Source organism: Carcharodon carcharias, chromosome 10, assembly GCF_017639515.1.
Source record: "Carcharodon carcharias isolate sCarCar2 chromosome 10, sCarCar2.pri, whole genome shotgun sequence".
Taxonomy (NCBI): Eukaryota; Metazoa; Chordata; class Chondrichthyes; order Lamniformes; family Lamnidae; genus Carcharodon; species Carcharodon carcharias.
Window position 1 is genome coordinate 3,950,812 of NC_054476.1, and position 72,089 is coordinate 4,022,900.

General features: G+C 44.5%; 1 protein-coding gene across 1 annotated transcript; it reads right to left on the reverse strand.

Moving 5' to 3' along the window:
- Window positions 1–15,009: 15,009 nt before the first annotated feature.
- Window positions 15,010–22,812, reverse strand: LOC121283180. Its single transcript, XM_041197403.1, has 2 exons — window positions 22,719–22,812; window positions 15,010–17,133 (listed from the first exon to the last, which is right to left on the reverse strand). Exon 2 carries the CDS (start codon window positions 17,122–17,124, stop codon window positions 15,223–15,225), a length of 1,902 nt encoding a protein of 633 aa, XP_041053337.1. The 5' UTR covers window positions 17,125–17,133; window positions 22,719–22,812; the 3' UTR covers window positions 15,010–15,222.
- Between the last annotated feature and the right edge of the window lie 49,277 nt (window positions 22,813–72,089).

Genomic DNA, 72,089 nt, shown 5'->3' on the forward strand with positions numbered 1-72,089 from the left:
CACCATGTCGTACCTGTGCTTAATCTTGCTGCCAGGCTGTGCATCATGTCGTTTGGAAGGAACAACTGCTGCAGACTCTGTTGTGTGTGCTATAATTATATAAACGGACCAATCACTCATAAGGGAATGTAAAAACATGTTGTGGTTTCATTTATTAATTCCAGGCACATGTGAACAGATATATATATATATGGACAGGAAGCTTAAGGACATCAGCACTGCACAGCTGTGTATGTATATTCTGCTCCAGTCCAAAGTGAAACTGAGGCTGGATCACATGGCACACTTCCCTTAAAGTGATGGCCTGCTGCTATTCCTTAAAGGCATATTACAACAGCTCAGTCTTTAAAAAATCCTGGCCTGAATTTCCAAGATGTGTTCAGCAGTTAAGCTATATCTCCAAAGTAGCTACGCTCAAAGGATCAAGGAAACCGATGTTTCGTGCATGGCACCACTTTTGATCTTTTTAACAGTGCAAACCTTATGTCTGTCAAAGTACCATCAAACTCATTTTCATCCCTGCATTGGTTAAGTATGAAGAAATTTGTGCGTTTAAGATGCCCCTGCACCTGGCCAGCTGGAAATATATATACATCATAGGCTCTCTCCCTGCGACCTTCTGAACTTTATGAGGTCAATGGCAGAAGTCCAGGGTTGGCTCATGCCAAAGCCTAAACTAGGGGGTGTTATTCCACTGAGTTATTTGCAAAGCCCATACAACTACTTGTTTTTCTATGACATTGGAAGAAAAACAATAAATGGCAGTATGCACACAATAGAAATATGTTGAAAGGCGTAGAAGAACCTAGGTGTACATTTGTAGGCAGATAAAAACATTTTAAAAGTTAATAGCATTTTGGATTTAACTATCAGCCTTTGTTGTGATATGATGTATATGTACCTTTTAAGGAGAGGTTTTTTAAAGTGCTGTCAATCACTCCCACCGTGACAGGGTGTGATGTAGTAGTCCCATGATTTGTACTCATTCTACAGCACCAGAAGGTAGAAGTCAGACATTATACTTAGCCTCCTAATTAACATTATTTGTATATAGTCTTATCTTCAAATAAAGAACCTATATTATTGTTTCACCAATCCTTGTCATGTGATTGCTACATTGACACAGCCTTTAGAGGTATCCCTGCTTCTGAATCAAAAGATTGTGGGTTTAAGCCCCACTCCAGTGTCCTGAGCGCATTATTCTGTTTGGTACTCTTATGTAGTAGTGATGGAGTGCTTCATAGTTTGAGGTACCACCTTTCAGATAAATTGAATCTCAGTGCACTCTCTCAGTGAATATAGAAGAATGAGTGTCACCATTTGAAATAGAACAGGGGAATTGTTGTGGATAATATTTATCCCACAAGCAACAACACTAAAGACTGATTAATCTGGCCATTACTGTTTGTGACACCTTGCTGAGTTCATCTTGACTACTATGTTTCCTTACATTATTAATGGGATGACACTTCAAAAGTACTTCAATGGCAGTGAAGCATCTTGGGATGTTCTGAAGTCGGGAAACATCCTGTATCAATGCAAGGTCTTTCTTTCTAACTGGGGCATGGCATAAAATTGTTATGAGGAGAATGAGGTAATATGTTCAAAGAAATTTCTTTAGAGAGAGGGAAACAGAATGTTTTGCCACAGGCAATATTCAAGGCAGACCAAAGTATCTTTGAAAGGAAGAGTCAGTAAACATTGAAAGCAAAGGGAAATACAGGACAGCGGGGAGAGAAGAGGGCAGTGGGATTATTTTTTGGATTACTCAGTAAAGAGCTGGTACAAGTGCAAACTGACAAATTAGCCTCCTCCTGTGCAGTAAACCTCTGGTTGTTTAGAATGAGATTGGCTGCAGGACACAACTAAATCAAAACATCCACTTCCATAAAGTTTCTTTAGACACTGACAGCTGTATGTGAGGAAATAAAAACAGAACTGTAAGGTTGGACGGGCAGCGGGAAGTTTCATTCAATTAAAACTTTAATGGCCTTAGTAGGCCTGTGAATTGTCGGCGGACACGCTGCTGACTCCTATTTGCACCTGGCAACCAAAATATCGCACAAGTGCGCAATGACATCGGGACACTCGCCCATGTCATGAAGAGACATTAATGTACATAATGTTACTGGAAATTATTTTAAATTGGACTTGTAGTAGGACCTGTGTCTGTGGATGTGAGTGTGTGTGTCTTAATTGGATTAAAGCCACCTAGTCTGGGTGCTTTGATGTATATTAGTTTTGAGAAGTTAATGGTAAGGGTGCATTTGCATTTTGTTGAATAAACCATTCAAAGGCTGGGGTGAAATCTTGCACCTAACTAGGAGACACCAAGCAATATGTTTATATTACTAATAAAATTGATATTATGAAAGGAGTTCAAAGGGCCTGGTGGTACAATGAGAATTTACATTCAAAGGGAAGTCTGGGTGTATATAGAAAAGAGTTTTGTGTGTGGAAATTGGAGGTGTGTGATATCTAAACTGCCTGCAAGTCTACAGCTGTCAGCAAAGGAAATAAATTGAAAGGAACTTTGTTTTGAATTTGCAAGATAAAATGTGCTTTGCCTGGTGTCTGGTCCCCTTCTTTCCTTATTGTTGCCTTGGTGAAGATTTTGGGAGTGATTAATTTGGGGATTAGTTTAATAGTTATTATGGCGGTAATTTGTAGATATGTATGTGTTTATACCTTGTAAAATTAATAAGTGTTTAATTTAATTTATATGAAAACCTCTGGAGACTTGGTGGTTTCATTCCTGAATTCAGAGTTGCATCTTAAACATACCAATTGAAAATATAGGTTATGACAGTTGTTTAAAGTTTTCCCCTGGGATTTTAAATAAGTTATCCTTCACCAACCGCTGTTTCATAACACCTGACATCATCATGCGACATTTTACACTCATTCAGGTTGGGCACATACCTGCCTGACAGCTGCAATATTCTTCCCGGAGTTAATTCTATCTGTTACAATCAACATTTATTGCGTACATGTTAAAATTTATATTTCTCAATCAGTGGCAATCAGCTTTCTTTTACTTTTCTGCAAAATTAACTTTCAGCTGGTCATTGTAATGAAATAAAAATCTGTTATTAATTTTAAAGGCTTTCAATCCATAAGACAGATTTCAGAGCATATTTAAAATTCTGACAATTAAACAAACAAATCAATAGCCTATCAGGGTCATCCTGGATGGTGCCTTACAATCGTTTACTTATGAAAAATACCATCATAGTTCATTTATGGCTGTGATTTTTAAGCTGAGAGCGTTCACACATGTGAAAGAACTCTTGCTCTGTATTGTTACAGGAACTGTATCCTGTACTTCATGTAAAATAAAAGGTCGCTTATGCAGAAAATCTTGAGAAAAGCCCTCTCCTTTCTATCCCCATAACTCTGTCAAATGCAGACAAATCTTCTCAGGTTTCAAAATATCTGTGTCACACTTGTGCAGCATCTGCCATAAATTACATAGAATGGCATGGAATATACAGCACAGAAACAGGCCATTCAGCCAAACTTGTGCCAGTATTTACAGCCCTCATAAGTCTCCTCCACTGCATCTGCCTCATCTCAGGATTGCAATTTATCTTTCTATTCCTATTCTCCTGTGCACTTGTCTAATGTCCTTTTGAAAGTATCTAAACTGTTTTGTGCTAATCATTTTCTGTGGTGCTGAGTTCTACGTTCTAACCGATCCCAGAGAACTGGAGAATTGTAAATGTGACACTCTAGTTCAAAAAAGGGTCTAAGATTAATTCCAGGCCAGCCTATGTAACCCTGGTGGTGGGCACACTTTTTAAAACGATAACCTGAAACAAAATTAACAGTCATTTTGATAAATCTGAATCAATTAAGAAAAATCAGCAAGGTTTGTTAATGGCTTTCAACTGGCTTGTTTGAGTTTATCGATAAGGAAGCAGAGAACGGCCTTTGATTGAAGGGGTGTACATGGACATCCAGGAGACATTTGTAAAGTGCCACATGACAGGCTGGTCAGTAAAGTTTAAAGCCCACATGGGATAACAGGGACATTTGCTGCATGGATATGACCAGCTGAGTGATTGCAGAGAGAAGTGGGGAATGGTTGTTTTTCAGAGCGGGGTTTCCCAGAGATTAATATTAGGTCCCCTTCTTTCCTAGATTTAGGTGTGCAGGGCACAATTTGAAAATTTGCAAATGACACAAACATGGAAGTATTGTGAACTGTGAAGAAGATAGTAATGGACACCACCATCTGGAAGTTCCCCTCCAAGTTACTCACCATCCTGACTTGGAAATATATCACCGTTCCTTCACTGTGGCTGGGTCAAAATCCTGGAACTCCCTTCCTAACAGCACTGTGGGTGTACCTACACCACATGGCCTGCAGCAGAATTACAGAATCACACAGTGCAGAAGAGGCCCTTCAGCCCATCGAGTCTGCACCGACACGTGAGAAACACCTGACCTACCTATCTAATCCCATTTACCAACACTTGGCCCATAGCCAAGAATGTTATGATGGGCCAAGTACTCATCCAGGTACTTTTTAAAGGATGTGAGGCAACCCGTCTCCACCACCCTCCCAGGCAGCACATTCCAGACTGTCATCACCCTCTGGGTAAAAAAGCTTTTCCTCACATCCCCCCTAAACTTCCTGCCCCTCAAATTGAAATTGTGTCCCCTTGTGACTGACCCTTCAACTAAGGGGAACAGCTGTTCCCTATCCACCCTGTCCATGCCCCTCATAATCTTGTACACCTCGATCAGGTCACCCCTCGGTCTTCTCTGCTCCAACAAAAACAACCCAAGTCTATCCAACCTCTCTTCATAACTTAAATGTTTCATCCCAGGCAACATCCTGGTGAATCTCCTCTGCACGAGCTTCAGTGCAGAAGGCAGAAGACAGCTCACCACCACCTTCTCAAGGGCAATTAGGATTGAGCAATAAATGCTGGCCCAGCCAGAGAAGCCCACGTCCCATGAATGAATAAAAAAAACTTCAAGAGGTCATACACAGGCTGGTTGAATGGAGGGGTACATGATACATTAAGGGGACGCAGCGCTGTAGTGCTAATGTCACAGGACTTGTAAACCAGAGGCTCGGCTAATGCCCTGGGGGCATGGGGTTAAATCATACCATGGCAGCTGGTGGAGTTTAAATTCAATAAAAAAATCTGGAATTAAAAGCTAGTCTCAGTTACAGTGACCATTGTCGATAACCACAGAAACCCATTTGGTTTACTAATGTCTTTTAGGGAAGGAAATCTGCTATCTTTCCCAGTCTGGTCTACATGTGACTCCAGGCCCATTGAATATGGTTGACTCTTAACTGTGCTCTGAAATGGCTGCGTGAGCTACTCAGTTGTATCAAAATGCTGCAAAGTCTAAAGAAAGTAATGAAAGTGGATGGACCACCTGGCACTGGAAACAACAACAACCCAGCCCTATTGACACTGCAAAATCCACCTTACTAACACCTGGGGGCTTGTGCCAAAATTAGGAGAGCAGTCTCACAGATGAATGAAGCAACAGTCTGACATAGTCATCCTCATGGAATTATATCTTACTGACCCACTCTACCATTGCCATCAAGCCAGGGGATCAACCCTTGTTCAATGAAGAGTGCAGGAGAGCATGCCAGGAGCAGCACCAGGCATACCTAAAAATGAGGTGTCAATCTGGTGAAACTACTACACAGGACTACTTGTGTGCCAAACAGCATAAGCAGCAAGTGATAGTCAGAGCTAAGTGATCCCACAACCAACCTATCAGACCCAAGGGCTGTAGTCCTGCCACACCCAGTGGTGAATGGTGGTGGACAATTAAACAACTGACTGGAGGAGGAGTCTCCACAAATATTCCAACCCTGAATTATGGGAGACCCCAGCAAATCATTGCCAAAGACCAGGCTGAAGCTTTTGCAAGCATCTTTAGCAAGAAGTGATGAGTGGATGGTCCATCGTGGCCTCCTCCAGAGGTACCCAGCATCACAGATGCCAGTCTTCAGCCAATTCAATTCACTCCAAGTGACATCAAGAAATGGCTGAAGGTACTGAATGCTGCTAAGACTATGGGCCTTGACAACATTCCAGCAATAGTACTAAAGGCTTGTTCTCCAGAACTAACCAGGTCCCTAGCCAAGTTGTCCCAGTTCAACGACAACACTGACATCTACCAGCTATGTGGAAAATTGCTCAGGTATATCCTGACTACAAAAAGCAGGAAAAATCCAACCTGATGAATTACTGCCTCATCAGTCGACTCTCCATCAGAAAAATAATGGAAAGAGTTATCAGCAGTTCTTTCAAGCAGGACTCACGCAGCAGTAACCTGCTCATTGATACTCAGTTTGGGTTCCGCCAGGGCCACTCGGCTCCTGTCCTCATTACAGCCTTGGTTCAAACACGGACAAAAGAGCTGAACTGCTGAGATGAGGTGAGAGTGACTGTCCTTGACATCAAGGTATCATTTGAACAAATGTAGCATTAAGGAACCCTAGCAAAACTGGACTCAGTGGGAATCAGGGGGGAAAGTATCTGCTGGTTGGATACATACCTAGCACAAAGGAAGATGAGTGTGGCTGTTGGAGGCCAGTCATCTCAGTCCTGGGAAACTGCTGTGGGAGTTCCTCAGGGTAGAGTGCACAGCCCTACAACCTTCAGCTGCTTCATCAATGACTTTCTTTCTAACATGAGGTCAGGAGTGAGGATGTTCACTGATGATTGCACAATATTCAGCACCATTCATGACTCCTCAGATGCTGAAGCAGTCCATGTCCAAATGCAGCAAGACCTGGACAATATCCAGACTTGGGCAGATAAGTGGCAAATAACACTTGTGCCACACAAATGCCAGGCAATGACCTCCAACAGGAAAGAATCTAACCATCACCTCGTGAGATTCAATGATATACCATCGCTGAGTCCCACTACCACTTTCTCAAGGGCAATTAGGATTAGGCAATAAATGTTGGCCTAGGCAGCGATGCCCATGTCCCACGAATGAATAAAAAAATCAACATCCTGGGGGGTTACCATTGACCAGAAACTGAACTGAACCAGTCATATAAATACAGTGGCCGTAACAGCAGGTCAGAGGCTGGGAATTCTGTGACAGTAACTCACCTCCTGACTCCCCGAAGGCACAAGTCAGAAGTGTGATGGAATTCTCTCACTTGCCTGGATTGGTACAGCTCCAACAACACTCAAGAAGCTTGACACCATCCAGGACAAAACAACTAATTTGATTGACACCCCTTCCACCACCTTAAACTCCCTCCAACACCAATGCACAATGGCTGCCATATGCGCCATTTCACAAGATACACTGCAGCAGCTCACCAAAGCTCCTTCACGAGCTCATTCCAAACCTGCAGGCCCTACCATCTAGAAGGACAAGGGCATAGGCTGCATGGAAACACCACCACCTGCAAGTGGCCCTCCAAGCCACACACCATCTTAACTTGGAAATATATCGGCCGTTCCTTCACTGTCGCTGGGTCAAAACCCTGGAACTCCCTCCCTAACAGCGCTGTGGGTGTACCTACACCACATGGGACAGGCGAGCCTGATCCAATCTCCGGCGGGCGGGGAGCTGATCCCCACCGGAGAACCGGGCCCCGTCGCCATTTTAAGTGGGCAGGCCAATGAAGGCCCGCTCAGCGTGAAATCTGGCAGGAAGCGCTATGCGCTCCCTGTGTGGGTGGGGGGGATTCCCCAAATGCAAGACTGCGTTATTTCACACATGCGCACGATAAAGCGCACATCCCCCTGAGGCTAGGTGCTGCCTCAGGGAGATCGCTGACAGCTTTTTAAACTTTAAAAATAGAAAAAAATCATCCTTAACATGTCCCCCTCGTGTGACAATGTCACACGAGATGGGATATGTTAATAAATTTCATTAAAACTTAATACAATTTTTAAAACCCTGCATGACACCTCGTCCTGCCGCTGGATGGGGTTTCATGTTTTCTCTGTTTCCCGCCGGGGCTCCTGGCCGACCCGACAACATTAAGGTTGGACGGGCTGGTCCTGTAATTGTTTCAATGATCCTGTCAATGGCCTCAATTGGCCATTGACCAGTCGGCGGGCGGACAGCTGATTTCGCTGTCTGCCCCCCTTCCTGAAGGTTTAAATGGGGAGGGGTGACATCGGGGGGAACCCCTGACATCATCCCGCATCATTTTATGCGTCGGCGAGTGGGACCCGCTCCCTGCCCGCCGACGGCAAGGTTCAGCCCATGGACTCTAGCATTTCAAGAAGGCAGCTCATCACCAAATAGGGATGAGCCATAAATACTGGCCCACATTCTGTGAAAGAATTTTAAAAATCCTTCTCAACAGCTGTAATCACTCCGTCTGGTACCTGTGTTGCAAACCTGCTTTGCACTTTCTCTCGTGCTTCTGTGTCCATGGAGACCAGAACTGTGTACAGCATTTTAAACACAGCCTGACCAGGAGCTCACACACACCTTCAGTTCTTTTCATTTGTATAAATTTCTAACGTTGCTTTAATTATATTTAATATTCGATTTCAGTAAAGACTTCTTAACTCACCAGGACATGTGTTGATTGAAAATGTTAAGCAGCATGGTCCTTAGTGCAAAGTCTGCCAATGAAAGTGATGCTAACCGACCTCTTCATACACAGAATAACCAGCACCTTGAGTCACGTATTAATGAAATGACAATGCAGAATTCACCAATTTTTACAAAGCTTTTACGAAAGAAGATGATGCAGGTGAAAAGCAAGGTAAATGGGCGAGGCTCCCATTCTCTCAGTGTGTATAATGATGAGAATTTCTCTCCCTGTGATCTGATCACTGGTTAAAGTGAAGCTCGTCTCTCGCTCTAACTTTCTTCACAGGCATTGAGATTTTCTTCAAATAATAGAATCATCTTATAGGGCATGATTTACCAATCGTCTGGTGGGAGTGGGGAAGCTGGTGGGATCGGGTGGGATCGGGTGGGCTTGGTGGAAGCGGGTGGGATCATTGAGATCGGTGGGATCGGGTGGGATCGGGTGGGCTCAGTAGGATCGGTGGGAGTGGGTGAGATCGGGTGGGAGTGGGTGAGATCGGGTGGGAGTGGGTGAGAGCGGGTGGGAGTGGGTGAGATCGGGTGGGTGCGGGTGAGAGCGGGTGGGAGTGGGTGAGAGCGGGTGGGAGTGGGTGAGATCAGGTGGGAGTGGGTGAGATCGGGTGGGAGTGGGTGAGATCAGGTGGGAGTGGGTGAGATCAGGTGGGAGTGGGTGAGATCGGGTGGGATCGGGTGGGAGTGGGTGAGATCGGGTGGGAGTGGGTGAGAGCGGGTGGGATCGGGTGGGAGTGGGTGAGAGCGGGTGGGAGTGGGTGAGATCGGGTGGGAGTGGGTGAGATCGGGTGGGAGTGGGTGAGATCGGGTGGGTGCGGGTGAGATCGGGTGGGTGCGGGTGAGATCGGGTGGGAGTGGGTGAGATCGGGTGGGAGTGGGTGGGAGTGGGTGAGAGCGGGTGGGAGTGGGTGAGATCGGGTGGGAGTGGGTGAGATCGGGTGGGAGTGGGTGAGATCGGGTGGGAGTGGGTGAGATCGGGTGGGTGCGGGTGAGATCGGGTGGGTGCGGGTGAGAGCGGGTGGGAGTGGGTGAGATCGGGTGGGAGTGGGTGAGATCGGGTGGGAGTGGGTGAGATCGGTGGGAGTGGGTGAGAGCGGGTGGGAGTGGGTGAGATCGGGTGGGAGTGGGTGAGATCGGGTGGGAGTGGGTGAGATCGGTGGGAGTGGGTGAGATCGGGTGAGATCGGGTGGGAGTGGGTGAGATCGGGTGGGAGTGGGTGAGATCGGGTGAGATCGGGTGGGAGTGGGTGAGATCGGTGGGAGTGGGTGAGATCGGGTGAGATCGGGTGGGAGTGGGTGAGATCGGGTGAGATCGGGTGGGAGTGGGTGAGATCGGGTGGGAGTGGGTGAGATCGGGTGGGAGTGGGTGAGATCGGGTGGGAGTGGGTGAGATCGGGTGAGATCGGGTGGGAGTGGGTGAGAGCGGGTGGGAGTGGGTGAGATCGGGTGGGAGTGGGTGAGATCGGGTGGGAGTGGGTGAGATCGGGTGGGAGTGGGTGAGATCGGGTGGGAGTGGGTGAGATCGGGTGGGAGTGGGTGAGATCGGGTGAGAGCGGGTGGGAGTGGGTGAGAGCGGGTGAGATCGGGTGAGATCGGGTGAGAGCGGGTGGGATTGGGTGAGAGCGGGTGGGAGTGGGTGAGATCGGGTGGGAGTGGGTGAGATCGGGTGGGAGTGGGTGAGATCGGGTGGGAGTGGGTGAGATCAGTGGGAGCGGGTGAGGTGGTCGCAGAGCCGACTGACACCTGCAATCGGTTCCAGACCTGGATATTCAGATGATGTCCAGACGGGCTAATTAAAGTCGGCCCTGCGTGGTTGGTGAGTTGTAGCGCTGGGGGTGGGGGGGGGGCGTGCGGCGGGGAGGGAGAGGGAGAGTCAGGTCCAGCACTGCCGCATGTCAGCACATTAGAGAGAGCTTCACTCTCCCTGAGGTGAGGCAGCTCCGTCCCTTGGGGAGAATGAAGCATTTTTAAAAAATGTATCTAAGGGCATTAAAATTTAATGAAACATGTCCTTCATGTGTCACAGGAGATGAGACAAGAATTTTATTTTTCAAAATTAAGGTTTTATTTCATCAGTATTAGTTTTAGGAAACCTTATCCTGATCATGGATGAGTGTCCCAAAAAACATAAAGGCCGCTTGGCCTTTTCGCCTGCCCGTCAACCATTAGGTTGGATAGGCAGCATAAAATTCAACTTAGTTACCTAGTTAATGGCCTCAATAGGCCTTCCAATTATTGGCGGGCGCGCAGCCGACTCTGGTGCACACCTGCCGAACAAAATATCCCACGAGTTCACAATGACATCAGGATGCGCGCCCAATGTCATCATGTGTCATTTTACATTCCGGCGTGTCGGACACGAGCCCCCATGGCGAATGTAAAGTTCTGCCCATAGAATATCTACAACACAAGGCAACATTCTCGAAAAAGCCCACTGAGACGCTCAGCACTGCCTCCTTAGGAGCAGGGACCCCAGCTGTCTCATCCCATTCCCTCACCAACCTCCCCACCCAAACCACCCGACTGGGGCTAATATTGCCAATCTCTTTCCTATCCAACTCATCCACCCCCCACCACTCCCCAATGTTGACCCTGTGGACTCTGTCAGTGGCTCACCTTTTGTTCATGGAATCAATAGCATTGTGGTAATGTTACTGGGCTAATAGTCCACGGCCTGGATTAACGCTCTGGAAATGTGAATTCAAATCCTGCCATGGCATCTGGAGCAATTTACATTAATAAATTAATCTGGAATAAAAAAGCTAATTTCAGTAATGATGATTAAAGAACCATGGGATTGCTGTAAGAATGCATCTGGTGCACTTGTGTCCTTCAGGGATGGAAGTCTGCTGTCCTCAACTAGTGTAGACTATGTGTGACTCCAGGTGTTAACAATCATTAGCTCTCTTCTGAAATGGCCCAGCAAGCCACTCAGTTGTGTCAAACCACTGCAGAAAAGTGAAATAACAATAAAACTGGAAAATATAAAAAGGGACTTGGAAATGACAATGGCATACCCTGCCTCATTGGCACTGCAAAGTCCTCCTCACCAACATCTGGGAACTTGCGATGAAATTGGGATAGCTGCCCCCGAGACAAACAATAGTCTGTTGTAGTCATATTCACAGCATCATGCCTTACCGCCAATATCTCAGGCTCCTCCATTATGAGGTGGTGGCAGGAGAGTAGGAAGCCAAAGGGTGCAGAAGGATTGAGGTGGCGATTTAGGAGGACAGAGTATCAATATTGGAGACATGAAAGGAAGCATGATGACAGGAAGGAGGAGCCCAGGAGGACTAATGAGAAAAGAAGTTATAACATCTGACAAAGCTGAATTCCCATCAAGTCTGTAAGGTTGACAAATAATTAACAGAAGGTAAGAGATGCAAATGTAGAATTGAAAATAGGCCATTATTGATTTAAAAATAGTAGTTACATAAACTCCCTACTGCTCCTTATTATACTTGCAAGGGCATCAATTGCACAGGAAATTTGCTCAAGATTGGGTCACATTTTGCAAGTGCTTAACTTACTGTTTGATTTTTATAATGTGTACTAAAAGTTAAATTTTATACATATATAAGTGAAGTGGAATTTGATGCTCTACAACAGGGAAATTGAATTTAAAGACTGTGAGAGTTCCTGGATGATTTGAGCAGCTGGCGACACACCTGCAGATTGTATGTCCCACCTACATTACTGCATAACTCAAGGTTACTGAGGCTAAGAAATGGTGGAAGACACTTCAGTTACCCACTGGAGGTAAAGAAGCTCTCAGCACAACTTTCTGAAAGCCGACTGCTCTTTTCTTGGAATAATAGAACCATAGAATGCCTACAACCCACACCTGAAAAGCAGACAGAGCCACAAAGGACCCTTCTCAAATCCCACCAGCTGCAGCTCTCTAGAGAAATATCAGAATTTAATCCACAGCACACCAGGCGCATCCTAGATCCTAGTTTAAGGGCAAGAATTGACAATAATGGAAGAGTGTTCATCTGTACATCGTCTCCAACAGGAAGCAAGTTACCATAAGAATGACTAAAACACAGAATCATTTGCAAAATGGGTCAAAAAAAAAAGCAAAAAATTTATAAGCGTAAGGTTTTATACCATGACCCAATAAGAGAACCTGCATTTGCATTCCACAAGATATTCATCCATCCTTTTTGAATGGAAAATTGGATTTGCTGGATGCAGACCAGAACTTTGCCTGATCAGCCAATATAATTGAGCATATATCCAGACCCACAGACCGAGATGAATGTTAACAGGGGAGAGGTTGTAAAGGAATTCAGCTATAAATATGGAGTTATAAGATTAAAATAGCAATTTGCTTATGAAGCAGGGATTAAAAATTAAAAGCAGAATTCATCTGCTGGACAAAGGATTAAAAGTTTATAAACAGGGCTGGGCATAATGGTGCTGGAGGAGAACATCATCCTTCGGCTTATCCTCGAGCACTAGGCAGTCCTGAAAAAAAAAAAACAGGAAGTGGTCTCTACATCAGCTCAGCAAGGCATTGATAAATTGTAAGATACCAAAATCTAACAATGTATAAACTTAAGGATGATCCGAAATAACTTGACAACTGAACCCTGGAAACCGAGTGCGGTGACCACTAGCTGCACCTCTCAGTATCCTGCTTGCTTGAGGGATGTTGACTCGAAGGAAGACTGTTGACAAAAATGAAGGATATTATCCAGCATGAATGCTTAACATGCACCCAACATGTAGCTTTAGTTGATACAGAAACCTATATGTATGGTTATATCTAAAATATATTCTTTAGATTATTAAGTGCAGAAGGAATGTTTTACTGACAGTGCTACTAAGACCCAGATTTAAGTATCGAGGGACAAGTCCCTGATCAAGCCTTATAGGTCTTAAATCAGAACCTCCCTTGATAATCTTTTAAATCTTTTAAATAGAACCTCCCTTGATAATCTTTTAAATGAAAACCAAATCAACAAAATTGGGATAAATCAGGCACAGCCCCTAATTCATGTCAGCTGTAAAACCAAGAACAAAGTTTAAAGGAAACTTACAAACTTTAAATCAAAATGTGATTAAAGGGGTCAACAAAACACCCCAGTGCCCGCGGTGCCCACCGGGCACGGAAGGCCTCGAGAGTGCCAGCAGACACCGCGTGCTCCTTCTCCAGGGACATCCGGCAGCGAACGTAGCCACGGAAGAGGGACAAACAATCGGGCGGGACTCCCCCGTCAATCGCCCGCTAGAACCTCCCTTGATGTTGCATTGAGGTTTAGAAATTTCTTATGAAGTTCAGTTTAAATCCTAACCAATATTATCTCCTGATAAAATGGCAATTGCTGTCAGAATTGGTGGAGGTTTTCTATTGGAAAAAACTCAATTGCTTTATTAGAGCAGATTATCCTATCCCAATACCTCCACAAGTTCAGATAATTGTCTTTGAGGTAGAAGGCTTTGATGCCGATGGAGCTGTTAGAGCCCAAGGTACCATTGGTGGGAATCCTCAAGACAGGGGGACATAAAATCTACAGGAAAGTTTGGGACTCCAGAACTTTGCTCGATCTTTTGCACCAACCTTTGCCAAGCTCACAGCAGCCCTGTATGCTAGAGTGGGTGAAGCAGTGAATTTTTCACCAGATGATTAATCAAAACTTCAGCAGTTACACTGTGATATACAGAAGGCCATAGGCCTAGGACAAAGAGACTTATAAGTTCCCCCCAATATTCACATCAGGATGTTATCTAAAGTGACAGTTGATGCTTTTTAACAATGAGAGCCACGTTTCTGCCTGTTTAATTTTTTAAAAAATCATTCATGGGATGTAGGTGTTGCTGGCTGGTCCAGCATTTATTGACCATCCCTAATTGCCCTTGTTCAGAAGACATTTAAGAGTCAACGACATTGCTGTGGGTCTGGAGTCACATGTAGGCCAGACCAGATAAGGACGGCAGATTTCCTTTCCTAAAGGACCTTAGTGAACCAGATGGGTTTTTACAACAATCAACAATGGTTTCATGGTCACAGTCAGACTTCTAATTCCAGCTAATGAGGATGAGAAACTGATTCGGCTATTAGACCCCTGTTCTAAGAAATTATGAGGATCAGGTTCGCAGGCGGGTAGTTTGATGCGGAAACAAAGAACAGGAGACTAGCTTGCTAGGATAATATTATTTTATTTTGCTTGTTTCCTACCTAGCCTACATAGGATAGAAACCAGGTCCGATACTCACAACGGGTCTGGCATAATTGGCTATATACTTACTCCACGAATTACTGGAACTGGGAGCCGTCAGTTCTGCGGAGGTGCCGCCTGTGACCCACGCTCGGCGATTAGCTTAACCCGGAGCAGACTCCCCGAACTGGGGACTTTCCAGGCTTATATATGCGCTACTTGCCGAGTTCACTGAGTCCGCGTTGGGCACTCGTCCAACACATTGTTTAGTACTGGGCATTGTTCCCATGCGGTTTCGGCTCCGACTCCCTTCAGTAGATAACAGGAAGTCTCTTAGCAACGTCTTGTGTTCTAGGTCGACTGGTGCCTGGATCCAATCTTGCATGTATTGGGACACCATGTTAACCCCTTATATTACATTCCACTGATTGGCCCAATACATGTAACGATTATACAAATACATAATAATAAGCAATACATTGTTATAACATGTACATGTTTTGTTCCAGTTGCTGCCGCACACGGCAAACATACGTACAGGTCAGTATATTACAACAGGTCAGAATCACTAAAACTCCGATTAAAATGAACAACGGAGGAAATAGGGAACGTCGTGCCGTAGTTGACAGCCCATTGAACAGATCCCACCAGTGATGGGCGGATTCCACCTCTACTACATGAGCAGCGTGTACTACCTTTTGGCCATGTATAAAGGTGGACACAGTCACCCGGGTAACATTGATTTGATGTTGTCGCAATATCTGCTTTAGCTCTTCCGAGCGATCGAGGGCCTGTTTAAAACGCTCTAGCGAGATACTCCAAGGGTGCAGCCATACCTGCCACTGCATAGTGGTGAGGTGTTGCGTTCCGCTGTAATTGGTCAATAGGTAAGTATGGTTCTGCCACCGCCATCGATAGATGCCAGTAAGGCAACCTGAAAAAGGGGTCGTCGGGAGTAAGGCATGGGCATGACTAGTGGCCACACAGAGCGTATGGGGACCAATCTGCCACATCATATCTCGGGGTGCCTCAATCATCCATTCACACAAAGCCGTGTCTTCTGTAAGGCACGGGTCTCGATATCGATCCATCAACAGACAGGCCTTTCCTTGATCCGCCTGCTCACACGCGGACAAGTCATAGGTAAGATTGGTGTCCGGACTGAACCAATTCCCTTTTGTTTTGAGAAAGTAATATCCATCAGATGTAATGACCGGCAATACGTAATATCGGCACACCGTCACAAAATCAGTTACATTCAAGGTTACAAAATGTCCTTTACACAGCGTTGCATTACACCATGTTTTGTCCGGATAGGTGTTCATCCATAATTTCTCAGATACGTTCCACACCCCTCGCCAGGCCTGAACATTAGGCGAAGTGACTATTCGTAAAAATCGTTCTTTTTGCAAATGTGCATGCAGCATTTGGATACCGCAAATTGTCCAGTTCATCTGTACAGTAAAATTTTGGAACAGCCGTTGAGTCGAATCCCACACGTCCAATTCCCATTTTAAGGAATGCAGCAAAATTCGTGCAGTCTCTTCCTGCGTCATCATGGCCGACGGCATCCATCGGCCAATAGTGTACAGGCCTTGTGCAGTTGCTTGCCCCGTACTGGATAATTTAGTACGGGTCACTTCAGAGTCTATAGCATTGGATATCCCCATTACTGTCCCTGCCCCTCCTAACAAGGTATCGTACCATGCCCGTCGTCGCCGTTTAGGGTTACATTCGGGTATGACTGGCAGTCGGACTTGCCAATGTACATTGGTTTGTGCGGCGGTGCTGGCCATTGCCTGACAAGTCGATGCTATGGGGGCCAAATGCGTGTGGTGTACTTTAGGCACAGTTGTTACAACATCACATACACCACAGTTAGTGCTATCACCGACACATATTCTAACATCAAATAACGACGTCATCGAAGGTGGTTGATGTTTTGGGATGCGAGACTCTCCCCTGATTAACCAGTCCATTGGGCCTCTGCCAGTGATTGGCGTCCCATTGGTAATCCTCATTTCTTTGTTGGCGGTAATAGTAGTCCATTCAATACCACCCTCATGACACTGTCCTTTGGAACACATATTCACCCGGGTGTGAATGGTTAGTACGCAGCCCGGGGCCACTGTTGTATTTGCATCCTCAAAGCTGCCCTTGCATCGATACAACGTGCAATTGCTGGTGATAGTCATAATGTCACATTGTTGTCCGGAGGGGCACGTAAAATTGTCCTGCCTTCGCTCTTGGTCACTGGCTTCCCAGCTGACGATCTGTCCCAGAGCACCAGCATTGTGTTTCGTTTCTTCCGACCCGGGTCTTGACATACTCCGACCCAGGATTCCAACAGTCCAAAGCACATTCAGGGCCCACCACCATGCCATGATCCGGATCTATGGTGACGAGAAGACGTGGGCTCATGTTTCTCGGAGGTAGCATTGGTTTGCCGGCACATTATGCCAGGCTGAGTTCCCTGGATACATTATTGTCACCAAACTATCCTTCCCTTGGGCGATTATTTCTGCCGGTTTTGGAGGGCCATTTGGCTGGCGTACCCAAACTTTAGCCCCCTTTACATCAGTAGATCCGAAACCTCCCGTTCCTCGTTCGGTTATTTTCGTGGGGGCCCCCGTCTCCTCCACAGTGGACATGTCACAAGGTTTAATTACCAATTGGGCGATCTTATCCCCCTTATGAACCACGTAGGGCTCGGTGGCGATGTTGACTAGGATAACCCCAATCTCTCCCTGATAGTCTGCGTCAATAACTCCACCCATGACATCGATCCCTTTCAGTGATAACCCAGATCGTGGGAGAATGTGTCCATAAGTCCCGGAAGGGCAAACTAATCCCAAGCCGGTTTTAACTACCGTTGGCACTTGGGGCACCAACGTCCGGGTAGTCAGGGCCCGCAAATCAAGCCCCGCTGATGCCGGGGTGGCCCGGACTGGCAGTTCCGCTTCCGCATCGAATTTCCACATTTTAATGGGACGCGCCTCGGGCGTGTCACATACCTTTATCATCCTATTTAAGGGTGTAACTCCATTCCCCAATGGACGATTGTTAATTTGTTTTACAACTCGGATGAGGTTCTTTTTCCAATTTGTCAAATCATTCGCCCCCCCCGCCTTCCGAAGAGAGGACTTCAAGATCCCATTCATCCGTTCAATCAGTCCTGCTGCTTGCGGATGATACGGCACATGGTATATCCATTCGACATGATTATCGTTGCACCATTGCTTTATCCGCCCTCCCGTAAAGTGCGAACCATTGTCGCTCTGGACCTGCATAGGCATCCCGTAGAATTGTTCTATCATATCTAAACATCGCAGGGTTGCCTGCTGATTATTATGGCGACAAGGATGGGTCACCAGGACCCCAGACATGGTGTCCACCGCTGTGCAAATGTGCCTGCATCCCTGGGACGTGGGCAATGGGCCCACGAAGTCCATCTGCCAGCTTTGGCCGGGGCCTTCTCCTCGGTGAATGTGCCCCATCATATGCTGAGGCACTCCCTGTCTTTGGTGTTGGCATTGCTCACACTGATTCACTGCGGTTTTTACATCGTCTACCAGCAGGTCTATACCCCGATCCCGGGCCCATTGTAGAGTCCCTTGTACCCCCCAATGCCCAGCCTTTTGGTGTGCCCATCTGGCTAGATCCACCGAGGTGTCCCTCTGTATTACCATAGCTCGAACTATGCCGTCAACATATCGGTTATGGAGGGCTTCTGCGTCATTTCGGGACGTGTGGGCGTCCACGTGTGTGATAAATATCCTTAAATGCTGGGCCTTCTCCCAAATTTCCTCCCACAGCGGCCTACCCCATACTTCCCGACTTTGGATCATCCACTGATTGGCCTGCCATGTGGGCATCCACTGAGTCATTCCGTTAACTACTGACCATGAATCGGAAAATAGGTGTACCCCAATAATTCCGGCCTGCATGATTACCATATGCACCGCCTTGAGCTCGGCCCATTGGCTGCTCTTACCCTCTCCCAATTCTTCCAATGTAATCCCTTGCTTTGGATTATACGCAGCGGCCTTCCACCTACGCCGTCCTGACTTCCATTGAGCTGAGCCGTCCACGAACCAAGCAGTGGCCTGCTCTTCCGACGTCAGCTCATCGTACCTTTTCCCAAGTTTCACAGGTGATTCTGTGTATTCAATCACCTCGAATCTCACTTCCCCTCCCTCAGGGGCCTCCGCCACTTGCTCATGTAAGACTGACACCCCCTTCTGCCCAGTCTTCACCCTTTCTGACACATACCATTTCCATTTGATGATACTACTTTCTTGGGCCGTCCCTATCCTATGTGTAGTGGGATCACTCATTACCCACGGGAGAATGGGTATAGCCGTTCTCATAATTACTTCGTGCCCTGCTGTCAGGGCCTCGGTTTCCACCAAGCTCCAGTAGCAGGACAACAGTTGTTTCTCAAAGGGGGTGTACCTCTCCCCCGCCGGGGGTAGTTTACGAGACCAAAACCCCAACGGCTTCCTTACGCGTCCTTGTTTTTGCCATAGACTCCAATTTGCATAGTCTCCCTGTGCCGAAACCTGCAATTCGACCGGTCCTGACTGTATTTTTCCTAGGGATACAGCCTGCTGTATCGCTTGTTTGGCCATCTCGAAGGCGAGTTGATGGTTGTTAGTCCATTCAAACTCTGCCTTCTTCCTGGTAATTTGGTATAATGGTCTCAGTATCTGTCCCAAATGTGGTATATGTTGCCTCCAAAAGCCAAATAGTCCGATAAACTGCTGTACGTCCCTTTGTGTGTGAGGAACTGCGAAGGCCTGAATTTTATCCCTGGCCTTCTCGGTAACTTCTCGTTCCCCTTTATTCCAAATTATCCCCAGGAACTTCACAGTCTGGGAAGGCCCTTGCATCTTTGCCGGGTTGATTTCCCATCCGTGCCCCTTCATGTGTTGGACTAATGCGTCCAACAGTGTTTGTATCTGGGCCTGCCCACTCCCTTGTATCATTATATCGTCAATGTAGTGGGAGACCATTACGTGGTCCGGCACTTCGAACCTTGCCAAATGTTCCGCCACTATCCTATGACATATAGTGGGGCTGTGCAGATAGCCTTGAGGCAACCGTGTGAATGTGAACTGTCTACCTTCCCACGTGAAGGCAAACTGTTCCTGTCTATCTTCGGGGATTGGGATAGTAAAAAAGGCATTAGCTAAATCGATCACCCCGTACCAAGTACCAGGGTGATGTTGTATTCGTCCTATAATGGTAACGGCGTCAGGTACCGCCGCCGTCAGGGCAGGGGTGTGGCGGTTCAATTGCCGATAGTCCACCGTCATCCGCCAGGATCCATTAGCCTTATGGACCGGCCACAACGGGTTATTCCAAGCAGTCGTACACGTTTTTAATACCCCCGCTTCTAAGTAATCCTTAATGGTGGCGGAGATCTCTTTGTGTCCACCGGGAATTCTATACTGTCGTAGGCTGATCACCTTTTCGGCTATTGGGATGGGAAAGGGGTCCATTTTCACCTTTCCCACCAATACCGTGCGACAATGTATTAAGGTTCCAAATTCAAATTTACCGTGTCGCAGGTATAGGGTTAGCCCTGCCAGCACGTCCATTCCTAGGATCCACTCGCGGACCGGTGTTATGATTACAGAATGGGTCCTAATCGGCATTGCCCCTATTCTTAAGGGTAATTGCACCATTTTTCCTTCTATCAAATTTCCTCCCAATCCCACTAATGTGACTGGGGTTCCTTTAAACTTATGGGGAGTTCCATGGATTAGGGTGGCCTCCGCCCCCGTGTCCACTAGAGCCATAACCGTCTGAACAGATTTGCGCCAATAAATGGTCACCGCCACATGTGGTCTGATGTCATCGGCCGACCATTGGCTCGTTTGTGGGCAAATCTTCGGGGCTTGGCCCAATCCCTATTGGTCCTCCCACTCATCCTCTTCTGACAACGCCGGGTACAGGCGTTTAGCACCTCTTCCTCTCTTATTCTTCCCCTTCTTATTCGCATTGCGAGTGCGCCGGTCCACCTTGCAACATTCTCTGTAAGGGGTTGTCACCTCTCCTTCCTCCTCCTCGGAGGACTCCCATTGCGGTCGAGTGGGAGTCCTCCCTCTATCTGAGGTAACGTTCCCCGTCTCCCTGAACTGACATTTCTGTATTAATAGTTCTACCAATTCCTCTGCCGTTACCCGTGGTTCACGGGCCTCGGTTTCTACCCTGGACACTTTAAGTCCCTTTCGTTTACACATTTCTTGCAGCTCTCTCGTGGGCCTCCCATCAATGTCCGCAACCGGGACTTGTGCTTGCATCAGCGCTTGCCATAGGGCTCGGCGGGAGGGTCCGGGGTTGCCTCCTTGATTGGGGTTGAATCTAGAGTCACCCCGAGTTTCCGAGCGACGTCCCTCCCTAGTCCCATTATTACCCCGGCCTTGCACCCCCCAGTCTCCCAATCCTCCCATCTCCCGCATCATACTCCGAGCCTCCCCCAACGTTTCTCCCTTGCCACTCAGCATTATGGTAAGTAGCAACGGCTTATAATGTGGGGGAGCCGTCTTTACCAGGTGATCCCTGGCTTGTTTGCTCACATTGACATTTTCTATCTCATCCAAGACTTCTAACAACAAGGCATCTCGTACACATAGTCGGGTCAATCTCTGTATCCCTTCCTTAATCGTGGTCCACATTCCTTCCAAGGGTGGCCAGTCAGACGGGAACGGGTATTGTTCTGCTACCGCTCGGGCGTACATCCCGAATAGAGTCCCCGTACCCCTCTCCCCTACCATATCTTTGGCCTGTCGTCTATATGCCAGGTCTATTGCCGCATCTTTGGCCAATCCCCCGAATTTGGGCGCATCTTGAAAATCTACCTGGACTTGCTGTCCTCCTTCTTCCAAAAGCCTCACCAACCACAATTCAATGGGCTCCCCAGGATTTCGGCGAGTCTTTTGAGTAATGTATAATACTTCCTCCGTAGTAAAGTCCTCCGTTAGCTCGGAGAACTCCGGAGGAGGTTGCAACTGAGGGATCTCATGATGGATCGGCTCGCCTCGCTCGTTTCGTTGGGGATTTCCCTCATCATCCAACAACACTTCAAACCTAACAGGAGGCCGTCTCTGAACCTGTTTTCTCCGGACGACCGGATTCGCTCGCACCTGGGGTGGCAGCTCATCTTCGTATTGATCATCCGAATCCCCCCATATATTCCCGTCCCAGTGGTCAATATCCCAGCCGTCCCCATTATTTAGCTGCGCCACAAACGCCCTTATTTGAGTGGGGTTCACGGATCGCGGGCGCTTTCGCTCACTCTTCCGCTTACTAGACGACAAATGTGTGATCGCCCGCCCTGCTAATTCCGTTAGTGCTGTTATTTCTGCCTTTAGTTTTATAATTTCTTGTCTTAACACGGAGGCATCCCCGCTACTGAGCCCCTGCTCATGCTTAAGGGTTGCTATTTCAGCCTCCAACTTCTGACGCCTGTCAGACTGCTGCTTACAAGCCGCCGCACAAGCCCACATCCGCCTCTGGATCCCTGGCAAGGGGTTCCTTGAGGGGACCGGGATTTTCTCAAGGGTGGACAGCAGCGACCCTGGGGTGGTTCCTACGCCTTCGGCCTCCCAGTTTTCCGGTCGCCCCCCCACCCTTCCGCAAACAGGCCGCTACACTATGCCACGGCCCTTGCCATCCTGGGACCGCAACCGCCTCGGCCTGCCCTTCTGGTTTCTTATTCCTTTTCCCAAACATTGTTTCGCATCAAAATCCCTCCTCAATTGCGATTGATCCTGCCGACTACGCCAAAATGTTCTAAGAAATTATGAGGATCAGGTTCGCAGGCGGGTAGTTTGATGCGGAAACAAAGAACAGGAGACTAGCTTGCTAGGATAATATTATTTTATTTTGCTTGTTTCCTCCCTAGCCTACATAGGATAGAAACCAGGTCCGATACTCACAACGGGTCTGGCATAATTGGCTATATACTTACTCCACGAATTACTGGAACTGGGAGCCGTCAGTTCTGCGGAGGTGCCGCCTGTGACCCACGCTCGGCGATTAGCTTAACCCGGAGCAGACTCCCCGAACTGGGGACTTTCCAGGCTTATATATGCGCTACTTGCCGAGTTCACTGAGTCCGCGTTGGGCACTCGTCCAACACATTGTTTAGTACTGGGCATTGTTCCCATGCGGTTTCGGCTCCGACTCCCTTCAGTAGATAACAGGAAGTCTCTTAGCAACGTCTTGTGTTCTAGGTCGACTGGTGCCTGGATCCAATCTTGCATGTATTGGGACACCATGTTAACCCCTTATATTACAACCCCACAAAAGAGAATCCACCAGGATATCCATCAAAGCACTTTTACTCAGAAACCCCTGCTAGCATTGTACTAATGAAGTTGTTCCAGGGAAACCGAGAAGTTCCCCTGAGTCACAGACAAGAACATCTTGTAGAAGAAGCTCACGAAGGTATCGGTCAAGCAAATTGTGGCGCCAGAGCAACATTCTGCAAGTTAACTCCATGATGGTGGTGGCCAGGCATTCTTAAAGCATGTAAAACATACGTGGCTAATTGTGACCTTTGTAATTTAATTCATAAATCATCACTCATTGTCCATCATCATCAGCTCCAGTAAAGCCTACTCAACCAATGCCGACATTTTTTTGTTGATTTCATTAGACCGCTTGCCCCATCATTGAGATATAAACATGTTCTCATTTGTGTTGAGAATCATGGGAAATAAGTGGACCACCATCGGACCATAGTGCAATTATCGTTTAATAATGTGTCCTCATCTGCATCAGGGACATTGTTCCCTAGAGCTCCATTTTATTTAACGTGTGGGATTGAGATGCACACACCACTTACCCAGGGTTCTGCACATGTGGATTCCTGGAACCAACAGCAACAGTTAGATTTAAAACCAGAAATAACAGATGAGATTCATAAGATTGATCAAAGGATAAGGGAAACAAATAGACAAAAGCAGCAAAACAACAAAGCATGGCAGCCCTTAGCAGGGGTGTGAGTTCAGGAAAAGAGATTGGAACCAAAACCTGGTTTAATGTCTAAGTGGAAGAAACGTGTCCAAATACATTTAGTTATTAATGAAAGAACTGGAAACATATTCAGTAATCAGCCAAATGGTGAGCATAAAACTGTCTCCATTGACAACCTGTAGAGGTGTCCAGAAGGATACGAGAATGAAGGAACAGTATAAGGTTCAGTCGTACACTATCTTCCCAGGCCCAGCCTGGAACACAAAACTGGAAGCGGAGGTGATCGGGCCACTGACGACAGCATCACCGACTCCTCCTCCCCGACATAATTCTTAGTGACACCTCAGCAATTGGCATCACCAAAAACCACAACCACCGCATCTAGTGACAAACGAGTCACAACATCGAAGGAAGGTAACACTCAACAGAAAGAGGAAATCATCAGTGATTCAGTGATGGGGCTAGCTCTCGAATGAGTGGATGAGGTACTGTTGTTTTACTTCAGCCTTAATTAGCCTGCTGTTTATTAAAGTAATTACTATCCTGTGGACTATTGTTAAATATGTTGCTTACATCCAAACTCAACTGACAGAAGATTTTCCTTCCCAGGATGGTGGTACAGATTCCATTATGGATTCTATGATTTTTTTCAGGGAAGAGTTGTTTTCCACAATTCAACAACACATCTACTGTTACTATGGTATCATTTGCTTTTGGCATCTTTTCAATACCTCAGCCTCAACAACTTGTGTGATCACATGGGTCTGTTTATCAACAGATGTAAGTTGAACTCGACACCACAATGTTAGCTAACACTCTTGAAATGAAATCAGTTCAAAAGGATGATGAACTGGTTGCAAGAATTACCTCAGCCATGAGCAACCTCCAAAAAGAGAATCCAGTCTTCCAGATGTGAAAAGAGACAACCTGAGCAATGCTTTGAGCAGGTGAGACATTGCTACTTATTGACTGGGGTAGGCAGAAAATTTACCATCACACTGGCAGGATTGGAAAATAGCCACAGTCTGCATTCCCAACTGCTGATCTTCCCACTGCCACAACATCTTCACTGACACAGATATACTCCTATGCGGGCATGGTGTAGAATCATTGTGAATCACCCCGTGAATCAGGTGTGTTCGCATCCATATCCCCTAGTCAGCAATACATCCCTCATTCAACTCCGTCATTCCACTTTGGCACCATAGTAAACCAATGACTTTACTCCCTGTTGATGGTGGATTGCCTTACAATTCGACAATATTTTGTTCTTGGAAATTTTACCCTGACTTTTTAAAGAATACTTGGAGTTATGATCCGATGGCCGGTCCACACTTGGAGCATAATTTCACTTTCAATTCCACCTACATGAAATATAATTTTCTTCATGTGGAGGAACGTATTGATCAAAAGTTACTCATCTGTCATAAATGGGAGAAATTGAAGCAATGTGGAACTGAATCAGTTAAAGCAAACTGCCCCATCACCTCTCCATTAGATACACTGGATCGCTGGAGACATCTCTCTTTGGGGAATGGATCCTATGTGGTCATTACAGCTTCCAGGGCCTGAATATTTCAGCCGGTGTGCTGGCTCGGCAGGAGCGGGTGGGGGTGGTTGCGGAGCCAATCGCCACCCACGCTCAGCTCCGCGCCGCCATTTTACACGGATGGGCTGATTAAGGCCTGCCCAGCGTAATACGCGATCAGTAGTGCTCAGTGCTACCTGTGTGGGCGGGGGGGGAGGAGGGAGAGTTGAGACCAGAGCTCTTTCGCTCATGTGCACAAAAGAGCAATTCAATCTCCCTGAGGCACAAAGCTGTTTCAGGGAGGTTGAATGGATATTGAAATAATTTAATAAATGGGTTAAAAATTTATTTAAACATGACTGTGTCACATGAGATGGGACATGTTTTTATTTTTTTAAGAAAAGCTTTAGGAAACTTCATTCCACTCGTGGATGAAGTTTCCTAAAAAACGTGAAGGCCGCTTGGCCTTTTCGCCTGCCTGCCAACAGTAAGCTTGGACAGGAAGCATTAACAAGTACTTCAATTAATCTCTTAATGGCCTTAATGGGCCGTTTACATATCGACGGGTGCAGAGCCGACTCTGGCACACACCCGCCAAATGAAATATTGTGGGACTGCACAATGACATCGGGATGCACGCCCGATGTCATCATGCATCATTATGCGCGTCAGTGTGTCGGACCCACCCTCCCATGCTGACTGAAAAACCCTGCCCCAGGGGTTCTGGCTGTGGTCTGGACCTGGGTGATGACACCCTCTAAAAGGTGTCACTCGTTGTGGACACACTTTCCTAAATATAGAAAGCACTCTCATTCCAGAAGTTCCTCTACCCCTCGTTCTATTTATACACCTATTAAACTTAGCAGGTTTAGTACAGTTCTTAGCCAGTTACAGGGCATGGAGCTGATCCTTACCTTTACCAATAACTCCGTTGAGGATATGATTAGAAGTGCATAACACTTGCTGCTGCAAATTGGGTTAAATAATATTTGGCAGGCTCCAGATTGGCTGCAGGCTATGGGTCAAAGTATTATAGAGGCAAAGCCAGGGTTAGCTTCTGTTACTAAATCTGCAATTGAATGGATCACTGATATTGTCTCAGGAAGTTTTGGTGTCTTCTCGTACCTCATTCCAACACACCAAGATTGGGATAGTGATTCGCATTTTGGTTATCATGCAGTAACTTCTCTTCAACAGTTACATGCAGCGCCAACTGCTTTTCAGAGATTTTCTTGTTGCTAATATAGATTTCTTCAAATTTGAGAATGGCATCTAGTCACAGCGTTGAACAGCCTTGATGTAAGCCTACAACAGGCATTCAACACTCATCTTCCCCCACCACGCCTCATCTGAACCTTCCAACTATTCAACTGCATTCAGCTATCGATTATTAACCTTCATAGACATGGCTCGGTTTTAATCTTCAGCTAGTTCATCAGATGTTGAAATTTCACCTTGGTTCACCTGACTGTCTCAGACTGACAACATTTCACCCTACTCGCCATTGTTCAAAGATGGGTTTGATTTGTAATGAATCAAATGATTGGCCTTGGGATCGTTTAGAGAAGTGCTGCTGTAGTACATGTTTAGACTCTTGTACACCTTGTGGTAAAGAAATTGTTTATTGTACTCTTGGGAAAACCTCATTTAATAGGCATTGGTACTCTGTTGAATGTCTTGCTTGTGGACATCACTTACTTGAGTCATCCTACCCTCGCTTCTCACACTTGTACAGGTCATGAGTGGGGGGGTGGGGGGGTGGGGGGGGTGGGTGCGTGCAGGGTGGTGGGTGAAGGAGTGCAGCTATAAAACAAAGTTATAAGACAATCCAGATATACATATTGAGTTATAAGGTTAAAATATTGATTCTCCTATGAAGTAGGGATTAAAAATTGAAAGCAGAGTTCATCTGCTAAATAAAGGTTCAGAAGTCAATAAACATGCCTGGGCAAAATTGTGTGCTCAAGGACAACAACATTCTCTGGCATAGAATATGGTATATGCTCTCGCTCAAGGTAGTCTGAAAAAATAGGAATTTGCCCCTACATCACCTCAGCAAGACATTGATAAATTATAAGATATCACAATGTAACAATGGATAACATTAAGGATGACCCTAAATGACATGTCAGCTAAGTCCTGGAAACTGAGTGTAGTGACCACTCTCTGCATCTCTCAGCACCCTGTTTGCTTGAAGGATGTTTACAAAAACAAAGGATATTTTCCAGCATCAGTACTTCACATATTTCCTGCTTGTTCAGCTATTTTATGGTATAAAGATTGTACTACACGGTAGGATTTTTAGATTCATTAAATTCACTCCAGTGTCTCTCAAGGTAAAGGCATAACTGCTGCAGTGTGGTAATGATAGTTCTTCCTTTAATTGGGATAGAGGTACTTTGCTATATTTGATAGCTTACTGCTCAGGGATTTAAGGCAAATACTACTTTAAATATTGATGGATGTCTTAAATGTCCTTCTGCAACATTATTAAGACTTGGATTCTCTGTTATTATATTATACTCTTATATAATTTAGAAAATATATTGTCTCACATGGTCTTCTGTATCCAAACCTGACAACCCATCTCCGTACACTCTTCAGTGGAGAGGTACATCATTAAGAAGAGATGCCCGGGACCCTGATAATATCCAGTTTGTTATAATCTGGCTAAAACTTGTTAAAAAGGCTATCTGGAGGATGGTAATATTCTTTAGTGATTCCTCTCTTTCAGGGAGAGTTAGATCAGTTCTTCAGACCCATTTAAGAGTCTGTGAGGTCTATTTTCTCAACTTTAAGTGACAGTGACCATCCAAGCAGTATACCTGATCTGGAATAGTCCCAAAAAAGGCCTAGGATTATAGTCCACTTCAAGGTGCTAGTGGGCACAATTGAGGAAATTATAAAGTTAAAACATTAAATAGCGGAAAGTGTGAAATACACTATATGAGGTGGCACTTTCCTTTCTAATTCAGTCAATGGCGTGTGTTATTTATGGAGGCATTTCAATTGGTTTAAATGTCCTCAGCAATAGGGAAGGAAAAAGCAAGCAAGACAAACAGACTGTTCTTTTTCTTCCCTTTGTGTTTATTTGGTAGAAACCATCAAGGCACCAACCACATAAAAGAGATTGGCTAACGCAAAAATACATAGGTTCATTTATTAAGCATTTGCGAAGTTGTTAGCAGTATTACAAAGTTGGAGAACTGGTGCACATAGCTTCCTCAGAACAAACCTCTGAATCAGCTGATGTATTGCATCATTTCCCCTCTACTGATGCACGCTCAAAACATGATCACAGCCACTGAAAAGGTGGACCACAGCACTGACCATTACTGGTAATCTGATTAGAAAGTAAATATGGGCAGATGTCTGATGAGGAAGTAAGCAGGTTTGGCTTCTTCTACTCTGTTAGTTGGATGATGCACTGGATAGCTGTCAGTGTTGTGGAATTATGTGAAATACATAAAATTATTGCTCTCAGGAGGGAAGCAAAAACACAAATCAAGGGGGGAACAAATGCATAAAGTTTTATTTATTCGTATTTGAGAGAAATTATTTTATGTAGATTGAGATTATGTAGATTCTTTCAAAATGCATAGTCTATATATTTGAAAAGAATTCATTCTTATTCTGGTTTTAAGAAATCTGTTTAACAGTATAGGAGACAATTTTGACATGATTATTAACTCCAAACTGATAAAAAAAGGTAACTGCACCAAAACTAAAAAGGAAGGAGCAGCAGGATTTAGAATGTAATGAGGAAAAAACAAACACAGAAGCAAATACAGAATGTTCTTGACCATTTATGTTGGCTGAGATGAGTTTCAAATGACAATGTGAAAAAGAGATGTGATCATAATCAACAATTATTATTCAACAATTGTGCAATAGATGCTGTCCAGTCAAATGCCTCTGTACTGTTTATATAATTTGTGCATATATAGAAATTCATAGCACGAAATAAAAAGATTATCCCAAAGATATAATTTCTCAGAAGCATATTACTCCAATTTATTTTACATTTTGGAGCAGTAATTAGAAGGTGTTGTTCAGGTTGCCTGTTTGCTTTCATCTCCTGGAAAGATTAATGACCATCCTTGAGACACCAGCTGCTTTCTATTTATCAAAAGAAGCTGGAAACCAGAGCTCCAGCCAGACTGAGAGTTGACGAATGCTCAAATTCAGTTACATCCCTTGAAACATATAAAGGAAAGATTTGAATTCGAGATCACTCCAACTGTGTTCCTTTCAACTCCATTTGAAAATGACCTTTACGTTTGTTTTTTTACAGTGACCGTACCAATTTTGATCAAGTTTGTCTCCCTGGTGCATTTAAAACATAGTCTTTAAAAATAGATACTTCCAGCATAGATGAAAGCTATTTTATATTTCTTATTTGTGTAATTCACTCAGTAACATGTTACATCCATGCAGAGTTCTATGAATGAATTACATATCAAAATTCTACAATAAAACTGTGGCCCAGCTTGCAGTTATCCTTATTTTGTTTCCACAATATACACTGAGCACAATGCAACTCCAATTCACTGCCAATCTCTGTAATCCCAGGAGATCTGTTATAAACAACATTAAATGCATGTCTTCCTTGTCACAATCCAGCTTCACCAATGCATTGCACACACAATATAATCTTAAAATAGAGAAATAAACCCAATCATTTCATGATGCAGCCTAAACCTTAGAGACATCATTCAATCTGCACTGCACCTCAACAAACAATATCTGATTGAGCTGAGATTCTGTTTACTGAACAATTACAATTTGTGACCAAAAAAAGATACAGCTCCATCTTAGCAGAAGAATAACACATTGTCATTAGATGGCATGCACTCCTGTCATTAAAAGATAGCACATCATTGACTTACCATGAGTAATGCTGCAGGAGATCTTCTAGCACACAATAAATAGTCTTTTTTATATTGCTATAATTAGAAATAGTTAAAATTAGAATCATTAAATAATAGGCTGCAGATGTTTTAATGTGGAAAAAAGACATGCATTTTTATAGCACCTTTAGGGAACTTAGATCATTCCACAGCATTTTAGACCTAATGAAATATTTTCAAAATGGAGCCACTTTTGTAATCCAGGAAGTGTGGCAGTCAAATTGCACACAGCCAGGCTCCACAAACAGCAATGTGATATAACCAGATCAATTTTAACAATGTTGGTTGCAGGTTAAATATTGGGCAAGACACAAGGAGAACTCTCCTGCTCTTCTTCACAATAGGATCATGAGATCTCTTATGGATACCTGAGGTGGAGGATGAGATCTTAGATTAACATCTTAGTTTAAAGACAGTACCTCCGACAGTGCAGCATTCCCCCAGTACTGTACTTGAGCATCAGCCTAGATTTTGTACTCAAAACTCTGGAGTAGGACTTAACCCACAATTTTGTGGCACAGCCAACATGGTCAATCAAGAAGATTTGGCAAATGAATCAGGATGCTTAGTATGGGTTCTATACAGGAGAAAGATAACATCACACATTATTTACTTTCAAGCTGCAGATTCCTTTATGTTTATGATTTTAGCAAGCTTAAAGTAAATCCACCAGTTATTTCTACATATTCGGATCGATATATTGGAAAAGCTGAATTTTTAGTAAATTGCCAATAAGGTTTAAATATGTCTTTGAAAAAAACGTCTCAGATTATTAATACTTGTGATCGTTCTTTCTAAGCCCGAGAAAATAACCTCAAACCGAGTACTATGGTTACAAGCATATTATTCAATTGCTAAACAACAATAAGCAACAGATCTAAGCTGTGGAGTACAGCCACAGAATATACAATTGAGCAGGCTATCTACCAAAGCAAGTGTTCCTCATCGGTGGGCTTTTACTCTCCTTTCCTGTTGTCCCTCCTTGACGATTGCCTCTCCCAAAGATAGAACAGCCTGTTTACTTTTACTATAATTTTAAGATAGTCTGTCCAGTGCAGTTTTAAGGCAAGATTTTTCTGCTTACCATAAAGCGCTCTTCTTTTGTCTAAAGGCTGTGTAGTGCTATATATATATGTAGTGCTATATTCTTTTTTCTAAAGGCTGTGTAGTGCTATATATATATATTTCTATGTAGTGCTATATTCTTTTGTCTAAAGGCTGTGTAGTGCTATATATATATATATATATATGTAGTGCTATATTCTTTTTTCTAAAGGCTGTGTAGTGCTATATATATATGTAGTGCTATATTCTTTTTTCTAAAGGCTGTGTAGTGCTATATATATATGTAGTGCTATATTCTTTTGTCTAAAGGCTGTGTAGTGCTATATATATATATTTCTATGTAGTGCTATATTCTTTTGTCTAAAGGCTGTGTAGTGCTATATATATATATATATATGTAGTGCTATATTCTTTTTTCTAAAGGCTGTGTAGTGCTACATATATATATGTAGTGCTATATTCTTTTGTCTAAAGGCTGTGTAGTGCTATATATATATATGTAGTGCTATATTCTTTTTTCTAAAGGCTGTGTAGTGCTATATATATATGTAGTGCTATATTCTTTTGTCTAAAGGCTGTGTAGTGCTATATATATATACGTAGTGCTATATTCTTTTGTCTAAAGGCTGTGTAGTGCTATATCTATGTCAAGGGTTTCTTATCTGTAGCCAATAATCTTTTGTGATTATCTGGACATAAATATCTGTTCAACAGCTTACAATCTCTTTTTTAAACCATTTAGCTCGCAGGTCCAAGGGGTCCAACATTCATCAGTATTCTAAATTGGCAATTACTAACATTCAGCAAAAACCTGTACTCTAAATTCTGATCTTTAAAATATGAACTAATACTTAACAGAAAACAATCAGAAGAAAATAATCTACAGATAAACTAAAACTTCCGAGAGTGAAACATCAAAAGTGATTGATTTGTAAATGACCAGCTTTTTGATTAAATTTATTGCTTCCTTCTGTGCTGCATCATTCAGTGGCTCTCGATGATATAAACTTTTGAGAAGGTCTTTCCCTATAAGGCACAACAGTGCAACAGCAAATGAATCCTGTCAGTTTCAAAATAGTTCTTCTTAAAATGCCCAGATTGCTGCAAATCCATACATCAAGCACAGGATGAAGATATTATTGCAAAGTGAATACTTATTGTCTGCAGGCCCATTAATATTGTAATTGATTTAGGACTAAGAGATGTAATTAAAGTACCGTAGCATCCTCCTTGCTGTCAAGAGGAAGCATTGTATCACGAGTTGACGATCTACATAACAATGAAAAGATTACAACATCAGTTGTACAGAGGAACAAGGCAGTTGTTGCTTTGACTAGTGATTGCTGAAGATCCATGACCAGAGGCAGCTATGGCATAGTGATATTGTCACTGGATCCCTAACCTGGGTTCGAATCCTGCCACAACAGATGGTGGAACTTGAATTCCATAAAAATCTGGAATTAAAAGTCTAATGATGACCATGAAACCATCGTTGATTGCTGTTAAGACCCATCTGGTTCACTGATGTCATTTAGGGGAGGAAATCTGATGTGCTGAGCTGGCCCTGGCCTACATGTGACTCCAGACCCACAGCAATGCCCTTTGAAATGGCCTAGCAAGCCACTCAGTTGTACCACTTCTAAGTCACAAAAAAACAGACAGACTAGTGGCATCAGCCTAGGCACTGGACAAGACAATGACAAACTCAGCCATGTCAACCCATGCAAAGTCCTCCTTACTAACATCTGGGGGCTAGTACCAAAATTGGGAGAGCTGTCTCACAGACTAGTCAAGCAACAGCCTGACATAATTATTCTCATGGAATTATACATTACAGAACATGACCCAGACACCACCATCACCATCCCTTTGTATGTCCTATCCCACAGGTAGAACAGGCCCAGTAGAGGTGGGGGCACAGTGGTGTACAGTCGGGAGGGAGTTATGCTGGGAGACCTCAACATCGACTCTGGGCCCCATGAAGTCTCATGGCATCAGGTCAAACATGGGCAAGGAAACCTCTTGCTGATTACCACGTACCGCCCTCCCTCAACTGATAAATTAGTGCTCCTCCATATTGAACACCACTTGGAGGGAGTACTGAGGGTGGATAGGGCGCAGAATGTACTCTGGGTGGGGGACTTCAATGCCCATCACCAAGAGTAGTGCAGTAGCAACACGACAGAATGAGCTGGCTGAGTCCTAAATGACATAGCAGCTAGACTGGGTCTGCAGCAGGTGGTGAGGGAACTAACAAGAGGGAAAAACATACCTGACCTCATCCTCACCAAGCTGCCATGCATCTGTCCATGACAGCATTGATAGGAGTGACCACTGCACAGTCATTATGGAGACAAAGTCCCGCCTTCTCATTGAGGATACTTCCATCATGTTGTGTGCCACTGTGCTAAATGGGATAGATTTTGAACAAATCTAGCAATTCAAGACTGGGCATCCATAAGGTGCTGTGGGCCATCAGCAGCAACAGAATTGTACTGGAACACAATCTGTAATCTCATGGCCCAGCAAATCGCCCACTCTACCATTACCATCAAGCCAAGGGATCAACCCTAGTTCAATGAAGAGTGCAGGAGGGCATGTAGGAGCAACACCAGGCATACCTAAAAATGAGCTGCTAACCTGGTGAAGCTACTACACAGGACTACTTGTGAGCCAGACAACATAAGCAGCAAGTGTTAGACAGAGCTAAGTGATTCCACAACCAATGGATCAAATCTAAGCTCTGCATTTCTGCCACATCCAGTTGTGAATGGTGGTGGACAATTAAACAATTCACGGGAGGAGGAGGCTCCTCAAATATCTCCATCCTCAATGATGGGGGAGCCCAGCACATCAGTGCAAAAGATAAGGCTGAAGCATTTGCTACAAACTTCAGCCAGAAGTGCCAAGTGAATGGTACATCTCAGCCTCTTCCAGAGGTCCCCAGCATCACAGATGCCAATCTTCAGCCAATTTGATTCACTCCACGCGATATCGAGAAATGACTAAAGGTGCTGGACAGTGCAAAGGCTATGGGCCCTGACAATATTCCAGCCGTAATACTGAAGACTTGTGTTCCAGAAGTTGCCATGGCTCTAGCCAAGCTGTTCTAGTGCAGCTACAATACTGCCATCTACCTGGTTATGTGGAAGATTGCCCAGGTATGTCCTGTACACAAAAAGCAGGACAAATCCAACCTAGCCAATTACTGCCCCATCAGTCTACTCTCCATCATCAGTAAAGTAATGGAAGGGGTCATCAACAGTGCTATCAAGTGGCACTTGCTTAGCAATAACCTTCTCACTGACACCCAGTTTGGGTTCTGCCAGGGCCACTCACCTCCTGACCTCGTCACAGCCTTAGATACTGAAGCAGTCCATGTCCAAATGCAACAAAACACTGGATGCTATCCAGGCCAGGGCTGATAAGTGACAAGTAACATTTGTACCACACAAGTACCAGGAAATGACCATCTCCAACAAGAGAGAATCTAACCATTGCCTTTTGATGTTCAATGGCATTACCATCGCTGAATCCCCCACTATCAACATCCTGGGGGTTGCCATTGACCAGAAACTGAACTGGACAAGCCATATAAATACTGTGGCTACAGGAACAGGTCAGAGACTAGGAATCCTGCAATGAGTAACTCGCCTCCTGACTCCCCAAAGCCTGTCCACCATCCACAAGGCACAAGTCAGGAGTTTGAGGGAAATACTCCCCACTTGCCTAGATGAGGTCAGCTCCAATAACACTCAAGAAGCTTGACATCATCCAGGACAAAGCAGTCTGCTTGATTGGTGCCACATCCTCAAACATTCACTCCTTCAACCACTGACACACAGTAACAGCAGTGTGTACCATCTATAAGATGCACTGCAGGAATTCACCAGGCCTCTTTAGGCAGCACCTTCCAAACCCACGACCACTAGCAACCAGGAAGACAAGGGCAGCAGATAGATGGGAACACTACCACCTGGATATTCCCCTCCAAGTCATTCGCCATCCTGGACTTGGAAATATATCTCCATTCCTTCACTGTCACTGGGTCAAAATCCTGTAATTCCCTCCCTAAAAGCACTGAGGGTGTACCTAGACCACATGGACCACAACGCTTCAAGAAGGCAGCTCACCACAACCTTCTCAAGGACAACAACTAGGGATGGACAATAAATGCTGGCCTAGCCAGCGAAGACCACATCCCGTGAATGATTTTTTTTTTTTTTAAAACCACAACTCTTGTTATAACCATTGCACATCTTATCGATGCGGCTTGGACAATACCAACATTTGTTGAGCAGTAAAGCACAGTGCAGAGGAAGCCCATGCTGCAACATGTACAGGGTACTTTCTGCATGTTTTGAAGGAGTGGGGGAATTGGGATACAAGGTTATAAGAATTTGTACCAACCATTCGCATAGCATAATGGTCAATATTTTATTGTATGGACGCATGTCATACATCACTCAGAATCTAGAGCAATTGGTCACAGGAGCACAATTTAGCAAATTGCTGGTGTTGTGGGCTGACAAATACCTTGGTTCAGATGGACTTCACCCTGATGTTGTGATCCCCAGCTGAGGTTACCCCTGGACAAGCCTGATCTCAGGGTGGAACCCAGCTCGATAGATCCCAACTTATATTTGTTCCTTTAGCTACATGGAGAGTGGCTTCTGAACAGAGCCACTAGAGTCAGTGAAGGAACTTTTAACAAAGGTTCTAAACATTTATTAAACAAGACAAGATGAACTATATTATAAAACTCCTTCATCCACACCATACCATTTACAAATATATTCAGGTCTGTAAGGATAACACAAGTTACTCAAGCTATCTTATACTCGAATGTTCACAGTAAGTTCACCATCAATGTAAGCCAACAGATGAACAGATGACCTGTGGTCAGCACACCACACTCTGAAACCAAGGGCAGGATTTCCTAGCCAGCAAGCAGGGGGCGGGACACACACGCGGACGCATAACATGACATGTGGTGACATTGGGCGGAACTCCCGAAGTCACCCCGCATCATTTCAATTTTCATGTCGGTGGGGATGCAGCCGAATTAGCTGTGCACCCGTCGACCTGTCAATGGCCAATTAAGGCCATTTAAAAAGTAATTGCAGTATTTAAGGGACCTGTCCATCCAATCTTAAGGTTGGCGGGCAGGCTGGGTGCCCTGGCGGCTTCAGGAAAATCATCAAACCTCATCCATGGGCGGGATGAGGGTTCATGTAGGTTTTTAAAAATTTAATAAAATAATTAACTAAAAGTGATGGACATGTCCCAACTCATGTGACAGTGTCACATGAGGGGACACATCAGGGAAATGTTATTTTTCTATTTTCAACATTTTTGAATTTGGCACCTATCTCCCTGAGGCAGCATTTAGCCTCAGGGAGATGAATGCGCTCTTTTGTATGCATGCGCGAAAAAGCGGACTCTCAGCTTAGGGAATCCTCACCCCATCCACACAGGGAGTGCATAGCACTTCCTGGCAGATGTCACGCTGGGCGGGCCTGAATTGGCTGGCCCACTTAAATTGACGGTGCGCCCCAAATTGGGGGCCCCAATTGGATGCGCGCCTGCATGCGCCCACTCCTGAACTTCCCTCCCAATGGGAGGAAAATTCTGCCCCAAGTGGCAGGTGCCATCACAGACAGACGCTATGGATCTCTTCTCAACTCCCCCCAGATGATTGTCACATTGTGAGCTAACCAGTCTCACTGAACTCCATCTTTCACACGAGTGTTTCCAATCTCCACTTTCCAAGAACTCGCCTTAGAATCTTCTCCCAAACTGATGCTTTCTCTCAGATGCCTTCCCAAGGGTTCACCTCCAGGGTTTTGAACTCTACCTCAGATGTTTCTCTCCCCTGGTTCACTACATGCATTCAAGTTGTCTTCCATGAACTCTCTCTCACCGACTTAGTTGTCAACAGTACACCACTGCTTCACCTGCCCATAGAAAAGAGTTACAGACCTTCAGCTGTCTCTTTGGACCTTCTGACTTCTCACAAGCTTTTATATTACTTTGACTCTACTTCCTGCAGCTTGGAGCTTTAAGCTTTCTCTGTCCCTTACTCTTAACTTCACTTAACAGGACCTTTTCCAGGATCCTGTCCTCCCTTGGACTAGAAGATCTGCTTGGGACTTTCTCCTGATTCTGTCCCACTCCTTTGGCAGGCCTTTTGTTTCTTTTGAGAAATCTACTCTCTCTGTAAAGCCCTCTCCCAGTGTCCGGTCTCTCCTGGCAGCTGTCTTCAAGCCAACTTTGGCTTGGGACTGGCTATCTGTACCTTTTAGGCTACTTCTGCTTGGCAGCTTCCTTCAAACACATTTGAACTCAAATCACTTCCAAAACTAATTGCTGCTTCTAGTTTCTTCTGTGTGTCTGTGGGAGGGACCTGCCTCTCTTGACCCCTGTTGCTGGGCAACAGCCCAGTTTTCTACACTTGTGTTGTCTTATCTTCTTTTACAGTCGTAACCTCTCATTAGAAATGCAGACACCTTTTAAAGTGCAACTAAAACGCAACTTGGCCTTTTCATAACACGGATACAGAAAAACAAAATCAACCTTAAACATTAACACTAAAACTTTTTTTTAAAGCATTTACTACCCATCCCTAGTTCGGAGGGCATTTAAGAGTCAGCCACATTGCTGTGGGTCTGGAGTCATATGTTAGCCAGACCAGGTGAGGACAGCAGATTTCCTTTCCTAAAGGGCATTAGTGAACCAGATGGGACTTTATAACAACCACTTCATGGTCATCATTAGACATTTTAATTCCAGATTTTTATTGAATTCAAACTCCGTCATCTGCTGTGATGGAATGTATCCTTGGCCTCTGGATCGCTATCACTATGCCATCACCTCGCCTAAACTCATCCCTAACAAACGCCACCACAGCAGATGATGGAGTTTGAATTCAATAAACATCTGGAATTAAAATGTCTAATGATGACTATGAAGTGGTTGTTATAAAAATCCATCTGGTTCACTAATGCCCTTTAGGAAAGGAAATCTGCTGTCCTCACCTGGTCTGGCTAACATATGACTCCAGGCCCACAGCAATGTTGTTGACTCTTAAATGCCCTCCGAACTAGGGGCTCTGACCCAAATTTTTAATTCCTCTCTGGCCACGGGGGAGGTGCCAGAGGACTGGAGAACAGCTAATGTGGTTCCGCTATTTAAGAAGGGTTGTAGAGATAAGCCAGGGAACTACAGGCCAGTGAGTCTCACTTCAGTGGTAGGGAAACTATTGGGGAAATTTCTGAAGGAGAGTATCTATCTCCGCTTGGAGAGGCAAGGTTTGATCAAGGATAGTCAGCATGGCTTTGTCAGAGGGAGGTCATGCTTAACACATTTGACTGAGTTTTTTGAGGAGGTGACCAGGTGTGTAGATGAGGGTAGTGCAGTTGATGTAGTTTATATGGATTTCAGCAAAGCTTTTGACAAGGTCCCACATGGAAGACCTATAAAGAAGGCAAAGGCAAATGGGATACAGGGTATTTTGATAAGGTGGATTCAAAATTGGCTTAGTTGTAGGAGAGAGAGGGTGATGACAGAAGGATGCTTTCGTGACTGGAAGCCAGTGTCCAGGGCACACCACAGGGATCTGTGCTGGATCCCCTATTATTTGTCATTTATATAAACGACATAGATAACTATGTGGGGGGTAGGATTAGTAAGTTTGTGGATGACACAAAGATTGGCTGGGTGGTTAACAGTGAGGTTGAGTATCTTGGGCTACAGGGAGATATAAATGGGATGGTCAAATGGACAGATAGATGGAATTTAACCCTGAAAAGTGTGAGGTGATACACTCTGGAAAGAGTAATTTGACAAGGAAGTATTCAATGAACAGCATGACACTTGGAAGTTCTGAGGAACAAAGGGACCTTGGCGTGTGTGTCCATAGATCTCTGAAGGTGGAGGGGCATGTTAGTAGGGTGGTGAAAAAGGCATATGGGACACTTGCCTTTATCAATCGAGGTTTGGATTACAAAGGTAGGAAGGTCATGTTGGAGTTGTATAGAACCTTGGTGAGGCCACAGCTGGAGTACTGTGTGCAGTTCTGGTCGCCACATTATAGGAAGGATGTGATTGCACTGGAGGGGGTGCAGAGGAGATTCACCAGGATGTTGCCTGGGATGAAACATTTAAGTTATGAAGAGAGGTTGGATAGACTTAGGTTGTTTTTGTTGGAGCAGAGAAGACTGAGGGGCGACCTGATCGAGGTGTACAAGATTATGAGGGGCATGGACAGGGTGGATAGGGAGCAGCTGTTCCCCTTAGTTGAAGGGTCAGTCACGCTGGGACACAAGTTCAAGGTGAGGGGCAGGAGGTTTAGGGGGGATGTGAGGAAAATCTTTTTTCCCCCAGAGGGTGGTGACGGTCTGGAATGTGCTGCCTGGGAGGGTGGTGGAGGCGGGTTGCCTCACATCCTTTAAAAAGTACCTGGATGAGCAATTGGCACGTCATAACATTCAAGGCTATGGGCCAACTGCTGGTAAATGGGATTAGGTGGGTAGGTCAGGTGTTTCTCACGTGTCGGGCCTCTTCTGCACTGTGACTCTGTGATTCTGAAATACCAATATAACTTACTTAAATCATCTCTATTTCCTAGCACTATGATCTTAAGAGAAGTGGTTAGTGAGATAGTTGATGGATTGGTTTTAATTTTCTAAAATTCTGTAGATTCGGGAAAGGTTCCATTAGATTGGAAAATATCAAATGCAATGCCTTTATTCAAAAACGTGGGGGGTGGGGACGGCAAGGTGGTGGGGTGGAAGGGGTGGTGGAGATAGAAAGCAGGAAACTACTGGCCAGTTAGCCTAACATCTGTCATAGGGAAAATATTAGAAGCTATTGTTAAATATGTTACAGCAGGGTACTTAGAAAAATTCAAGGTAATTAGGCAGAGTCAACATGGTTTTGTGAAAGGGAAATTATGTTTAATCAACTTATTGGAGTTCTTTGAAGGAGTCACATGTGCTGTGAATAAAGGGGAACCGATGGATGTGCTGTACTTAGATTTCCAGAAGGTATTTGATAAAGTGCCACATCAAAGGTTATTGCAGAAAATAAAAACTCATGGTCTAGGGGGTAACACATTGACATGGATAGAAGATTGGCTGGCTAACTGGAAGCAGACAATTAACATAAATGTGTCTTTTTCTGCTTAGCAGGATGAGATGAGTGGTGTGCCACAGGAATCAGTGCTGGGGCCTTGACTTTTTACAATTTATATAAATGACTTGGATGAAAGACCGAAGGAATAGTTGCTAAATTTGCTGACAACACAAAGATAGGTAGGAAAGTAAATTGTGAGGAGAACATAAGGAGGTTACAAAGGGACATAGTTAGGCTAAGTGAGCGGACAAAGCTCTGGCAAATGGAGTATAAAAGTGGGCAAATATGAAATTATCTATTTTGGCAGGTAGAAAAAAATCTTATTATCACAATGGTGAGAGATCACAGAGTTCTGAGATTCTGAGGGATCTGGTTGTCCTAGTGCATGAATTACAAAAGGTTAGTATGCAGTACAGTGAGTGATTAGGAAAGCTAATAGAATGTTATCATTTGTGAGGGGAATTGATTATAAATGTAGGGGGGTTATGCTTCAGTTATACAGGGCATTGGTGAGACCACATCTGGAGTATTGTGTACAGTGCTGGTCTCCTTATTTAAAGAAAGATGTAAATGCATTAGAAGCAGTTCAGAGAAGGTTTACTAGACTAATACCAGGAATGGGTGGGTTGTCTTATGAGGAAAGATTGGACAGGTTAGGCTTGTATCCACTGGAATTTAGAAGAGTAAGAAGGTACTTGATCGAAACCTTTAAGATCCTGAGGGGTCTTGACAGGGTGGATATGGAGAGGATGTTTCCTCTTGTGGGAGAATCTAGAACTAGGGATCACTCATTTAAGACAGAGGTGGGGAGAAATGTTTTCTCTCAGAGGTTTGTGAGTCTTTGGCACTCTCTTCCTAAAATGGCAGTGGAAGCCAAGTCTTTGAATAATTTTAAGGCCGGACTAATTGATTCTTGATTAACAAGGGCGTGAAAGGTTTTCGGGGATAGGCAGGAATGTGGGGTTTAGGTTACAATCAGGTCAGAATGATCTTATTGAATGACGGAGCGGGCTCCAGGGGCCAAGTGGCCTACTCCTGCTCCTAATTTGTATGCTTGTAATATTGCCAGATACATAAATTTACCGGTAAAATGTAGAAAACTCATGTGCCATTTCATGCAAAGGCCAGCTAATAGTGTGGAACTAGAAACACAACCAGCCACAAAGGGACAGAAACTAAAATCTCTTATACAAGATATTTCAACTAGTTATATCGCACTCCATGATGCAGGTGGCACAGCCGCTGCTCAGAAGTAATTTTGTTTTCCCAGCCATGTTAACTCTGCAGAAGTCCAGTCTAGCAGTACGTGTGTTTGCTCCAAGATTCTAGCGGCGTTGTGTCATTTATTTTGTGATATGACTGCCTTAGATGATGATAGGTTGTTCACTTTAAGAATTCTTTTATTCTCAACCTAACTTAGCATAAAGTAAGCATGCCTCTCACATGGTCAAACACTGAAACAGCACGGGACCCAGCTGCCTTCCCACATCCAAGAGGGTGGAGGTGTGGAAATTACCGTTGTCAGAATTGCAAAAGGCCAGTAGCTTAATGTGTTAACTATAGAAGCTGAACCACCGAAAAAAGAAAATATACCTCAACTTAGTATCATTCGGTTCAGAACAAAGAAACAAAGCAAACCAATTTCACCCTGGGCCATTATAAAGGAAAACAAGCATGGAAGTTTGTCCATGGAATGGTGGTCAAAAACTGTTGATGTTGGCAAAGCTAACACATAAATATTTAGCAGCACCTACAACAATGCTGCCACTTAAGTGACTTTTTTTTTTGAGTAAGATTGTGAATAAGAAGTGAGCAGCATAATCTCCTGAAAGCATAAATATTATCTGTAAGCAACTGGCTACAGAGCCACAAGAAATAGAACTCAATTTCCCTTTAGATTTGTAGGGGGTGCAGTTTTAACCAGTCATAGTGGGTGGGTCTCTGTGCAGGCGGCTGCTTAAAACAGCTGAAATTCCCAATGTGGCAGGAATCCCCTGACTTCTACTTTTAACCTGAACCTGTTCTTCAGTGTGTGGGAAACCCCTACAGGACAAGTGGATCTGCAATTTGAATATGTTAAATACTCATTAACTGCTGCTTTAGTCCAAGACTCTGTCTTTAACTCTGAGTGCATAGGTTTCCTGGACTTACCAAGTAAGATAAGGTGAGGGAATAATGGGGATTGATGACAATGAGCAAGTGACAAATAAGAAAGGCTTCCAATACTGAGATCTGACAGCTTGCTCCTTGTCAAAGTGAAATACTTTTGCTCACAGGACTTGTTTTCAGAATGTGCTTTCACTATTTTGCAGATGATTTCCAATCCTTTGGAAAGAGAGCTTCTTTCGGGAGGCTGAAAATGTCAACAACTCTACCTTGGATCTCAGATGAGGAACAAGAGAAGCAGCAACACTAGCAGCTGCCTTCTCCCCAACCACCTGCCAGTCCACAGGAGAGATGGCACGATTATAGATCTCAAGCTTGCAGGAGGCAATAGCCCCAACTCATGGTTTACAGGCAAAGGATTAGTTTCCTGCACATTACTGAACACCAGTGCCTCAAGAGGCTCAGAATTTCCCATCACTTGGTTGTTGACATTTTCATCCTCCTGAAAGAAGCTCTCTTTCCAAGTGGGCCATGTGGAAATGCACTGCCAGTGATAGTCAAGGTCATCACAGCATTTAATTTCTTCATGTGCAGCTTCTGCCAAGACTCTGCTGCTGTTATTTGTTGAGTCTCACAATCTGCTTTGTATAAGTACATATCATAAATGAGAAGTGTCATTTTGCCAAATAAGTGCAGTTCACCATTCAGAGGCCGGTCATAGGAAATAGGAGGAGGAGGAGTAGGCCATTTGGCCCCCCAAGCCTGCTCCACCATTCAGCTAGACCAATCAGAATGAGAGAGCACTGGTATTTTCTGCTCTGGCAGGATTCCCACCAGGAGACAGAGATTCACACAAGTGGTGATTAAAGTGCCTGTCAACCGATCACCTAGAAATTTTCATCAACCAAAAGGGGTTCCAGTCTGCAACCACCAAAATATCATCCTGCATGTCTACACAAAGCACCCAGAGAACAGCAATAAAGCATTCACCCTGCTCCAGTCAACTTGACCATAGATATTGACATCTCAAAGTAGAGTCAACAGGTGGCTCCTTGGAGATATGGGCCGCACTATAAAGATATGCTGATGTCACTTGTGAAGAGGCCAAACAGGAAAGGTGCAGCAGAAGCCACAGGAATACAAGAGTTGTATTGAATTGAACAAGTAATTGGGATGCTAAAGATGTGACTCAGGTACCTGGACAGATCTGGGGACACCCTTCAGTATGTAACAGGAAGAGTTCCCAGATTGGTAGCGGTACACTGCGACTTGCCCAAGTAGCACAGCAGCGAGGACTGGAGCTCCAGTGGGAGCAAGCTGATGAGCTCCATCTTATTCTTCTTCTGAGGAAGAGGAGCTGGAGGAGGAGGCATCTGATATAGCAAGGTCACCTACAGCCACACACTGACCTAAGGCAGACTCAGGCACTCTTCAGTTAATCTAAGGCAGTGCATCTAGCCAACTGACCAATTCTGAATCCACTGTGGTATCCCTGAGCTTCGAGCACAATGGAGCTTTGAAACAAATTTTCTGGCTCAAACATGAAACAGAAATGTGACATTCTAAACAGTGTTGAACACCCTTGTGAATACTTTTGTGCAACTACAAACCCTTCCTCTTCCTTTTTTCTAGTATTCCTATAGAATGCAACCTTCAGCAGAGCTAAAGGCAGGCTGCTCGGACCCCTGGTCTGATAGTGTGAATGCTGTTGGTCAATGTCCCTTTGCTTTGGACCCCACAAGAGCCCAGCTAAAGACTGCCCCACCTGTAACTATGAAGGAGAGGACTTGGGAGCCAGCATGTAGGGCTCTGACGATGGTTTGGGGGGTAGGTGTAATGGGTCAGGAGTGGAAGCACTTTGAGCAGAGTTACCGCTTCCATTAAATCCCTTCCCTCTCATAGCCCACCCACACATCCCTGCACTTTGCTGTACTTCACTGAGGCACTGAACAGCAAGGGCTTTTCACAATCCTTTTTCATGGCAGTCAGATTGGGCAGAACATAGGTCCGGGCCAACTTGCACTTGGCTATCTGCTTCATCTGATGCTCTATGCAGGCATCCACTCATTCCATGGATGTAGACATCAGCACAAAGTCTTGAGACTCATGTTGCAAATGGACTCCTTCCATTCCCCTCCACTTCTGTAAAGTATCCCTGGAACTGCTGTCAGAAGCTGACACATTTTCTGCTGCGGCTCCAGAATAGGTAATGATCTCCAATGCTTAGTGTTCGCATCCAGCCCAGCAGAGTGGAGGGTCCTGCGCCATCCGACAGAGACTCTCACTGCAATCCCTGCCTCCGCTGCCTGCTTTTGCTCACTTGTAATGTCTGCTTCACCATTTGACAGCCCAACTCTTTTTCCTGGCAGTCTCGCTGACGTGTCTGTATCTGGGCCAGTTGAGGGTGTACATAAGCCATGTGATGATGCATTTTCAGAGTGGGCAACTTCGTCTGAGATGTCTTCATTCTCGTCCTGCACCACCTCCTGAACAGATGTCCGTTGGGCCCGTGGGGGATGAGAGACATGCATTAGAATTGACACAGTGAGAGGACACTAAATCATCATTGTGCAGATCATCAGATTTCAGTGGCTGCAAACATCAGTTCAATATGAGTGAAAGCTACATGTCATGTGGCTGTGTGATATTTAATTCTGTCACTGGGTAGCTGGGAAACCTACATCTTTCCATTGGCAAAAGCCAGGTGTCAGGAGCCAGCTTATCTCCATTGCTTCCTTCTCTGCAGCTAACAAGGTAACTATGACTCAAGGGCTACCCTTGGATCTGCCATACAAGCAAAACTGTAACAAAACTGTAAATATGGTTACAGCCTGGATTGTAACCCAAATACAAGTAGTGCAATAAGAACAGTGAATCAGGTGAGGTGTATTAAGTAATGATGCAATACTTAACATAAGTGTGACTAAAAACAATCTTTGGTTCTGAATTCTTGTAGCGCAGGTCCTTGCCAGCCCTGACAATATTCCAATAACTGTACTGAAGGCTTGTGCTCCAGAAATTGCCACACCCCTAGCCAAGTTGCTCCAGTACAGCTACAAAACTGGCATCTACCCGGCTATGTGGAAAATTGCCTAGGTATGTCCTGTACACAAAAAGCAGGACAAATCCAACCCAGCCAATTACCACCCTATCAGTCTACTCTCAATCTTCAGTAAAGTGCTGGAAGGAGTCATCAACAGTGCTATCAATCGACACTTGCTTAGCAATAACCTGCTCACTGATGCCCAGTTTGGGTTCTGCCAGGGCCACTCAGCTCCTGACCTCATTACAGCCTTAGTTCGAACATGGACAAAAGAGCTGAACTCCCAAGGTGAGGTTTAAGTGACTGTCTTGAAATCAAGGCAGCATTTGACTGAGTGTGGCATCAAGGAGCCCGAGCAACATTAGAGTCAATATGAATTGGGGGAAAACTCTCTGCTGGTTGGAGTCATACCTAGCACAAAGGTTGTGGTTGTTGGAGGTCAGTCATCTCAGCTCCAGCACATCACTGCAGGAGTTCCTCAGGGTAGTGTCCCAGACCCAACCATCTTCAGCTGCTTCATCAATGCTTCCTTCCAGCATAAGATCAGAAGTGGGGATGTTCACTGATGATTGCACAATGTTCAGCACCATTTGTGACTCCTCAGATACTGGAGCAGTCCATGTCCAAATGCAGCAAGACCTGGACAATATCCAGGCTTGGGCTGACAAGTGGCAAGTAACATTTGCATCACATAAGTGTCAGGCAATGACCATCTCTAGCAAGAGATAATCTAACCAAAACCGCTTGATGTTCAATGGCATTACAATCACTGAATCCCCCACTATCACCATCCTGGAGGTTACCATTGACCAGAAACTGAACAGGACAAGCAATATAAATACTATTGGTACAAGAGCAGGCAGAAGCTAGGTATATTGTGACGAGTGACTCACCTCCTGACTCCCCAAAGCATGCCCACCATCTACAAGACACAAGTCAGGATTGTGATATAATACTCCCCACTTGCCTGGATGAGTGCAGCTCCCATAACAATCAAGAAGCTCAACACCATCCAGGACAAAGCAACCCACTTGATTGGCACCACATCCACAATATTCACTCCCTCCACCACCGACGGACAGTAGCAGTGTGTACCATCTACAAGATGTACGCAGGAATTTACCAAGGCTCCTTCAGCAGCACCTTCCAAACCCATGACCATTACCACCTAGAAGGACAAGGGCAGTAGCCACATGGGAACACCACCACTTGGAAGTTCCCCTCCAAGTCACTCACCACCCTGACTTGGAAATATATCGCTGTTCCTTTACTGCCAATTGGTCAAAATCCTGGAACTCTCTCCCAAACAGCATTGTGGGTATATCTACACCACATGGACTGCAGCAGTTCAAGAAGACAGCTCACCACCACCTTCTCAAGGGAAACTAGGGATGGGCAATAAATGCTGGCCCAGCCAGTGAAGCCCACATCCCGTGAATGAATAAAAAAAAGGTGATGTCTTTGTTGGCCACTCTTTCCTGCATCTTCTGTGCCTTCAAACGGTGCTATATATGTCTTCCAGCTAGCTCCTTTTATACCCATTTTCAAGTTTTGGCTATGTTTTAACATTACCCCGATTAATTGGTGAGAAATTACCTCACCACCCATACCCTTGAATAGTTCGATTTTCTCTTTCACACGTTGTTTCTTCCTTGATTAGAGTAAATAGTTGCCAGATTGTGTCTCCTTACCAGAAAATGTTAACATCATTTGCATTCAACAGGCATCATTTGTATGCATTTATGATTATCTCTGCCCAAATGATCATTTAGCCACCATTTGACATCATCTGCACTCAAACGTGATCATTTAGCCATTATTTGACATTACAATAGCAATCAACGAACATCATTTCATCATCAATTGACATAAAATGAAATAATAAAAAACTCAAACAGCATAATTTCTGATAATTCAGCATCATTTAATTGCCTACAATGCACACAGAAGCATTCAACTAGCATCAAAAGCCATCATAGAGTTTGTTAATGAGGAAAAATTCTAAGTTCTAGCAATCACAACAAAATGTGGCCAAGTTTCAGATATCAGTTGACATCAATAATATCGTGCCATGAATGTTTTGAAGTCCCAGCTGATGCAGTATGCTATGCAAGCATTGTGCAGATTATTTAGCACCAGGTCAGGGCCCAAATCAGTCGAGTTGGGGGGTGCGGGTGCAAACACATCTCCCTTTTCCTCTGCACCTGTGATTTTAAGAAATTTCTTTCCTTTCCGATAATTTACATATTGTCTCATCTCATCCGAGCCAATCAGATCCCTCAACACCTAGTAAGGTTCCTTGGCCAATTATGTCCCCAAGGTGCTGGGCCACAGGACCACTGGCAAAGCCGTGTTACTTGCATCCTCATAGGAATCCTATGGATTCTATTGAATCTAAAATAGACATAAGCATAACCTTTAGAGAAATAATTAGTGTGTATGGAGGGGACACATGTTCAACATTGATTTTCTTTCAAGATTATTGTGATAGGGTGGATATCGAGTTGGCTGATGCTTCCACTGTTAAGAAGTAAAAATATGGTGCACTGCAAAAAGTAATTTTTCCAATTCCTGTATATTCATGTACATGCAGCTTATAATACCTCATTCCACACACTGGAAATAAAATAGTTACGCACTTGGAGTTAATTCACAAGTACGCGTTCCATGTTTTAAGATTTTTGTTACAAGCAGTTTGGTTCACCAGTCAAAAAACTCCCGAAAAGTTCTGGAAAATTCAATCACAAGGGTGACCAATCAGAGAAAAGCAACCCCCCCTAAGTGAAGTTGACGGGCTCTGTAAGGAACTGGTCGTCCAGTCACAGGCTGTTTCTCTCCTGTGCTTGCTGCTGATAGGCTTATCCTATCAGCAGCGAGATGTAGAGAGAAACAGCCTGTGATTGGAGGAGCAGCAAGTAGTGGGAAGGTGAGTGAGGACCAGAGCAATAGTGGTGGCAAGTGAAGCCCAAGGCCCGATGACCCGAATAGCAGCAGTTAGTAAAGACTGAGGGTAACAAACCATCCCGGATTTCTTCAAAATTGCCCTGTTGTCCCACGTTCCCTGCATGGTCTTCCTGCAAAGTTACCAGTGATGCTTACCTGTTTTAGTTTTGTGTAAAAGGAGTTATTTAAAAACATAAAAAGATCATTAAGCAAACCCCACCAAATTCTGCAAAACAATGGGCTGCCTTTAAAAAGGAGATGGCTTGGGTACAGGGTAATTTGATGAGGTGGATTCAAAATTGTCTTAGTTGTAGGAGACGGAGGGTGATGACAAAAGGATGCTTTAGTGACTGGAAGCCAGTGTCCAGTGGCGTACCACAGGGATCTGTGCTGGGTCCCCTATTATTCGTCATTTATATAAACAACATAGATGACTATGTGGGGGATAGGATTAGTAAATTTGTGGATGACACAAAGATTGGCCGGGTGGTTAGCAGTGAGGTTGAGTGTCTTGGGCTACAGGAAGATAAAGACGGGATGGTCAAATGGGCAGATAAGGGGCAGATGGAACTTAACCGTGAAAAGCGTGAGGTGATACACTTTGGAAGGAGTAATTTGATAAGGAAGTATTCAATGAACGGCATAACACTAGGAAGTTCTGAGCAACAAAGGGACCTTGGCATGTGTGTCCATAGATCTCTGAAGGTGGAGGGTGTAAGTGGAAGTGGTGAAAAAGGCATATGGGACACTTGCCTCTATCAGTCAAGGCATAGACTACAAAAGTAGGGAGGTCATGTTGGAGTTGTATAGAACCTTGGTGAGGCCACAGCTGGAGTACTGTGTGCAGTTCTGGTCGCCACATTATAGGAAGGATGTGATTGCATTGGAGGGGGTGCAGAGGAGATTCACCAGGATGTTGCCTGGGATGAAACATTTAAGTTATGAAGAGAGGTTGGATAGACTTGGGTTGTTTTTGTTGGAGCAGAGAAGGCTGAGGGGCGACCTGATCGAGGTGTACAAGATTATGAGGGGCATGGACAGGGTGGATAGGGAGCAGCTGTTCCCCTTAGTTGAAGGGTCAGTCATGAGGGGTTCAAGGTGAGGGGCAGGAGGTTTAGGGGGGATGTGAGGAAAAGCCTTTTTACCCAGAGGGTGGTGATGGTCTGGAATGCACTGCCTGGGAGGGTGGTGGAGGCGGTTGCCTCACATCCTTTAAAAAGTACCTGGATGAGCACTTGGCACATCATAACATTCAAGGCTATGGGCCAAGTCCTGGTAAATGGGATTAGGTAGGTAGGTCAGGTGTTACTCACGTGTCGGTTCTGACTCAATGGGCCGAAGGGCCTCTTCTGGACAGTGATTCTGGATACAATCAAGGTACATCCCCATAAGGGGGGAAATGTAGGATAATGAAAGATGGAGCTCCCTGGGTGACCAACGAGTTAGGGAGCATGACAGGTGTCAGGTTGGTAATACAAGTGATCATACAGGTTGACTATAGAAAGTTCAGAGGGTTACTATGAAAGGAAATAAGAGAAGTAAAGCGAGAGTATGAGAAGAGACTGGCAGCTAACATAAAAGGGAATCCAAAAATCTTCCATAGGCATATAAAGGTATTGTGAGGAGGGGTAGGGCTGATTAGGGAACAAAAAGGGAATCTACGCATGGAGGCAGAGGACATGAGTGAAATACTAAATAACTACTATGCATCTGTCTTTATGAAGGAAAAATATGCTTCCAAAGTCACAGTGAAGACAAGGTAGTTGAGAGGCTGGATGGGATAAAAAATTGCTATCGAAGAGATATTAGAAAGGCTGACAGTACTTAATATTGATAAATCACCAGGATTGGATGGGATGCATCCGAGGATGCTGATGGAGATATGGGAGGAAATTATGGAGGTACGAGGCATAATCTTGTAACCCTCAATAGATATGGAGGTGGTACCAGAGGACTGGAGAATTGCAAATGTTACACCTTTTCTCAAGGAATGATAAATCCAACAAATGCAGGTCAGTCAGTTTAATCTTGCTGGTGAAAAAGCTTTTAGAAACAAAAACCCAGGACAAAATTAATGGTCTTGAATAAATATGGATTAATTAAGGAAAGTCAGCACAAATTTGTGAAAGACAAATGGTGTTTAAGTAACTTTAGATTTTGAAGCAAGAGAGTTGATGAAGGTAATACAGTTCATGTGGATGACATAGATTTTCAAAAAGTTGAAGTCCATGGAATAAATGGACAGCAGCAGCATGGATACAGAATTGGTTGAGTGACAAGAAACAGAGAGGAATGGTAAACAGCTGTTTCTCTGTATACATTGGGGTTCCCCCAGCATTGACATCTGGACCCCTGCTTTTCTTGGTATATACTGACCTAGACTTGGGTGTACAAGGCACAATTTCAAATTTTACAGGCAATACAAAACATGGAAGTGTTGTGTACATGGAGGAGGATAATTATAGGCTTTGAGAGGACATGGACAGGCTGGTGGAGTGAGCTGTTTTGACCTCAACTTGACTGCTGTGTCTAATTCTGGACATCACATGTTAGGAAAGATATGAAGATTTTAGGGAGGGTCCAGGAAAGATTCATGACAATAGTTCCGGGGTGAGGGACTTCAGTTACATGGATAGACTGAAAAAAGCTGAGTTCATTTTCCTTAGAGATGAGAAGGTTGAGGGTTTTCTTTATAGTGTTCAAAACCATGCAGTCCCAATAGAGTATAGATAGGGAGAAACTGTTCCCATTGGTAGAAGGATCAGGAAACAGAGGAAGCAGATTTACGCTGATTAATAAAAGAATCAGTGGCAACATGAGGAAGAGCAGAACTGGTTAGAACCATATTACAATGGTGAAAATGATATGTTTATTTTGTTTTAGGACAATATTTTCTGATTTTAAAGAGGGCTAACATTTAGGGCTGTATCTTTAAATTTGGGATAAATAAGAGAGATCATGCGATCTCTGTTAGCTGCTATCTGATTGTAAAAGCCAGGTGTCAATTAGTAAGGAAATCAAAGGAAAGGCTCAAACTGTGTTACTGAAAGGGAGATCATCAATATTTACCTTCAAAGACAAACACAGCTGGTGCTATGTCCATAATCAAAATACCCTAAGTCTCTAGAAACCCATAAAGATGTTTCCAGTATTAAGATTGTTAATAGGTTGTACTGAAACCTGCCCCTTTGTTCCTAAGATGAAATGTTGTTGTGGTTAAATATAGCTAATTAACATTTCTACTTGACAACCAGTATAAGGTGTTTCCTGTTGTCGTGGAGAATGGGATAGAGGAAGCCATTTTTGGGATCAAGTTACAGGCTTTCTGATAAACTGAGGAAGAGTCATACGGACTTGAAAAGTTAACTCTGTCTTTCTCTGCACAGAAGCTGTTAGACCTGCTGAGTTTTTCCCAGTAATTTTTGTTTTTGTTTCAGGTTTCCAGCATCTGCAGTATTTTACATTTATTTTTCCTGTGAACATGAAGCTTTGGTGCTGTGTAATTTGCAGCTCACTGAGAGTAGAGGGAGTAAAAGAGAGAAATGTTAGCCTGGCCTGCAATTTTAGCCAAAAAAAATACTGCATCATTCACCACACACAATACAGGTGGGAGCTTGCACTCAGTTTTGAAACAAACTTCATGAGGAAAAAGAAGCTGGAAGACTTCACTAGTTTGAAGCTAGAGGAAGAAATCTATGGTAACCTTCAATGTGAAGTGCAGTTATCTGAGGAGAAAGCAGTCAGTGTCTTTCCAAAGCCAGGTCAAGGAACAGGGGGCTAATAGAAACCCAGGGATGTTCCTGATTTTTAAATCATGAAGCACAAATGTAGTAAGGTCCAATCTTGGCTGAGAAGTCCATAGTTACAAAGTTTTGGAGGAAAGTTGGAGGGTTACATACCATAGCCAAAAGCCAATGGGAGGATCCCCATGAAATCTCTTACCTTGGAACACTGAGGAGGTATCAAAGTGAATTCCAGAGAGCTGTGATAAACTTGGTTTAATCCCCAAAGGAGAAACCAATGAACCTTCAAGCTCTCGTAAAGCGTAAGGGAACTTTTGGGTGGATTTGGGAAGTAAAAGGGGAACTGCATTTATACCCTAAGTTTTGACAAACAATGGCATTAAATTAATAGTGCTTTCTTTGTTTTTTTTTATACACAGTAAAATCTGCTTCTGTTTGAAAACATGAAATCTTGTGGTGTAATTTCATTTAGTTAATCACTGGGTCTTTGACTTTCTCTTTAAGCATTAACAGTCTATACAGAGATCACCTGGAATGCATTGCCTGAGAGTGGGCAGTATCCAATTCAACGATGATGTTTGAAAGGGAATTGGATAAGCACCTGAAGAGAAAGTAATTGCAGGACAATGGGGAAAGGTCAGGGAAGTGGGTCTAGCTGAGTTTCTGTTGCAGAGAGAGGGCAAGGAAACTATGGGTTAAATGGCCTCCTTCTGTGCTGTAACTTTCCTATGATTACCACATCTTAAATTTATTCATCTACTATTAAAAATCCAAAGAATATAAAATTACATTGTATTGTAACAGACCTGTTTGTATGTTTGTTCTGTGGGTCAAGTTCTTGAGTCTTTTACCAATTTGTTTTTAGTTTCCATAAATATTTAAACATGACTGCAGGGCCAATTGCACGTTTATTCTGAAGAGGTGATATGATTGGATATTGATCAGCATTATGTTTAGTTGAACTGTGCTAATTTTTGATTAAAACATGAAGAGGTTTAATTCTGTTAAAAGTCAAATAATTTGGAATTGTTTTGTAATGTTTTTGAAAGAGATCAGGCCAATTTTCACAGAGTATAACAACATTGCTTATGGATTCCTTGACTTCTATGAATCCACGTTTATTAGTAAGCTTGTCCTTACACGATTAATGATCTCTTATAGCCATAAGTATCACTTAATATGAATGGGCACTCAGGAACATACAGGAGTATCTGGACCGATGGTTATTCATTGGTAAATAAAAACTATGGGAATTTATTAACTTCATGGGTTTTCAAAGACAGCCCATTGTGATTTCACCAATGCATCGTAAATGTATGATTCTGAGCGAACATATATCTCAGAAGTTATTATGCTGCAAAATAAAATTTGCATTGCCACAACGGAATCAAGATTTCAAAGCACTGAGGACCTTATTTCAATTACAGGTTGCATTGGGTGTAACTTCAAGAATAAAAGAAAAATGTTAAGTTTAGCGCAGTAAAGCCTGAAATCCCAATGGCCATCCATGCTCATTTCAGTGCTCAGATGCACTAATTGGTGACCTTTCACTCTGAACTTGCCAATGTACAAAGTTCAGCAGGAGGCTTCTTTTTGCATCATCTGAGTGGGTGCCTCCCTGACGGGTGGTTCATTTCAGACAATCGTCAGTGGGGGACTTTCAAAGTGTGGATTATTGGTCCAATACCATTTGTGCCCCAATGAGTAATAGGGCCAAAACTTTTATTAAAAGCCTTTTGGGGTTCAGGTCACAATCGAGGCTTAAATCCCTAGGTATAGCTATACTTTTACTGGGTGCCAGGTAAGTGCCCATTCTCTCACTCAGTATGCTATGCAGAGGAAGCTATGGGCATGGGAATCTTTTCCACTGGCCATGCCCTCTTAGGTACTGGAGTCCTTGTATTTTAGTGGGCAGAGGCTCACTTTCAGGAGGGTTATGCCTATAAACCATGCCAGCATTAGTCTAAATTAGCTGTCAGGCAACTTGTCAGCACTGTTGATGCTTGGAACCGCTTGTTGACTCAAAGGGTGAGTGCGGATACACTGCAACATCTCTAAAAGGAACTGCTTGAGCTCCTTGCTGTGGCTAATGTCACTGTCGATAGAAGAAAGGTAAGACTGAAGCGTGCGTCACTGCGCTCTCCTGAAACACAAATGTTCATGTTTGCTGACAGTATTGCAGTTCCAATATTCCTTCATCTCCTTATTAATATGACAAGTGATGGGCACTTATCCAATCAAAAACAGTTGACTATTTTAAATTGTGCAAGACATTTTCACATGAATAAAAGTTAAATTTATCAATATTAAAGCAAAGGAATTTAATTTAAAATACCTTCCAAAATACCTTGCAAAATGCGTACTTTGCCAATTTGCCAAAGTCCAAACAGATCTGCATTTACTTTTCTATTTCTTTTGACAGAAACCCAAAGCGTAATATTTTAATTGACTTTTTTGTGCTATTACAGTGGCAAATTAATTTCAATATAGTTAAATGTGAGATGCTGCATTTTGGTAGGAGGTTAAGAAGGCCAGCTAATCCTTGCAAAATAAGAATCTTATTGAGGCAGCAAGGGAACTAGGGGTACAGATTCACAATCATTAATATTGCTGGAAAAAAAAAACATGTTTTTGAAGCTTTTCATCCTGCAGTCATCATGACAGACACTTGAGAAGACCAATTGTAAAGGGAACAACAATTTATACTGCATGAGAAGAGAGTACTGATTGGTTGGCAAGTGGACTCTGATTGGTAGAGGTGTTGGCAAAGAGAATGCAGCAGGGAATAGTTAACTGCCAAGTTTTTGTTTAAATTCAAACCAGGCAGATTTGACTGGTCAAGGCATTGCCATGGGGAACGAATCAGGGAATGGCTGTCGCCAAAGCTTTTGTTTAGTTGAAAAAGGTGCAAAAGGCATTTAGCAAGTGCTGCCCAATCATGGAATCACATCTAATTCTGCATGGCAACACCTCTACCAATCAGAGTCCACTTGCCAACCAATCAGTACTCTCTGCAAAAAACATGCGTTTGCTTACAGATTCCAGTGAGATGGCTGTTCCTGCTTCTCACTGAAGCCTGTTTATTCTTGACAGAATTCAGGAGACAGCAGGAGCTTAGAGAAAGAAGGAGCTTGGAGACAATAGGAGCACAGAGACCGTAGGAGCTAGAGGAATGGGGGGAGATGAGGAGGATGGGGGAGCTCGGCTCAGCTCACCGCTCCCTCGCTTGCTCTTCTCTACGCACACTGAGTGGTCACCTCTGGTCCTTCCAGGAACCTGCCAAAGATATTTGTTGGAGCTCACAGTTTACACAGTGGGTCAGCCTGTAGCACTCTTATCTCTAAGATTGTGGGTTCAAGTCCCATTCCAGGCTGAAGTGCAGGAATGAGGGAATGCTGCATTGTCAGAGGTGCCATTTATTGGATAAGATATTAAACTGAGGCTGCCCTCTCAGGTGAGTGTAAAAAATCCTATGATTCTATTTTGTAGGAGAGCAGGGGAGTTATCCTCACTGTCCCAGCCGGTATCCATCCCTCAACCAACATCACAGAACAAAACAGATTATCTGGTCATGATCACATTGCTGTTTCTGGGAGCTTGCTATGCACATATGGGCTGTTGCATTTCCTACATTACAACAGTAACTACACTTCAAAAGTACCTCATTGGCTGTAAAGCACTCTGAGATGTATGGTCATTCAGCCTGATTTTTATATACAAGTGTTTCATTCTTTCTAAATGCACAAGACATGTGTCTGATGTTTTGCTTTCTCAGAGCTGCCAATTATGCCAACTTTATCTGCGATGATACAAATCAGAATGAGTGGCCATTTGGGAGTTTGCAGCTGTGCTGTCTTCCCAGCAGTGCAGGCACCATCAAATGTGGACAAGTGGCAACTGAGGCACTCATAGATCATCCAGGAGTGTTTGTCAACTGCAATGGTTTCCACCCCATATATGTATTACTATTTTGCAACCACATAAAGACGTTTATGCAAGTGTACACAAGATTCCCAGGAAGCTGCCAAGTTGCTTTCATCCTGAGGCTGTTCACACTCCCTGATCTCCTCACACCTCGAAGCAGAGTTACCTGCTGACTGTTTGGAGATAGGTACGACCCAGTTAAAACATGACTGACACCTCTCAGAAATCTCAGGAATGAAGCCCTGAAGCGATACAATGAGTGTCACATCAACAGCAGATGGGATGGAGGTTGAAGGTGCAAAATTGTTTTTTGGAAATGTTTGTTAGATGGATGCATTGGTGAACCCCACAATAATGGGGACATCCTGGACATGCCATGCAATGCTGCTGGTGATGAACTGCCTGTAATGCCTCCTCTCCTACTCCCCTTTGGCCACTTCCTTGAAATCATCTACAGCAGTTCAAGAAGACAGCTCACCAGCACCTTCTCAAGGGCAACTAGGGATGGGCAATAAATGTCGGCCCAGCCAGCGAAGCCCCCACCCAATGAATGAATAAAAAAATCTGAAGTGGTTCTGTGTTTTGTGCCTTGTTCCCCCTGCATGTCCAAACCTCATGTCTCCAGAGTATTGTGCAGAACATAGTGCACCAGGGGACTGGTGGGTACTGAAGGTCACTGCCAGACCTGTGCAGGCAGAAGCATATCTTCAGTATGCTGGTGGCATGTTCATTGATACAACTGCTGTTCATTAGATGGTCCGAGTCTTGGCCCGAGGTCGACTGATATTTCTTCCTTCCAACAGGCTCTCTTTCCCACCATCTGGTCATTTCTTTTGTCCTCTGCTTTTTCCATGCCCTTCCTGACTGCTTGTCTCCAGGCTTTCCAGTCAGCAGCAAGGACTTTCCATGCACCGACTCCAATCCTGGTCAACTTGAAAAATCTGGCTTGAAGACATCAGTGTATGGCCATGCGGGTAACCTATAGGCCTTGTGTCGAGAGCAAGCTCACCAAAGAGCACGTCTTGGGGATGTGGCCATCATCCATTTGGCTCACCTGACCCAACTAATGGAATCACTGCTGACTCAAGAGGGCAAACACCCTGGGGATCACTGCCCGCTGATGTACTTCCGTATTTGGCAATCGGTCTTGCCAGGAGATGCCCAATATTTAAATGAGGCAGCGGAGGTGGAAGCTGTTCAGCGTTTTTCTTGGTTTGCATAAGTTGTCTGTGCCTCACTTCTGTAAGGGACGATGCTGACGACACAAGCCTGGTACACAGAGCTTTGATTTTTGGTTAGTTTGCTGCTCATCCACACTCGGCTTCTCAACTCTGACATGGCAGCTCTGGCCTTGGCAATCCTGGTGCTGATTTCAGCATCAGGGGACAGGTTGCTGGTCATAGTTGATCCAAGATATGTGAGACTGTTGACAACCTCCAGAGTGAGGTTATCAATATTGATGGAAGATGGAGTCTGTACTTCCTGGCCCATAACTTTGGTCTTCCTGATGCTGATCGAAACTCCTGGCAGGCCCAGGAGAACCCACCTGCAAGCTGTTGCAAGTGAACCTCAGTGTGGGATACAAGTGCGGCATCATCAGAAAACAGTAACTCACAAACTGAGATATTATGCACTTTGGTCTTGGCGTGCAGTCTTGCCAAGTTGAACAGCTTGCCCGTCAGCTCTGGCATGAAGGTAGGTGCCCTCATTTGAGTCACCAAAAGCTGTACAATAACAGCATGGAGGAAAACATGCCGAAGCGAGTTGGTGCCAGGAGCAGCGCTGCTTTACCCAAACTGTTGATCTTGAAAGCCTCTGATGATGCTCCATTGTATCTGACAAAACTGCAGGTGTTCTCATGGAACAAAGGAATGATGCCCAGGATTCCAGCCGGGAAGCTTATTTTTCACAGAAGGTCTCTGCTGACAAGGTCAAAGGACTTGGTGAGGTTTATGAAGGTAATGTAGAGTGACATGATTTCAGATGTCTCCAGGACACATTGTGTCATGGGAAGCAGCTGTTCATCACACGTAGTCCATGGTAACAGCTTAGCTCCAGCAACCTCTGTCCATTTTTGTTCATCTTGCTTCTTCCGTGGTACCCTATACACACTGACCAAGCTGTGTAGTTGGTACCCATCCTTCTGTTGAAGTCCCTTAGAAGGTGCAGTCCCTTAGTGCTGGGGATTATACTGATGGGAGAGTCAAGTGTATCATAGAAATTAATCCTCGACATCTGGGGTGGAGGTGAGTGTCGGGGCATAGATGCACATGAGGTTAACTGGGCCCATGCTTGTTCACAAGCGAGGAGAGTGAAATTACTGTGAAACCCACTCCTTATTCACCCATTGCCTCTTGACCTTTGCCCTGCCAAATGAACATATGTTTCAAAGGGATCGACTTTGAGTGAACCTAGTTTCTTGCAGTGCAGCAATGTCCACCCTGAGCTGTGTAAGTTCTTGTCGATCACAGCTGTTTTGCATGCAACATCAACTTGCAGAAGATCGTTACTAAGGCAAGGATGCATGGTCACTACATTCCAGTTTGTGATGCAAAAGACTGGTGTCTTCTTTGTTGAATTTGTCTTGCCTGGTGCATAGATTAGCAGCCTGCCTGTTGAGAGGTGTCTCTCTAAGCCCTAAGCACCCATTGAAGCAAGGAGGCCAGGGTGGGAGAGCACCTAACTAAATGATTGAGAGGAAGGTAACTATCCAATTAAACACAATGATCTCTCCCACTGTCAGAAGTAATCCCTGCTGGCTCTACACCAGTCAAGCGAGAGCTCATAACTGATAACTGTTATTTCCTGTGTTGTGCTAACATAAAGCTTGAAGCTGGAGTGTCCTCTCCAGGCTGCAGGTCTTGGTAAATGGAGACCCGAAGTTGGCCAAGCATCAGAATCCCCCTCTGGGCATTGTTGGTATTGTCCAAAGGAAAGGATAAAACCAGTGCTCTTTCGTACTAGCCCTGCTGCAGGAGTTGCCAGAAAGCTGCCTGATAGATGGCAAATTACCACCCAAGGAACTTACCTCTGGATTTTCTGTCAGGGTTTACCCCCTTAGCCACCTTCTCTCCCAGGACACACACAAAGGGGCTATTTACCCCTAGCTGGGGGTCTGACTTGTGGTTACCAGGGTGTAACCACATGCTGGTGGACCTGTATGCTACATGTCTGGGGGCCAGACCTGCTTCAAGACACCTGTGGTCTAGCCTAGATCCATGAGATACCCATGACAGCACAGGGAAGCCTACATAGGACTTGCTGATGTATTGGTGGGAGAGGCTTACTCAGCTCTCATTTTGTAATAGTTATCCTGCCAGCCAGCAGTGAGAGTTGAAAGCAAGAAGTGACATGCAGACTAACCATTACTTACCACCCACTATGCTATCACAGTTGATGCATCACATCAATACGGAATTCACCTGTGTGCATAATCTGATACAACTGAAGGTATTTACTCTTCCTTTTCCTAGCACTTCTCTGGGCAGAATTTTGCCCTCTTCGGGCAGGTGTAGTAGATGGGCCTGAGAGCAATTGCAGAGCCGACAGCTGCCCGCTATCGGGCCCTGGCATCGATTTCACGCTGGCTGGCCAATTAACAGCCAGCCACATGAAACGCAAGCTGCAGCGCTTAGCACTGCCGGTGTGAGGGCAGGAGGAGCGCAAGAGCTGAAGTTTGTGCAGGTGCGCACAATGAAAGCTCCCTGAGGCACAAGCTCCCTCAGGGAGCTGAAGGTTTTGAAATCTAAAAATAAAGATATTAAAAAGAATGAAAACGTCTCCACGTGTGACTCTGTCACATGAGCAGGGACATGTTAAATATGAGTTTTAAAACATAGAGACACAGAAACTAGGAGCAGGTGGAGGCAACTTGGCCCTTCGAGCCTGCTCTGCCATTCAATATGATCATGGCTGATCCCCTATCTCAACACCTTATTCCCACTTTCTCTCCATACCCCTTGATGCCCCTAATATCTAAAAAATTATCAATTTATTTCTTGAATATACTCAGTGACCCGGCCTCCACAACATTCTGTGGGAGAGAATTCCACAGGTTGACCACCCTCTGAGTGAAGACATTTTTCCTCATCTCAGTCCTAAATGACCTGCCCCATATCCTGAGACTGTGGCCCCTGGTTCTAGACTCCCCAACCAGGGGAAACATCCTCCCTGCATCCAGTCTGTCTGGCCCTGTTAGAATTTTATATGTTTCAATCAGATCCCCTCTCATACTTCTAAAATCTAGTGAATACAGGCCCAGTCAAACCAATCTAGTCTCATATGCCAGTCCTGTCCGGTATCAGCCTAGAGAACCTTCGCTGCCCTCCCTCTATGGCAAGTTTATCCTTTCTTAGGTAGGGAGACCAAAACTGCACGCAATACTCCAGGTGTGGTCTCACCAAGGCCCTGTATAACTGCAGTAAGACATCCCTACTTCTGAACTCCAATCTTCTTGCAATGAAGGCCAACATCCCATTTGCCTTCCTAATTGCTTGCTGCACCTGCCTGTTTACTTTCATTGACTGGTGCACAAGGACACCCAGATCCCTTTGTATATCCACATTTCCCAAAAGCTTTTACTTTTTTAAATCGTTGGCCAAAGCCTCATCCTGCATGAAGAAGGTACTCTCTCCAATCCTGCAACTACTGCATAGGCCAGTTGAAGAGGAAAAGTTACAATCCCCGATCCCCCAGCGACCACAGAGACTCAGGCTTCCTTTAGCCGGGTTTATTCAAGCGTATGCAAGGGAGCCACAATCATTCCTAAGAGTGAAGACCCAGCTCCTTGAGTGATTACATTTCATTACTTTTGTACTTTTTCTTATCATAACACATTTGAATACATTTGAATACTTCCAATCGGTAACTGACACACAGGTCCCATGTTAACACTATCCTATTGTGTACATAAACATGTGATTTTGCTATCCAACTATTCTAAAGGATGTATACATTATTATATTATCCAATCAGACTTAAAACACATACACAAAGACCTTGGTTCTCACAACTCCAGACTGTTTGTGTTTCGTCAAAGCCCCCTCAATATCCATTGTTCATCTTCCCAAATCTAAGCTAAAACCATCTTCCCTTTCCCTATCTGCAAGGGGAATACACTTAATCTAACGTTATGTCCTGCTTGTGTCTTCCAGTCTGACTCTCAAGGCTGTGCAACGTTGATCTGGTAATCTTCAACTCTTAATATATTTAGCAGCCATGTCTGCCTGGCGATTTTAGGTGTTTTTCAGTAAATTCTCACTATATTCTCTTTTAACATTTTTAATTTCCACCTAATGCTGCCCATGGATGAGGTTTCACCAAAAATGCAAAGGCCGCTGGTCCTTTTCGCCCACCCGCCAACCAAATGGTTGGATGGGCAGCAAAAACTTTGTATCAATTCATTCATTAAGGGCCCTAATAGGTCGTTCAATTGTCAGCTGGTGTGCTGCTGCTTCTCACGTGCACCAGCCAAGCGAAGTGTCATGGGAGTGTGCAATGACATTAGGACACTTGCCCGATGTCATTGTACACTATTTTACTCTTGTTCGGGTTGGGTGCACACCTACCCAACAAGTCAAAATTCTGCCTTATCTGTAAATCCTTTGGTTTCAGCAGAGGTACATGTAGGTTGCTCTGACTGCACAGATGCTCTTGGCTCATAGACATTCCCTATGTTTTGGAGCCTTTGAGGGCCCTGCTATAGGTTTATCCAACTGCAGGGAAAGTCGTGGCCACTGGGATATGTGGCAGCTCCTGGGGTATTGAATATTTTTAAGGCTGAATTAGATAGATTCTTGATTCATGAGGGAGTCAATGGTATAGGAAACCAGGGCTGAGGCCACAATTAGATCAACCATGATCTTATCAAATGGCAGAGCAGATTTGAGATGCCGAATAGCCTACCCCTACTTTTAATCCATATGTTCGTAAGTCTGCAGCCACTGAAATATGATTCTGTGCATGAGGATAATGTCCTGACTGAGGAGGCAGCAAGGAATAAGAAGCTGAGTCCTGACATCAATGTTACTATTCATCATCACCCCTCAGTTGCATTTCCATTTGCTGATGAACACTTTGCTTCCGATCAGTGAGGTGACGTTAGGGTATCATTCATTCTATTTAAAGTGGAATGCAGAGTGCGCAAGCCATTGGCGATATCTGATGGCCTGCCTGCATTTGTGTAGTTGCCGCGTTTGTTGCTCCATGCAACAGGTCACTCTATCCATGAAAACATCATGCCACTCATACGTGAGACAGACTCCTCCAATCTCTCTTCAACTGTCTACAAAGCATTTGGAATGCCTGCCAGCAGATTGTGCATGCTGCTCCAGAATTATCCGCTTCATTGACTGGTCCCAGGGACCAGTATCTGTTGCAAACTGAGCTGAGCTTGGAGAGCCCTGTGTCCTTCAACGTGAAAGAGTGCTGTGAAAGTCAAAATGCAAGACATTATCCTCATGCACAGAATCATATTTCAGTGGCTGCAGACTTACGAACATATGGATTAAAAGTAGGGGTAGGCTATTCGGCATCTCAAATCTGCTCTGCCATTTGATAAGATCATGGTTGGTCTAATTGTGGCCTCAGCCCTGGTTTCCTGTCTGTCCCCCTATACCATTGATTCCCTCATGAATCAAGAATCTATCTAATTCAGCCTTAAAAATATTCAATGACCCAGCCTCCATTGCTCTCTGGGGAAGGGAATTCCACAGACTAACGACCCTCAGAGAGAATAAAAACATTCTCCTCACCTCCACCTTAAATGGGGGCGCCCTTATTTTTAAACTGTGTCCCTTAGTCCTAGTCTCTCCCATGAGGGAAAACATCCTTTTAGGTTCCACCCTGTCAAGTTCCCTCAGGATCTTACTTGTTGCAACAAGGTCACCTCTCATTCTTCGGAATCCAGTGGCCACAGGCCTGACCTGTCCAACCCTTCCTCATAAGATAACCACTTCATTCTAGGAATCAGTCAAGTGAGCCATCTCTGAACTACTTCTAATGCAATGAGATCCTTTCTTAAATAAGGAGACCAAAAATGTACACAATGCTCCAGGTGTGATCTCACTAATGCCCTGTATAACTGTAGGAAACTTCCCTACTTTTATGTTCCATTTCCCTTGCAATAAATAACAACACTCCATTTGCCTTCCAAACCACTTGCTGAATCTGCATACTAACTTTATTTGTAATTCATGTACCAGGACACCCAGATCCCTCTATACTTCAGTGTTCTGCAGTCTCTCTCCATTTAAATAATAAGCTGCTTTACTATTCTTCCTGCCAGAGTGGACAAGTTCACATTTGCTCATATTATACTCCATTTGCCACATTCCTGCCCACTCACCTAACCTACCTATATCCCTCCGCATACGCCTTATGTCCTCTTCACAACTTACTTTCCTACCTACATTTGTGGCATCAGCAAATTTAGCAACCATGCATTTGGTCCCTTCATCCAAGTCATTGATAGAGATTATAAATAGTTGAGGCCCCAGCACTGATCCCTGTGGCAATCCATTAGTTACAGGTTGCCAAACCAAAAATGACCCATTTATGCCTACTCTTTACTCCTGTTCACTAGCAAAGCCTCTATCCATGATAATATGTTACCCCCTACACCATGAGCTCCTATTTTGCATAATAACTTTTGATGTGGCAACTAGCAAAATTGGAGTCAATGGGAATAGGGGGGAAAATCTCCACTGGTTGAAGTCATACCTAGCACAAATGAAGTTGATTGTGGTTGTTGGAGGTCAGTCATCTCAGCTCCAGGACATCACTGCAGGAGTTCCTCAGGGTAGTGTCCTCGGTCCAGCCATCTTCATCTGCTTCATCAATGACCTTCCTTCCATTATAAGGTCACAAATGGGGATGTTCACTGATGATTGCACAATGTTCAGCACCATTTGCGACTGCTCAGATACTGGAGCAGTCCATGTCCAAATGCAGCAAGACCTGGACAATGTCCAGACTTGGGCTGACAAGTGACAAGTAACATTCGTGCCACACAAGTGCCAGGCAATGACCATGTCCAACAAGAGAGAATCCAATCATCGCCCCTTGATGTTCAATGACATTACCACCACTGAATCCCCCACTATCAACATTCTGGGGGTTACCATTGACCAGAAACTGAACTGGACTAGCCATATAAATACTTTGGCTACTGTGTAAAGCATCCAATGAGGAAAAGGATCAAAGAGAAATGTTCCTGAAGTAGAAAGGAATGCTTTCAATGGATCCTTTTGAGCTTCCTCTAAACATAGTGTCATGTACCGTTATAATGATTTCCATAACTGGGGATCTAGTGTTGGTCTTATTTCAGAGTAGGCCTGCTTCTTGTTTGATAGGAATGATATACATATATTAAAGTTGTAAGGGCTTTTCTGAATCAATCTACCTGCTTAAATAAACTGTGACAGGAAGATTTTTGTAAAAATAAAACATCAGCTCAAGATACTACCTGAATTAGGCCTACATATTAATGGTATGCTGGAGAGCATTGGGGTGATGATTAAAGTGTTAAGTACGAATTATTCCAACATGTTGTGCATTCACTCTCTGCCTTTTTAACAGGAATAGATATTGGAGTGTTTGAGTGTTCCACTTAATAAATTTACTTAATAAATGCACGGTTCTGAGATGGGTCCTTCGACCTTGCACTCTAGGCATGGGACTTGGTTCTTAGGCAGACTGTAAACATACTCTGTATCTACTTAACATCTGTTTATTTGTACTACTTCTAAATAGGTTACAGAATAGGCATGCTGCTCCTAGGCATGATTCCAACCTATCTCTCTCTTTCTCTCTCTCTCTCTCTCTCTCTTGACAGAGAGACAGTCTAACACAGGCTGACTAATGTCAGTGGTACATCATCATCTACATCATACATCGATGTATTCCATCTGTTAATCTCTTACACTCCAGAACAAGTTTCTCAGCGTCGGGAAACACAACAATGAAAGGGAGATGGAAGCAGCGGGTTGCTCAAGGTCAGTGAAACATTCAATACTCCAGAAGGAGCTGGAGCGCACCACCCACGATCTTCAAGTAAGACTTCCACCTCCCCCAGCTCCAATCACAGGTCTCTGACCCCAGCTCCAATAATAGGCCTTTACCCCATCTCCAATTGCAGGCATCTCCCCATATCCCTGATAGCAGGCTTCTTCCCTCAGCCCCAAATTAGGACTCTCTCTATTCCCGATTGTGGGACTCTACTGCAAGGGCCTCTCTACCTCTCTTGACCGCCAGGCTCTTACGCTGCCCCCAACCCACCCTGGCCCTGATGAAAGGATTCTTCCCTATCCCTGGGCCTCGTTAACCTCCTGATTACATGTAACCACCCACAAGTGTCCTTTGCTGAGCCCTCCTGTGGAGTGTGCTTCCCTTCCCACCTGTCAACAGGGCCCTCTTCCGCGGCTACATTTGCGGCCAGGTGTCCCTGGAGCCTGGGCACTGCTGGGGGCTGGGGTGCTTTACCAACCCTCTTAATCACATTTTGATTTGATGCTTATAAGTTTCCTTTAAACTTTGTCTTTGGTCTTACAGCTGACCTGACTTAGGGGCTGTGTTTATTTTACCCCTTATTTTGTTGATTCAGTTTAATTGTTTGACTCTGAAAGAGTTCCACCTGTCAACAAGGCTGCCCGTTTGCTTGGCTGCCGGGTGGGTCTCGGAGATAAGGAAGGTCCTGCCATTAAGTTCAGCAGGCCTTCTGTATCCACGGCCTCACCGGGCTCTTTGGTCATGTTCGACCTCAGCCACTCTCCTCACCTCCCCATTATATCGGGGCCAGCATCTCTGTTAGAATGCATGCTTTAGCTGGAGGGGGTCTGGAGAATGTACTGATGTGAACACTAAGTGAGTATTTATTCCTAATGGATCATGAAAACAAAACCATTTTCTGTCTACACTTACTGCATTTATTGTCAGCTGAATGCTTTTAGCTACACATTTCTGTCAAGTAAATACATTTTGTGCATCAGATACATATAGCTGCTGTCAGTATTAGCCTATGTCAAGTAGGACATTAGCAGAATTAACTGTTGTCCTTCCTTTCCATTCTTTTTTGAAAACACAAGAGTGCATGTTCTCCATTGATTTCCCTTCATACAGATTATGCTCTGGTGTTTGACTCTCCTTAAATTTGACATCTACAGATTTCACTGGGCTTGATTTGAATGCATGTGTCCAGGTGGTGTGGGTCAGTGGCAGGGGGCAGAGTGGGTTGGGGGGAGGGGTGAAGGGACATTGAAATTAATTTTAAAATCCTGATGCTGCAGACCAGCATTTTACCTCCTGGTTTCAATTGGGTGATTGAAGTACAACTTTATTTTAAACCAGAGCAAAAGATCACAGAAACACCGGTTGTACTGAAGTTAATTAGGGCTGTACATTCTGCAGTCTTTCCCAATTTTGGATGAATTGCACCAAAAAGGAGAGCACAACCAAGGTCACTGAAGCAAAGATATCTGACAGGTGGTTGCCTCATAAAAACATGTGGATTAAACCTATAACAAAAACAGAATCACCTGGAAAAACTCAGCAGGTCTGGTAGCATCAGCGGAGAAGAAAAGAGTTGACGTTTCGAATCCTCATGACCCTTCAACAGAACTGATCTTTCTTTACAAGGAGAGGGAAATATAAGCTGGTTTAAGGTGGGGGGGCGGGGGGGTGGGGAGAAGTGGAGGTGGGGGGGAGCGGTGTTAGGATAGGAGCAGATCATCAAAAGATGTCACAGACAAAAGAACAAAAGAACACAGAGGTGTTGAAGTTGGTGATATTATCTGAACGAATGTGCTAATTAAGAATGGATGGTAGGGCACTCACGGTATAGCTCTAGTGGGGGTGGGGGAGCATAAAAGATTGAAATATAATGGAAATAGGTGGGAAAAGAAAAATCTATATAAATTATTGGAAAAGAAAAAAAAACAAAAGGAAGGGGGAAGAAACAGAAAGGGGGTGGGGATGGAGGAGGGAGCTCAAGACATAAAGTTGTTGAATTCAATATTCAGTCCGGAAGGCTGTAAAGTGCCTAGTTGGAAGATGAGGTGCTGTTCCTCCAGTTTACGTTGGGCTTCACTGGAACAATGCAGAAAGCCAAGGACAGACACATGGACAAGAGAGCAGGGTGGAGTGTTAAAATGGCAAGCGACAGGGAGGTTTGGGTCATTCTTGCGGACAGACCGCAGGTGTTCTGCAAAAATGTTTTTATCTCTGTTTAATAGACTGCCACTGCTCTTCAAGAAATGCCTACCTTGAAGAAGTTCTGTTTGTCTCTGCGACAAGATTTCCGTACCTCTCTTTTGCCTTGTTCACCTTCATTGCTTTCCATTTCTCTCCTGGTCTTTGACAAGGTGTTTACTAAAACCCGCTTTCACAGCCATATCTCCTTTCTCAGTGACTGTCTCCGTCTCCGACTTACCCCACGTGGATTTCAGCTGAAATTCCACCCCTCATGTTTCGAACCCACCCAGGATTACAGGTATGTCCGGGACATAAAACGTTTCTCGGACTGCTGTTCCCGTCACATTCTGAGATCCACACTCAGTGCCATGCGCCGCCATATGAACACACTCGACCTCTCCCTCCAGCAGCACTGCGTACCCTTTTTCAAAGCTGCGCGTGCCCCCAGTTTCATATTATTCTTCGTCTCATCCGACGCCTCAACAAGAAACTTTTTCTAAAAATAAAAACAAAAAACTGCGGATGCTGGAGATCCAAAACAAAAACAGAATTACCTGGAAAAACTCAGTAGATCTGGCAGATGCTGCCAGACCTGCTGAGTTTTTCCAAGAAACTTTTTCTCTTTCTCTCAAGTGCTAAGGAACGCAAGCTCCAGCAACTCATCGACACCAACTCCCATCTAGGACCCTCCACCCCTGCCTGTCCCTCCGTCCCCACCCCATCTTCCAATCCCAACCCCAGCCGTGTATTCACTATACCCCCTGACCTTCTCCTCTCCAATGCTGAACGTTCAGTGCTTAGCAAAGGACTTAGTTTCATACCGTTACGCCCTCATCTCAATGAATTTCGGGCTCGGCACGATGCTGAACTCTTCTTCCGCCGTCTTCGTCTCCGTGCTCACTTCTTTGGGCAGGAGTCCTCTCCCCGCTCAACGGATCCTTTTACTCACCTCCAATATTCTCCCTCCACCTGGACCCCTCCCTCTGGATTCTTACCTTCTCTTGATCTTTTCATTGAGAACTGTCGGCGCGACATTAGTCATCTCAATTTCTCTGCTCCTTTCACCCATTCTAATTTCTCTCTCTCTGAACTTACTGCACTCCATTCTCTCAGTTCCAACCCTGACATTGTCATCAAACCCGCTGACAAGGGTGGTGCTGTTGTTGTCTGGCGCACTGACCTCTACCTCGCGGAGGCTGAGCGTCAACTCGCAGACACTTCCTCCTACCTCTCCCTGGACCATGACCCCACCACTGAACATCAAGCCATTGTTTCCAGGACTGTCACTGACCTCGTCTCCTCTGGGGATCTTCCTCCCACAGCTTCCAACCTGATAGTCACCCAACCTCGGACGGCCCGCTTCTACCTCCTACCCAAAATCCACAAACAGAACTGTCCCGGTAGACCGATCATGTCAGGCTGTTCCTGCCCCATGGAACTCATTTCTCATTATCTTGACTCCCTTCTCTCTTCCCTTGTCCAGTCCCTTCCCACCTACATCCGTGATTCCTCTGACACCTTACGTCACATCAACAATTTCCAGTTCCCTGGCCCCAACCGCTTCCTCTTCACCATGGATGTCCAATCCCTCTACACTTCCTTCCCCACCAGGATGGTCTGAGGGCCCTTAGCTTCTTCCTCGAACAGAGGCCCGAACAATCCCCATCCACCACTACTCTCCTCCGTCTGGCTGAACTTGTTCTCACACTGAACAATTTCTCCTTCAACTCCTCTCACTTCCTCCAAATAAAAGGTGTGGCTATGGGTACCTGCATGGGCCCCAGCTATGCCTGTCTCTTTATGGGGTATGTGGAACATTCCTTGTTCCAGTCCTACTCCGGCCCCCTTCCACAACTCTTTCTCCAGTATATCGATGATTACTTCGGTGCTGCTTCATGCTCTCGTCAGGACTTGGAAAGATTTATTAATTTTGCTTCCAATCTCCACCCCTCCATCATTTTCACGTGGTCCATCTCTGACACTTCCCTTCCCTTCCTTGACCTCTTTGTCTCAATCTCTGCTGATAGACTGTCCACCAATATTCATTACAAGCCTACCGACTCCCATAGCTACCTCGACTACAGCTCCTCACACCCCGCTTCCTTTAAGGACTCCATCCCGTTCTCTCAGTTCAGCAGCTGCGTAAAAGCCCTGAAGTTTTAAAACTAGAAGGCTGAGTTCTCAGAAGGGCTGCCGGAAAACCCAACTATTGAGCTCACTCACATTCAGCTTGTGCCTGAGTCTCATACAGCCAACAGCAAAATTAAAGTAAAAACCAAGATACAGATCAGTGCTACCAAGGAAAGGACACAGAGGAAGAAAAAAAGCAATTATTGACAACCCTCGAAAAGAAAAACTTTTTTGTTTCTCTCTGCATTGCTTTTTGCTTGTTGCCCTTTATCTGTCTCAGCTTGGAGGGGAGGGGCAGCAGGAGTGAACATGACCACACTCAGAAGATGGTGAAATTATCCACTGAGGAACCAAATTGACAACTGTCCCCTGAAAAGGAGGTCTTCGAAAAGCCAGCCAAGGTTTTTGAACTGCAACACTCAAAATGTCCCCTGAGAGGTTTGATTTGTAAATAGTTATTAGCGTAAATAGTTCACATGTTATTAAGTTTGTCAGCTATATTTTTTATGTAAAGGGGGAGGGATGTGGTAAAATGGAGTACCATGTACCTTTAAGAGAATGCAAGTGGACTAACCATGTGAGAGGAACAGAACTTCTTCAAGGAGGTAGGCATTTCTTGAAGAGCAGTGGCAGTCAATTAAACACAGAGATAAAAACAAAAAAACTGCGGATGCTGGAAATCCAAAACAAAAACAGAATTACCTGGAAAAACTCAGCAGGTCTGGCAGCATCGGCGGAGAAGAAAAGAGTTGACGTTTCGAGTCCTCGGGTCATGAGGACTCGAAACGTCAACTCTTTTCTTCTCCGCCGATGCTGCCAGACCTGCTGAGTTTTTCCAGGTAATTCTGTTTTTGTTTTGGATTTCCAGCATCCGCAGTTTTTTTGTTTTTAACCATGTGAGAGTACTGACCAATCTATGTACAGCATGGCTACTGGTTAACTGAAAGTCTAGAGCTGGAGGTGGTTGTGGGAGAATGCAAGGATTTAGTGCTCTGCCTTCTGTTGCAATAAACAATCACAGTTGGTTCTTATGTCAGTCCCCCTCCATTATTGATAGTAAGCATCAACTAACACGTGTATGTGAAGGCGTGCAATTCCAGTGAACTCATAGATTCAAGACATAAAACGTGGGTACTGTTTTTGTTTTGTTGTTTTGGACAGAGGGAAAGTTGCAAGAGGAGGAACAGCAGGAGTATTCTCAATAACCAAGACAAGCAGCAGAAGGACCTGCTAGAAGATGGCAGGTGAGCTGGCCTGCTCATAGGTATCCTTACTCAATGTACATGGTATCTGGGCTGCATCAATGATCTGAAGCTCTCTGAGGAGGCACTGCTGGGAGGCTGTGTCTCTACAGGCAGCCTGTCACTGGGCTAAACAGCCACCTGCATGCAGCACAATGCTATCATTCTAGATGCCTACACAGGGCTGAATGATAAAACATCATCAGTGCTACCCGAATTAGGGACTCTTTGCTTCTGAACTGTCCTTTTTTTGGCGCATTTCATCCGAATCCAGTGTAACCAGTGGGGAAGAGCACAGAATGTACAGCCCAAATTAAATTCAGTACAATCAGTATTTCTGTGATCTTTTGCTCTAGTTTTAAAAAATGTCGTGCTCGGAGCAGGACCCGCCCACAAACCCCATGATTTAATCATCAGCGCAATTTCCTCTCATTATGCTTGCTTGTAAACCTTTGACGAGGCTTTAAAAGTTAACAAAAACAAAAACAGAATTACCTGGAAAAACTCAGCAGGTCTGGCAGCATCGGCGGAGAAGAAAAGACTTTAAAAGTTAAGCTGGTTCTTCTGGACACAAGGACACTAAAAGGACTTTTAAAAGGGTTTTGAATAGAATTTTTAAGTTACTAAGAAACTGACCACTGCACCTTGCCCAGATCACAGTGATCTCACTGAGTAACGAAACGGGCTCCAGGAACTAAATCTCCGACTCAAGTTTCTCTACCTGCCAATAAGATTCACAAATGTTTCTGTATATTTTTAAAAAGCCATTTTCAGTCATTTTAAATCAGGTTACTTATAGGTGGCAGGTTGATACTGTGATAAAAAGATTATCTATTGTGAGAAACCCAGTTATAGCTATATTATTCTAGCTTTACCAAGTTACCATTACTAAATATATCAAGAAATATTGTTAAGGCAGCCTTAACATTATATGTTAAAACTCTGTCCAATTTCAGTGGTTCATGGCAGATTTTGTGTTTGCTGATATGCAAATGAGCTTGAGCAACAGAAGGAAAAAATCTCAAAGCGCAAGTAATTTGTGTCCTTTTTCTAATTTCTTTCTGGGATGTGGGTGTCACTGGCAAGGCCAGCATTTATTGTTTGCATCCAAAGCAGAAACATGGAGATGAATTTGGAAGCAGGATTGGGAGCAAAATTAAAGGGCCTCGTCAGTGTTGGGGAGCCTCCTAAAAGTATCCCCACCTCTGAGTGATCTGACCGGATCTGACCAGCACCAGCTATCTACCCAGCAGCAGCACTGGTGGGTAGGTAGTGAAGATCAATTAAATGCCCACTTGATGCCCCTGGGATCTTCCTGATGGTGTACTGGCCTCTGTTGACTGGAAGTGACCTCTCAGCTGCAGTCTGCTGGGACTATCAATGCCCCCTTGAAATCTCATACCCCC

Excerpts from the sequence above, each read along its gene's own strand:
- LOC121283180 (XM_041197403.1), bottom strand. The coding sequence starts at position 17,124 with ATGGCATGGTGGTGGGCCCTGAATGTGCTTTGGACTGTTGGAATCCTG.